The 64,080-nt window shown below is 42.4% G+C and overlaps 2 protein-coding genes across 2 annotated transcripts; one reads left to right on the top strand and one right to left on the bottom strand.

Annotated features, from left to right (window-relative positions):
• The first annotated feature begins 18,162 nt into the window (after window positions 1-18,162).
• Window positions 18,163-44,040, top strand: LOC103742750 (cytochrome b-c1 complex subunit 2, mitochondrial). The gene is made up of 14 exons (XM_008843833.3): window positions 18,163-18,317; window positions 21,180-21,263; window positions 21,363-21,512; window positions 22,804-22,868; window positions 24,562-24,618; window positions 25,852-25,976; window positions 27,191-27,288; window positions 31,788-31,845; window positions 32,843-32,938; window positions 33,178-33,377; window positions 35,776-35,856; window positions 38,152-38,228; window positions 42,361-42,514; window positions 43,789-44,040. The coding sequence occupies exons 1-14, from the start codon at window positions 18,285-18,287 to the stop codon at window positions 43,870-43,872; spliced, it is 1,362 nt and encodes a 453-aa protein (XP_008842055.1). The 5' UTR covers window positions 18,163-18,284; the 3' UTR covers window positions 43,873-44,040.
• Window positions 44,041-44,179: 139 nt separating this feature from the next.
• Pdzd9 (PDZ domain containing 9) lies at window positions 44,180-56,642 on the bottom strand. The gene is made up of 3 exons (XM_029568661.1): window positions 56,498-56,642; window positions 50,506-50,695; window positions 44,180-45,268 (listed from the first exon to the last, which is right to left on the bottom strand). Exons 1-3 carry the CDS (start codon window positions 56,625-56,627, stop codon window positions 44,905-44,907), a joined length of 684 nt encoding a protein of 227 aa, XP_029424521.1. The 5' UTR covers window positions 56,628-56,642; the 3' UTR covers window positions 44,180-44,904.
• Between the last annotated feature and the right edge of the window lie 7,438 nt (window positions 56,643-64,080).

The following is a 64,080-nucleotide window of genomic DNA, read 5'->3' as shown; positions in this document are numbered from 1 at the left end:
CTCCCAAATTCTTTCTATGAAGACAACATCACTCTAATACCCAAACCAGGTAAAGACACAACCAAAAAAGAAAACTATAGACCCATAATCCTTAATGAACAGATGCAAAAATTCTCAACAAAATACTTGCAAACTTCATACAGACACACATCAGAAAGATCATTCACCATGATGCTTTAGCTTTATCCCAGAGATGCAGGGATGGTTCAATATACGTAAGTCAATAAATATCATAATATAAATGGGCACAAAGATAAGAACCACATGGTCATCTCAATTGATGCAGAGAAGGCCTTTGACAAAATTCAATATGCATTTATGTTCAAAGTCCTAGAGAGAATTGGACTGGAGGGAACATACCTCAACATAATTATAACAAACCCACAGCCAACATCATTCTAAATGGAGAAAAACTGGAAGCATTCCCATTGAAATCAGGAACCAGACAAGCCTGTCCACTATCCGCACTTCTCTTTAACATAGTACTTGAAACTCTTGCAAGAGCAATAAGACAAGAGAAGGAAATTAAAAGAGTAATAGTTGGAAAAGAAAAGATCAAATTATCCCTTTTCACAGATATGATATTATATCTAAGGGATGCCAAAAATTCCACCCAAAAACTCCTAGAAATTATTAACACGTCCAGTAAAGTGGCAGGTAACAAAATTAACCTACTAAAGTCTATAGCCTTTCTATATACCAATAGCAAGCAATCAGAGAAAGAGCACATGGAAACACTCCCCTTCACAATAGCTGCAAAAAAAAAAAAAAAATCTCAGAATAAACCTGACCAAAGACATTAAAGAGCTCTACAATGAAAATTTTAAATTCTTTAAATGAAAATTTAAAGAAAGAGATTGAGGAAGACATCAGAAGATGGAAGGACCTCCCATGCTCATGGATTGGAAGAATTAATATTGTGAAAATGTCCATCCTACCAAAAGCTATTTATAGATTCAATGCAATGCCAATCAAAATCCCCATGATATTTTTCACAGAATTGGAAAAAATTATCCTAAGACTCATATCGAAGCACAAAAGACCTCAGACAACCAAAGCAACCCTGAGGACTAAGAGCAATGTTGGGGGAATTACTATACCAGATTTTAAGCTGAATTACAGATCTATAGTCCTAAAAACAACATGGTGCGGGGGTCCGCCCCAAGGTCCCACCCTGGATAGACCTGCCGCAATGGCGGTCAGAGAAAGGTAAGCGCGCTGTCCACCCATTTCACAAGCCCTCCTCGCTGAGGACAATCAGACGTGACAGGGAGTCTTGTCAAGCAGGAACTTGTTTATTGCAGGTGTCACAGAGCTTATATAGGCAAAAACCACAGTTTGGAAATCCCCTTGGAAACCCCCTCCCCTGAATGCACCCAATCAGCTTAAAGGTCAACCTGCCACATGGGCAGGGTCCCATAGGCATCAATGATGATCACGTGCTGACCACATGCCACCCAGGGGTGCGGAAGGACTGGGATCCAATCTGATGATCTTCAGGACAAGTCAGGCCATGCCCTGTTTACTTCCTCTTGGTGCCATTTTTGCAGGGCCATCTAGGTCCCCACATCTCCCCCCCCCTTTTTTTTATCTTATAAGGCCAGACTGACTTTATTTTATGGGTTACCCATTTCATAGACAGCCCCCTGAGGAGAGATGACTATCTCTTTCCTCTAATCTTGTGCATTTTGCCTGTCTTAGGTTGTGTCACCCCTGACCAAGCCTTGTCCATCATTGGACCATGCACCTGGCCATGTGCATGTCCTGTCTTAGGAGTACTTGTCATAGGACATCTTACCTGTCCTTGGCTAAAAATGCATCATGATTAAGGGCAGCCGTATGGATAATGCCAGCCCATAACAATTCTAGTCTCAGCCCATTTAAATTAGCTGTGCATGGACAACCAGAGGGGGTCTTGTTTCTGGGCGGGGGGGTTATAATAGAGAGGAGGGGCAGTCATAGTGGTCTCATGGGTTCTTCTGCTGTTGTAACCTGGCAAAACACTCAAGGACAAGCATTAATTAGCGAGTCAAGACAATCATAACGATCTCCCTCACGATCAGCTCAAGGGTCATGGGGCACAGGTCGGTATTGGAGCCTGAGGGTAAATGCCTGTACATCATTTATTTGATTTTTGACAAACCTTACTAGACAGTTCAAGATGCATGGCCCAAAGGATAGCAGGAGAATGACCACAAGTACGGGGCCTGAACCAGGATTCAAACCAACCCTTTTCATTTTCCCTGGCCTTTTTCCTCTTTGCTAGCCCTTCCTGCACTTTGGCCATTGAGTCCTTTACTTCTCCAGAATGGTCTATATAAAAGCAGCACTCCTCCCCTAGGGCAACACATAACCCTCCTTGCTGGAGGTAAATCAGGTCCAGTCCCCTGCGGTTTTGTAAAACCATTTCAGCTAGGGAGGAGAGGAACTCCTGCATATGGGAAATTGAGTTTTCCAGTCTCTCAATTTCAACATCAATAGCAACCTAAGGTTAGAATATTTCTGTCCCTGCCAGGCTAAGGAGGTGATCCCAGTTCCTGCCCCAGGAAGCCCAGCCCCCAAGATAAGGCTGAGCATGAGGACTGAGACAGGCTCCCACCTGACCCATGAGAGCATCCCCTCAAGGGAATCCAGAAGATCCTCATCTGAGTGATAAATGAGTCAAAGAACCAGGTGGACCATGACACAGTAGTCCTTACTGAGGTTAAGGACTTGTAAATTGACACATGGGGTCAGGCCTGTACTGCAAGCCCACCTAGTATCATTCCCCAGTATAGGGAACCTGGTGGTATTACCAGGGGCCTCAGTATGATTACAGAGGTCTTGGAGGGCCTGTGGTGGGTTACCTACACATAGGCCCCTGCCTGTGACCTGTTGCAAGGTCAGGGAAGCCTTGGACTGCCATCTACATTTCTGGGAGTTCTCCTGGACTTCATAGCTTCCTGTTGTTGCAATCCCTTGTAAAAGGGGTGGGGGGCTGTGTCATAACAGAGCCAGCAGGTGGACGCTTTGGACGGGTCAGAGGAGTTGAGAAGCAGATATGCATGCCTCAAGATTTGAAGAAGGGGATTTTCCTCATTCCCAATGGGGTGCAATCTTTGGTGTGTGGTATTTCCAGTGTCCCCATCTCCTGGGGCAGTAGCATTATGTGAAATGGTTGGGTATGTCCTGGGGGCTCCCGGGGCTAGGGCTTTATTCGGCCCAACGACGCTTGTTGGCTCTGATACCTTTAGCCTAATGTTGAAGGTGACTCCCTGATCATATCCGTCTACATATAAACGGAGCCCCCAAATTTTACCCTGTAGCCATCCTTTATCCTTTTCCCCCAAGTCTGTAAATCCTATTTTTAATGGATTACAGCAAAACGTTCACATGGACCTCCCAGCCCTGTCCAATCTCCCATGGGCATGCTGCTAAACCCTGTGGCCACGTTGGAGCACCTGCCTATGCACATCAGGCATGAGCCGGTATGATTTGGAATAACATATATAAGGTCAGGTGACCTGCCACTCATCCAGGGACAATTCGCTGTCATCTCACATCCTCAGGCCACACAGTAGAAGTCACCTCCTCCCCCACATTGATGGGCCTTCGCACGTATCCTCCCAGTCCCAGGACATATGTAAAAGGGTAGTTTTCTGATCTTTGATCTCAGGACAGGATGGCTACACCCATAACCCCAGCCCCCAGCCCCATAGAAGGGCATCGTTTTTTGTCACACTCTCTTTGCATTCAGGCTCAGGGTCCCCAGGGGTGTATTCAGGGATATCCCACGTCCCTGCTGCAAGGTCACAGATGTCCATGTAGAGGTCAGGCCACCATGTCCATAGAGCTGCCTCTTTGGTTATTTGGAACACAGTGTCCCTATGCCCTGACATGACCATCCATGTCAGTTGTTTTAGTTCATGTACTGTCCCTTGGGTCATGAGGGTCCATATCAACACCCTTACTAGACTCCATTCTCTTGACATTTTGGATCTATGAGAGGAATTAAAACCCTTAATTGGTGCTGTTGGTGTATACTATCCTTACACACAAATCCCAGATGACCATGATGATGATGAACAGAGCTCCAGCTATAATTCCCATGGCCATAAAAACCACCAACAATCTCCACCAAGGCCTATTCATTATAGCCCTATAAGTAAAAGAGGAATTTTGTCTCATGAACCTCTGTTAATGGACCATTATGCCAATTAGTGGCCTATTGAACTTATCATTTAGTCATCATTTTCTATTGGTTCTGATTGGTCGGGGTCATCTTCCCTTTGATTATAGAATTTAAGATTCCTAGCAGGCACCCATGTGGGGTTTGAATCTTCCATAGGGTGGACACAGCCAAAGCCTCAACCCATGGTTAGCAATGGGTCTGGGCCTCTCCATTGCCCTGTAATGGAGTCCTTCCAGCATACCTGCACCTCAGGGCATTGTTCTTGCTTGCCCCAATGTTTTGGAATTTTGATTCTGATTGATTTTTTTGAAAATTGAGAATATTGATAGCAAACAGGGCCATGAGTAGTTGCTGATGGGGGCTGCCTCCCCCTTTTTGTTTTTGTCAATGTTTTTGGAATTTTGATTCTGATTGATTTTTTTGAAAATTGAGAATATTGATAGCAAACAGGGCCATGAGTAGTTGCTGATGGGGACTGCTCCCCCTTTTTGTTTTTGTAATTGCAATTTTATACATTGGTGATTGCATTCTACAATTGCTTGGCTTTGGGGATTGTAAGGGATTCCTGCATTATGTTGGACATTCCATTGTTTGAAAAATTCATGTGAGCTCTGGCTCACAAAGCATGGTCCATTATCCATTTTAACCCTGTGGAGTAAGCCCAGAGTGGCAAAGCATTGGAAGAAATGACTTTGAGCATGTTTGGCCCTTTCCCCCATGTGGGCTGTAGCCAAACATGCATGTGAAATATCTATCAATAAAGACAAATATGTATTTGAGTTTACCAAAGGGAGGGAAATGTGTGCCATCAGTCTGCCAAAGAGTGTTGGGTTTGAGGCCCCTGGGATTTACTCCTGGGGGCTGTAATGGGGGCACCTGGAGGAGGGCTTGGCAAGATTTGCAAGTTCGAACGATTTTCTTTAGATCAGCAATAGGTATATGAGGAAATATTTTGTGGAGTCCTCACCAGTTGACATGGGTGAGCTCATGTAAATCTTGGGCTGGGGATATATTGGCTGACATGAGATGGGTAGAGGCCAACTTATCCACTTCGGCGTTGCCTAGTGATAGAAACCCAGGCAGATGTTGGTGTCCTCTAAGGTGTTGGATAAAAAGCGGATGTTCTCGTTGTTGGGGGAGGGTACGAGCCTGTATCATTAAAGGAGTAATGGTGTTTTTATCTAATCAGATATACAAGCCCAAAAGCCCTGGGAAGAGGTTAGCCACATACAAGCTATCAGTGAATAAGTTTATGGGTTCCTCTACTTTACTTAAAGCCAGGACAATGGCCATGAGTTCTTTAAACTGGGCCGATCCACTGCACTGATATGAAAATCTCTGCAGCTTGGCATTTTTCTTGGAATAGATCACCACAGCGGCCCCATACCAGCCCCCATCAGCAAATACCATACAGGCATCTGGCAGGGGCTTTCAGAGAAAGAGCTGGGGGTCCTTCCAGGGGAGGGAACAGAAGGAGCCAACCCATTTATGAGGCCCATAATGGCAATCTAATAGTCCCAAAAACCCTTCTAGGCTCAGGGCCAGCTGGCCATTGTTTTTGCATAGCCAATTAAAATCTTTAAGCCGATAGGGCACAATGATTTTGTGGGGGTCTTGGCCATAATGTCTCACAGTTATTTCACACCCCTTTTGTAGGACCTCTGCCAGCTGATCTGTGGGTGTATAGACGTGCACCCATTGGAGAGGCCTTCCTTCTTGGATGACAGCCGACATCATTAGGATTCCTCTGGGCAGTACCCAGAATTCTAAATCTTTGGAGGGTTATATCTAGCCAATTGGGCTCAATCTACTGCTTTTTGAACCTGGCTTAGTATCTCACAGTGTTGGGGACTAAGGTGGATTGTCAGAGGGTTGTTTTCCTACTAACAATTGGAACAACAGTTGTAAGACCCCAGTGGAGATGGGGAGCCAAGATCAGAGCCAATTAATCTCTCCCAATAATTTTTGTAAACTGGTCAGTGTCAGCACTGGGGGAAGATCTAACTGGGGTTTTAACTGAGACACTCCTTCCAAAGAGAGCTTGGTCCCTAATATCTTAAAGGGTGGGAGAATTTGTATTTTATCTAAGGAGATATGGAGGCCGCCTCTTCTTAAGCATTTTTGGGTGGTCTTATACATGCTCTCCAGCTGTTGAATGGTAGGGGCTCCCAGAATTATATCATCCATATACACATATAGTAAGACCCCATCATGTTTCTCCACAGGATTTAGGAGTGATCCCATGCTGGGCTGTTGGCCATGCCCTGTGGCAGCATCGTCCACTCATACCTCTCATCAGGGGTGCTATAATTGAGTGTAGGGACTGAAAAGGCGAATTTTTCACAGTCCTCGGGATGTAACCAAATGGAGAAGAAGCAATCCTTAATGTCTATGGTCATTAAGACCAGGTCAGAGGGGATGGCGGGGATCCAGGGTAGTCCCCTGAGGGGGGTACCCACCGGGACCATTCTCTCATTAACCTTCCAAAGGTCCTGGAGCATTCTCCATTTTTTTGAGGACTTTTGGATAACGAACACAGGAGTGTTCCAAGGGCTTGTAGAAGGCCAGATATGGCCCAGTTGTAACTGCTCCTGAACAATCTCTTTTAAGGCTTGTAACTTATTTGAAGGTAATGGCCACTGCTCCACACAGACTGGTGGTCCCGCGGTCCATTGGATGGTGAGAACCAGAGGAACAGTGGCCTCTAGAATTAGGGGTGAATCCCAGGGACCTTGGGGGGCTCTCCTTGATAATTTTGGAGATTAGGCAACCCTCTAGTAGGAGGGGTAAACTCCCACTCTGCTTCCTCCACATCCATTATGTCATCTAAAAAGGCCTTATTATCAGTGATGATGAAGGCCTGGGCATCCCCCAAGATGTCCTGTCCCATAAGGTTGCTTGATAGCCCTGCAGCCACCAAAGGCCGCGCTTCTCCCTTGGCCTGTCAGCATCCTGCCAGCAGAGCCATGCTTTAACTTCCTCTGATGGGGTGTTGCCTCCCACACCCAGGATCTGGGGCCCTGGAACCAAAGTCCAATGCCGCGGGACTTCCTCCTTCCATAGGATGGTTTTATCAGCCCCAGTGTCAATCAAGCATCGAAACCTCTTTCCATATATGAGTATGTCCATCTTGGGCCTCACGCCTGCGACTATGGGGACTCTCCAGTTGGCCTGCAGATGGGGGTTAAAACTGGATGTCGGGGCAGGGCACTGGGCCTGACCCGATGGGGTGGCTGTGTCTCATGCCTCCTTGGGATGATGGGGCTAGAGGATGCCCCTCATTTAGTTTAAAGGCTTCCCTTCAATGTCAAACTGAGACCTACAGTCTTTTTTCCAACGAAATTCCTTACAGCATTGAGGGCATGGCATGGTTGGGGCCCCATCAGGCCCTGTCCCCCTGGGTCTGGGCCTGTTGTCCTTTTCCAGGCAGTCTCTTTTAAAATGTCTGGACTGGCCACAACCAAAGCATTGGCCCCCTCTCTGGCCCCCCCTTATCCTATTTGTGGTTCCCCAGCCCCTGTCGAGGCCAAGAATACTTGTGACAAGACGAGGTCAGTGCCTCTGTGTGGGACTGCAAGGCTGCCTCCATGGCCCCTGGCCTGGTGTGTCTGAGTCTCCACATCCTTAGCAGCCACTATCCACCTTCCCACGTACTTGTCTCTAAGTCTGGCACAGGCCAATTTATTATTGGAGTTCATCCCATCCCATATTAATAGCTTAGTGAACTGTTCCCTTAGCGGGCCAGGGGGAAGTTTGCATCATAGGCTTCTCTCCACCCTGTCCACAAACTCATGAAGGGGCTCATTAGAGTTTTGTGTGATCTCCACAATTGGAGCCTCTGTGGGTCCCTCATCCAACTTTTTCCAGGCCAATAGCCCTAGGGCCCTCACTTGATCTGCATAGGGTGCAGCGATGGCCGCCTTTTATGCCCCTGTAGAATACTGATCAGCAGTACCTGACAGCATCCCAAAGGTAATAGGGATGGGGGGGTTGGCAGCCAAATTCCTTTCTGCCTGAACTTGGCACTCCTCCTTAAAGAAGGTGCACCATTTAATAAACATGGGGCTTGGGAGGATGGCTTTCGCAAGGTCCAGCCAGTCCTTAGCGGTACAGGGTTGGTGGGCCAAGCCCTGTAAAAGGGTTTCCACCCAAGGCGTATTGGGTCCATCCTCAGCCACAGCCTTTTTCAACTCCTTTAAATCCTTAGCATCTCAGGGTTACCAGGAGACAGGACGATTGCCCCCAGGGTTTAAATTGACTGGGAATGCCTCTACCGCCCTCTGCAGCTTACTAGCCCCGGGATATGCTGGCAGTTCATCCTCCTTTTCCTTATCCCATATGGATTCTCCCTTTCCTTCTGGGTGCTTGGGGGGGCACTGGGGGAAGAGGCAAGGCACTCCATCCCCTCCTATGGTGGCCATTCTGCAGGCGATCCCTCTGGGAGCAGCAGGGGACTTGCACAAGCACAGGCACCCGCAGGGGGTTTCTGTTTCAATTTCACCCTCTCTCCCTTGTATCCTGTGGGCTTCCATTTCTTTTCCAGGCATTTGAAGGGGGCTGAGGGGGAGACAGGACGCTCCTCCTCCGGCCATGGTGGCCATTTTACATGTGGCACCCCCTGCCTCCTCAGGAGCGCATGCACCCGTGGTGGCTTTTGGTTTTGTCACCTGGTTCCTCTCTTCATCAAACCTGACCCAATCATTTGAGCAGGGGTCGGCCCTTTAGGGCTCTGGGGACACTGGGCTCCCAGCCCTAAAGCATGACTTCAGGGCAGAGATAGTGGGGTAGAATCCCAATGGAGGGTCCACCCCCAGGTGAATCTCTCTCTGCCAAGCGAGCCGTTCAACCTGGTCCCAGACATCCCACTTAAACAGATTGCTGGTGGGCAACCAAGGGGTCAAGTGTAGGGCATCCCCTCACACCCTCAGTGCACTCTGGTCCATTAATTCCAGACCCCGACTCTTCAGCATGTATCTCAGCGCTTTAAGCTCCAGGTCCTCAGGCTTACTGTTGCTGTTACCCATCTTTTTGGGTCTCACTCACCTCGGAGCTCACTTGGCCCTGACCGGACTAGGCCCTCTCTTCGCACCCCATGTTGGGCACCAGTTGTGGGGGTCCGCCCCAAGGTCCCACCCCGGAGGAACCTGCCACAGTGAGGGTCAGGGAAAGGTGAGCATGCCATCCGCCTGTTTCACCAGCCCTCCACGACAAGGATGATCAGAAGTGACAGGGAGTCTTGTCAAGCAGGAACTCGTTTATTCCAGGTGTCACAGAGCTTATATAGGCTATGTCATTTAATCAGAATGTCACACACATGATGCTGAGGTCTTCTCAACAGCTCATTTCCTTCTGCACTGCCAAAACTCTAGTTTGGGACAGAATAAGCCATGGTGAGGAAGAATATATAGCCAACTGTCAACAGTCTGTAGTAACTTCAGGCAACCTCTAGCCAAGAGTTACTACTAGCAAAGGCCTGGGGACCTCAGCCACACAGTCATAAGGAAGTAGAGAGCATATTCTAACACTTGGTCCCATTGCTAGACAATACTGACTTTGACTATTAGATAAAGGAGCATCTTGGAGGTTTGCCCATGGTCAGGTTGTTACTTACCCTTTGTAAGTCATGAACATTTTGTATGGAAATGCTTCAGGGCTCTTCATGCATGTGGTTAGTCCTCAAATTTTCAGCAAGTAAATTTAGCATTTCATTGCTTTTTTGCTTAAAGCAAATGACTAAGATGATAGTTAACAAATACAAATTTTCTTTTGTTCTTTCCATACTGGTAAATAAAAGAAAACCAACAAATAAACAAGAAGGGTATGGTTCATAATTTTGATACCCACATGCCCCAAGTTTGACCCGCAGTAGCTATTCCATGGCTCTTTAACCTGTCATCACTATCCTCTGAGGAATTTTCTTTGTGGCACCAGATTTTCTAACCTTGTTCCTTTGTATTTTTTCCATCTCAATTCCAAATCAGACATTTTTAATTTTTATTACAGTTATTTGTGTGTGCATGTGTATGAAGGTCAGAAGACAAATTGCAAGAGTCAGTTTTCTCCTCTGACCGTATGAGTCCCAAGAATTGAAGTCAGGTTTTCAGACTTAGACACAAGTGCCTTAATTCAGACCCAAGATCAGACATTTTTATTGGAAGCCATGATTCCTTTTAGAGAATGACATTGAGAACCTGAGCTTGGACACTGATTCTAGTATGTTTGCATTTTACTTTTGACCTTGTCATTGCTCATAGGCTTCCTCAGTGAACAGAGCAGAAAAATATATGTATGTGTGTGTATAAATCCAGCTACATATGTACCTCCATTATCACATTTTACTATGACAATATAGTAAGAATCATGAGTTACTTCTGAAATAATTCCAATCTAATAATCCAAACAAATGGTTTGTTGTTTTTCAGTTTGCTCATTTATCCCCCTGTTGGTTCTTACCCGCTGTTGAGATTAGGTATCCCCTGGTTACTATCTTGGACATGAGTGATTCCTTCCCAAATCTCCCTTGTTCATCTACACTTCTCATGGAATGTATTCTTCCCTGTGTTCTTATGGGTAAGACTGTCTTCCTTCCTCCTCTGTATGTAGTATTCCTTTAAGTATGTTTTAAAGCACTGGTTTGGTTGTCATCATGGCCTTAGTTTGTGCTTGTCTTGAAATCTCATTGCTTCACCAATTTTAGACTTTGCTGTATAGAAAAATCTTAATTAACAGTTACTTACCAGACTTGAAATATATCAATCTATGCTTTCCTGGATTTACGGTTGCTGACCAGAAATCTGGTGTTAATCTGACATTTCTTCTTTTGTAGGTGAGTTTTCCTCTTACTGCTTTTTTATATTGTTTGCTGTGCATTTTTGACATCTACCCTGTGATTATGTTGTGGAGAGATTCTTCTCTGGCTATATATGTTTGGGGTTCCAAGTATTTTGTATTTTTCTAGGTTTTCCACTATAATTTCACTGAACAAATTGTCTATACCCCTTAAACTTCATCTCAGCCCCTTCTTCTACCCTGTGGATTTAGGTTTGGTCTCTTGACCATACCAGTGTTCCTGGAAGTTTTGGTCATGCTCATGTTTTCCTTTGTGTATGTCAGAGTGCACTATGCATCAAGCTTGTCCTCTATCACTATCTGCTTGGTCTTGTCTGTTCATGATGCTTTCTGCTGTGTTGTTTGACTTCTTTCATTTCTAGAATTTCTATTTTGTTCTTTTTCAGTCTTGATTCCCTTGCTGAAGTTTTCCTCCATGTTTTTAGTTTCTCCTCCGAATTTGCTGATTATTTCATCCACTTTCGCAACTTTATCTAAGTTCCAAATTCATTTCCTTCATTCATCTGCTTATTTGAGTCCTCTACATAGTCACTGATCCCTTGATGAAAAAGGAGTCTTTTTCTAGCATTTCAGCTATCTCAATACCTTTGATTTCCAGTATTGAGGGGTTATGAGCCATAGGACCACAGTGTCTCAAATTTCTGTGCTTGTTGTTTTGTGTATCTACTGGAATGGATGTGTTCTCTCATTTCCCCCCCCTCTTCCATTTCTGTTTGTTTTATTCCATGTGAGTCTTCCTAATGAGTTTTCATCACTTGAATGTATGTTCCCTACTGGTCTTTGGGGGAAAAGGTAACTGCAGTAACATACATAATGATTTCATAGCAGTCCCCTTGTAAACAAAGTAGAAGACAGTGGCAAGTAGGGTTCTAGTTGGGGAAAATGTAGCTTGCTATTTTTTAAAAGCTAAGGATTTCAATATTTAAGTAGAGAAATGAAGAGGGAATGGGAATGGGGGAAAACAGGGAGTAAAGTGAGAGTGAGAAGGAAAGTATAAGGGTTTGAGTTTTGAGAAGGAGTGGAAAAAATGTTGTAGAATATGTGAGGGAATAAAAAGACAGTCTTAAAAAACCTGTTCTGGTGATGTGTAAGTTAAAATACAAGTCAATGCTTAAAGTTTTAAAAAGCATAAAAATTTTTAAAAGAAAGGTAAAAAAATAAAAATAGGAAAAGAAGGTATTGTGACCCCAGTCATTATTTCTCTAGTTGGGAAGATACAGTTTCTCCTCCAGCTTACATTATGTTTATCAGTCTCCACAAGTGGAGTGCTGACAATCTCAGTAATTAAAGCAAGTTGTTGGTGGGTCATTCTACATGAGAGGGATTTCCGTGTCTGAAGTCCACTTTCTGTGAGCATTTCCCAATCCAAGGCTCCCTGGTTGCCAATTAAACCCTTGTTTCTGGTGTTTTGGGGTTCGGTAGCTGAGGCTGTTACCGAGGTGTGAAAGACCTGCCCAGTGGTGTTTACCTTTGTGACTGAGAGATCTCTTCCTGGTCCTACCCTTCTGGAAAGGGTACCAAGTTCTGCAGCATGCTTTCCACTGTGCTTCCCACTGTACCCCATGCAGTCTGACTAGGCAATGGCTGTGGTGATGCCATCTCTGGCGATTATCTCCTGGGTGCCACACTTCTGCCTCCACAGCCTGCTCTGCTCTTGCTAGTTCTCCTCATGTGCACTAACTAGTCAAGCCCCTTGTTACATCTCCATTCCCAAGAGACTTCTCTTCTTAAAGCACCCGTGAGTGCACTTCCCTGACAACTTCTGTTGACTCTGGCATGGTGTAAGTAGTGTGCTGCGGCTGGTGCCAACTAGATTACTTCTTTGTGGAGAAAGTACCCCTTAGTCTATTTGTTTCCTTTAGTTCATTTTCTTATAGGAATATACTGTTCTTTCCTCCGATTCCCCTCCTGACTGCAATCTTCTAATCTACCATCTTTTTTTAACTTTTTGTTTTTATTTTATGTGTCTGTCAGAAACCATGGAACAGGAGTTATGGAGAGTTGTTAGCCACCATATGGGTGCTGGGATTTGAATCCAGGTCCTCTGCAAGACCAGCCAGTGCTCTTTACGACTGAACCATCTCTCCAGTTACCACCACCCTCCCACCCCAAACCCCCCAAACCACCATCTTACTTGAAAGCAGAACACTTTTTTCCTATGGTAACCTGGTTCCCTTCCTCCTTAGTATACCTGTTTGTTCAATGTCCTGTGTGTAACTGGTCTTTGTCCTTGCCCCTAAGCAGCTTGCCTCCTCATTCTCAATTTGTTGAAACCCACATCATGTTGTCTCTACCACTCTCCTTATTCCTATCCTTTCTCAGACACTATATAGTAAGTCACCCTTTCATTCGGAAGAATGTCACACCAACCTCGATCAGTCTTGGAGACCTCATTGTATCCAGTCATCTTTCAAGGATAGTCTCACATAAACCTCAGCGCTGGAGGGTTAACTGCCACTCTTTTGCCCTCATTTCATCCTGGCTCACTTGCCTCTCTCTGGGCTATCACAAGCTCCTGTTTTGGTTCCCATGCTTTGCCTCTATCAGTTTGAACTAAAAAGTTCAGGAAGAAAATGCAGTACAGAGTCCTATATACATTTTATAGTCAGCAAACCAAACTTACAAAACAGAGATTTTGATTGGAATTGAATTAACTCCATAAGCGATTTGAGATGAAAACATTCCCGGTATCGTTTGCCCAAGCTATTAATATTTGAGTACTCTTTCATGAGATCGCAATGCTTAAAAATCACCCTACTGTAGGTTTTCCATATTTTAGATTTGTTTCTAGGCTTTTATATTATAAATATTATTGTTTAATGAGTTTAATGATTTCTTTCTTTGGATCTGGAACATCCACCTGGAGGCCAATGTCAAAGTCTTGTTGCATTGTTGCATAGATTAACATCACTGGAAGGTGTTAGAAATCATTACAAGATGGGGTCTCAGGGGATTTAGGTTTCTGGATGGGGATTGTGGTAGGTTGGTCTCCCCTCATGCCCCTCTTTCTTCTCAGAAACCACAAAGTGAGTAGCTTGCTCTATTACCTGCTCCCTGCCAGTGTGTAGTCCCACACCACATACACAAAAGCAGTTGGCCCAACCAGCCACGGACTGTAAGTCAATATGAACTTTTGTCAATTTTAGTATCTTGAGTACCTTGGTGTAGTAGTGAAAAGATGACTAATAAAATGTACTTGGATTCAGTTGTACTGATAAAAATCTCATATTTTTATTTGACTATTTTGTCTCATATTTTCTATGTGTGCAGTCATGCCATTATTAAGTAGTGACATTTTGTTTCCTTATCAATTTCTAAGAGATCTGACTCCATCTCTGCTGGCTAGCTTTCATAGGACCAGAAGGCACTATGCATGCTACTGCAGAGAAAGGTAATCATCAACCTTGCCCAGCTGTGAACCCTGCAAGCTACAGTGGCAACCGAGTTGACAAAATAGGACAATGGTGCAACAGGGGCACCGTTATTATGGGAACAACCAATCACCTTCTGATCTGATTTAAGGCCTGCTTCACAACAGGGAGTCCATACCTGACACTGCTATCGGGGAAAGAAACTGTGCCTAGACAAATCACAGGCAACAGAAGAGAACTACTACTATCATTATGCTAAACAGACAATATCAAACTGACTCACAATGATTTATTGTTATATCCATAGATTAGGGCAGCCTTCAACTCTCACCAGAGAAAGTTCTTCTTGCAGCAAATGGTAATTAACACAAAGATCTACAAATAGTCAAGGTGCATAAAATAAGAAACCGTGCTCAAGCCTAAATGGGACACCTATATCACACTTTGCTTTCAAAGGCTCAGGAATCACTGTGGAAGAGGGGGCAGAAAGGTTCTAAAAGCCAGAAGTGAGAGATGAATACAAGGAAACTGTGTTGTCTGGATACCACAGGGTAGTTGTACATATGAAACCACAGCACTTTTGACAGCATGCACAAGACCTGTACAAACCCAAGCCAGCACAGATGAGGGAAGTATGCAGAAAGTCCCAGCTTTAGTTGAGGAATTATTGGCATTTGATGAATACTGAGAGAGGAAGAGTCATTTCTGGAGTTTGAAACCAGTTCCTTACACATGCTAGGCAAGTGCTTTGCCACTGACCTAACCCCACTTTCCATCTCGGGGCTTCAAGGCCTTTATCTTTAGGGATCCGAGCATTCAGATACAGTGTCATAGCTTTGGTTTTTCCAATTAGCTTGTTGGCTCTTGAACTATCCAGTTCAGTTGAAAATCTTGCTACTTTTCCAAGTGCTATTCTCTATACTCTCCTCCTTGAATTCCTCAAGAACCTAAGGGGTTCCTCAAGTCCAAGAAAGGCAATCCCCCTTCCTAGGTCAGATGGCTGGAGAGGGCATTCTAAAGATTCTTTTGTTTCTACTGGTTCTGGGTTTTGTTTTTGCTTTTTTTTTCTGAAGCAGGGTTCCACTGTGTAGTCCTGGCTGACCTGGAACCTGCTACTACGTAGACCAGGCTAATCTGGAACTCGAGGGATCTGCTCATCTTGCTTCCCAGGAGCTAGGATTAAAGATATGTGCCACTAGGCCTAGCTTCCGCTGCTATTAAAACTTGTCCTGCAGTGCCATAGTGACTAACCTTTACTATCAGGTTGTCCTTACTGATCCAGACTCTCAAGTACTCATGAAAATAGACAGATTCAAACATCACAACTTTTTAGAGTAATATATAGATTTTTCTTTTATGCTCAATTATTGTTCCCAATGAAGCATCCCCAGGTAGGCAGCTGAACATCCGAGCTTTAGCAATGCACACATAACACAAACTCTTTCTGCCTACTCAAAACTTCACATGGAGTCCACATTAGCCTAGACCTTCATGGTGAGTTATTCTTTGAGACTTCAGTCTTTTCTTCCAGCAAACTTTTATTGGAATCATTCTAAACTATCAGTTAAGTTTGAATGATGTAGGAAGCAATCGGACTTTCCTTTCTTCTTTACTACCAGATCTATACCCAAAGGCACTTTCATGTCCTGTGTAGCACCTTTTCTTAGTTATAGGTCACCAGTGTCAATGCCAACTTTTGTTGGATCCTCAAATAATGTTTTCCACAGTAATGAAAATCTCCCAAGCAATTTGCATCTTTGCATCAATTTTTCAAATTCTGTCTCACAAGTCATAAGCCAGAATTATCAGAATCCTAGGAACGGTTTCACTTATCATATGTAATTGTATGAGCAGCACTGAAGCAGAATTACTAAGACAAAGACGGGCGCCTGGAGACTGATTATCAGAGACTGACCTGTACATGTTCAGCTCCGGGGTGGCCAGGATAGGCCTTGCCAATATACCCTTGGCTGCTCTTCGGGAGCCAAACTGCCTGTGTCTCAACCTCAGGTCAGCCAGGATAGGCTCTACCAATATCCCATTGGCTGCTCTCCTGGGGCAAGCAGCCAGCACCTGGCAGCCCTGAACACTCAGCTCCCAGCACTCCTGCTTCAAACTCCCAAATTCTGGGGCTAAAGGTGTGCCACCACACCCTGCTCTTATGGTCTATTTTCCTCCCCACCATCTCATTTATTTTTAGATTATTCCACCCCAAACACACACACACACACACACACACACTCCTACCACATTCCAGCTCAAGATAGTCTGCTCCATGGGGTCAGAATGAATTCCACATTAATAATTAAGTCTTCAAGTAGTGCACTCATCTGGTCTTACGTATATATGTTGTCTATCTGTCTGCTTAACCTCTCAGGGCTTTCAAAACTCCCTAGGTCAAAACAATTTCAAGGATTTTGTTCTCATCTGCAATAAAATCATTAAGAGTTGTGGCAAAATCGGCCATGTAAGCAGCAGTTATGAAATTGTATGCCATGATACGAAGTGGTACATCTGCCCACAAGATGGCACTCCTGCCTTGTAGTTTAAAGCTTAACAGACAAATCTGAAATATTCCAAAACACCGGGTAAGTCAGAGTTTTGTTTTGTTTTGTTTTGTTTTTTTATGTAGCTGACACCATGAATTATGCGACGTTTTGAACAGAATTTCCCCCGTTTAGGATACTTGGGTCACCGTTTATTGTTTAGATGGTGTTATAATCTAAGAACAAGAGGACGTTATTAACAGTTGTCATTTGTCCATATCACCAATGGTTAAACATTTTAAAACCAGCTTTTGTTCTTTTATAAATGAACTTAAAAAGAGGAAACTAGTTACCGTAATTGTTTGCCATAAAAAGTATCTAACCATTAAAATGGAAGTACTCATTCATGCACTAATCTAAAATTACCTCATGCAACAACAGTGTAAATCTACCACATGTTTAAAAAAATCTACAGTATCCTTGGGTTGGTGGTCCACTCTGAAGACATAGAAATTGGGATGGCAACAAATTTAATGACTGGCTCTTACAGATTTCTTAAGAGTCAAAGTTGTAGTCATGGAGCAATTCAGGGACTAGTCAAAGAGAATATGCTTGCCTACTATCACGTATTGTCTGCACCACCAGTCTTTCTGAAAGTCGAAAGTACATATGAATTACATCAGAATGTTGTAAAAACAGATTAGATCTAACATGGAAACTGAAGAGTCTGCTTACACACACTCTCTCTCTCCCTCTCTCGTCTCTCTTATTCAAAACAGCTGTTTTCCTCACCCGAAAACAAGAGGATTTGTTTCTCTGCCTAGGCAGCTCCAGCCTAGGATGCAAACTGATCGTCCCCTCGAGCCGCGGCCCACCTAGGAGTGTGCAGCCAGTACCCGGCTCTCTCCAAATTCACGACTCAGTGAGAACTACACCAAGCAAGAGCTGGAGAGAAAAGAAGCTCCTAAAGCCGCTGAACCGGAAGTGTAGTCCTCGGGGACCGGAACAAGCCGGCCCAGACCCAGGAAAGGTGCCCTTTCCCCCGACAGTCCAGGTGGGGAGCGTCCAACGCGGAGGGGGAGTTACCGTGGGTTGCCATAGGAACAGAAAAGGACTAGAGACTGGATATTCTTTTCCTCCAGGAAAAAAAAGCACAGAACGGATAACCTAAATTACCTTCTGCGTGTTCACTTAAGAAATCGTGGGCGGCTTGGAGTCCGGCAGAGGCCGGCCGCACAGGCCGCCCCCTCCAAGAGTAGTAGAGTGCGGCCCGCCTAGAGCGTCGCCGGCGAAGGGGGCGTGGCGCCGCTCTCGCGGGGCATGCTGGGGAAAATCCGGTCCTCCGACCTCATCTTGCTTTCTTTGAAGTGGCGTTGACCGTGGGGGTTCCGGACACACGCTTGAGCCATGAGGCTACTCAGCAGAGCCGGGTCCTTCTCGGTGAGCACAGGCGGCGGGGCAAGACTGGCAGCGCCTGTCCGCCGCGCGGCAAGGGCTGCGGGTTCCGGGCCGCGGGCCTGGCTTCGGGCCGGGATCGCCCTTGAGCTGAACCCGGGGCTGCGGGCTGGGCCACTCGGCTCGTCCTGGGAGCGGGAGAGACCTAATGCTAGAAAGCCGAAGAGAAGGGCGGGCTTGAAAGATGCAGCAGCTCGGGGAGACTCCTGAAGGTCACTGGGGAAGGAGGGTGGGGTGGGAGGACGGCCCTTCACCTGCTGCGGCCTCTGCCCTTTGGTTCCTATGGAGCATGAGCTCCCCAACCTGTGATAATCTAACGCCAGTCTGACCTTTATCAGAGTGCCCGCAACTTCATTCATTGCCTCCCAAGTGCTTGATCAAGGGTCCTCCTCAAGCCCAAATTAAATGTCGTTGTCATTTGGGGGAAATACTTGGTGTTCAGTATGAAGCAGTGGTTATCAAGAGAGGAAAAGGAGAGCACTTAGATTTCAGCAAGGGCTAATTTGCCCCTCTTGAATGGTTATGTGTAGAGACCATTTTGTTATAACAACCCTTTGAGAGGGTATTTCTGGCGTCTAGAAGCTAGGAGTGCTGTAAACAGCCTACAATGCAAAAGCAACCCCGTACAGGAAAGAAGTACCAAGCCCAAAATGCCAGTAGTATCTAGGTTGAAAATACTGCTAGACCATGCTGCAAAAGACCAGGTCTGGGAATGCTGTTTCTTTGAACTTTGTCTTTAAATATTTCTATTGCAGATTATACAAATTTAGGTTATAGTCGTATTCTTGGCACACCTAGACAAAGCAATTGCTAACAGTACTTTGAGGGCAGCCTAGACAGACAGGCAGTTCCCAAAATGCGCTCCTCCGGTCCATTTTCCAGTAGAGAAAAAGAGCCCAGAGGTAACAGTTGGAAGGACAAAAGTAAAATTATTGCAGTAAACTTGAAGGTGATTGTGCTCACAGCATTTAATGTTGCTATCTGGAAGCACCTAAATCTTGCTTGTTAATGGAACTGTGTGGATTATTCATATATGAACTGCTATGCCAGTATATGATGAAATTACAGTTTGGGAAATCAGAGGCAAAAATCACAAGTGACTACCAGCACCATATTCAGCAAACTCAATTGCTAGTGACCAAGAGCTCACTGTAATTTATAATTAAAAAGTCGGACTACAGGGAAAGTAGTAATACTTTCTGATACTAAGAACAAGTGAAAACAGCAGCCAAGTTGGGACAGCACTACTGACTGACCTTTCAGCAAACAGCAGTTGAGACAGTGCAGAGTCAGAGCATTATAGACCTACAGGGGCTCTTGGCAAACTACAGCAACATCTATCTTGGCTCTTAGGACACCAAGTTTTATTTGCTTGTATCTCCACTAGTAACCCTATGAACCTTAGATGTAATCAGAATAACTTGTATACTACTGCATATTATTTAGGAGTCGGGGGAGTAAGCTGGGCCTGATAGTACATGTCTTTAATCCCAGCACTCAGGTGGCAGAAGCAGCCAGATCTCTGAGATCAGTGCCAACCTCATCTACTTAACGAGTTCCAGGCTAGCTAGGGCTACCCGGAGGTTCTGTCTCAAAAAAAAACCAACAACAAAGTGAATGCATTTTGGATCCATCATCCAAATTATTGCATATTATATTGGGAATATGCTGTTGATTAATGTATTGTTGATCTTAGGAGAATATAAATATTTAGAAAAAGAAGTTAAGACCCTTAGTTGTATGTTCGGTATAGTACACAAGGAAAATGCAGTGGAAACATTTAGGGGCTTTAAGGAAGTTGATACACTTTGTCCTTTTTAATATTTTATTTTTATTTTATGTTTATGAGTATATTACCTACATGTATGTAAGTGTACCTGTGTCATGCAGTGCCCACAGAGGTCAGAAGAGAGCATCAGATTCCCCTGGAACTGGAGATACAGACTGTTGTTAGCCACCATGTCAGTGCTGGGATTCGACCCAGGCCCTCTACAAGAGCTGCCAGTGCTCTTAACCACCTAGCCATCTGTCTAGCCCCCTACTTTGTCTTTTTTAAAGGTTACTAAAATGATTAAGAACGTGGAAGTTACTTCAACTGGAAAATAAATTTAAGAGGTGAGACTGGCAGATTAGGGAAGCAGTAGTGCTGAATGTTATAAAGGTGTTGACATCAGTCCAATTATTTTAAAACTTTTAAAACATTACAACCAGAAAGAACCACTTGAAACTTTAATGGGATAGTTAAGAGGTAAAGAAAACAGTAAAAAATGAACACAGAGGGTGGTAGTACCTATAAATCACAAATAGAAATTTAAGAATGGCTCAGGCCATAATAGTATACGCCTGTAATCCCAGAAGAATCATGTGTTTGAGGCCAGCCAGGGCTGCATTGCAAAACTTTATAAAAAGAAAGGAGAAAAAAAAAAATGTCAAAAAAATATATATAAAGAATGGATTTCAGCCAGGGCTGCATTGCAAAACTTTATAAAAAGAAAGGAGAAAAAAAAAAACATGTCAAAAAAATATATATAAAGAATGGATTTCGAGCTGGGTGGCACATGCCTTTAATCCCAGCACTTGGGAGGCAGAGGCAAGCAGTTCTCTCAAAGTTTGAGGCCAGCCTGGTCTATGTAGTGAGTTCCAGGACAGCTGGGACTACAGGGACCCTGTCTCAAAAAAAACAAAACAAAAAAAAAGTGACTTTGGTAGACTGATAGGTTAATAAATTGGTTATTGCTCTTTTTACTGCTGAATACCCCTTGTTGTTTGACAATGCTGATATAGTGCTTTTACATATGAAGCTCTGTTCTTATGAGAAGCATGTATAACCTGTCTTGTTGTGTTTAGAGATTTTATTCCCTCAAAGTTGCCCCCAAAGTTAAAGCTGCAGCTGCCCCTGGAGGAGTGCCTCTACAGCCTCAGGATCTTGAGGTTAGTTCCACTGACTTGCTCACTAGAATTCACATATATTTTACTCTCCTTGGTAAAAGGAGAGATATTGATAACATCTCTGCTTTATCTTAATTACAGTTTACCAAATTACCAAATGGTTTGGTGATTGCTTCTCTGGAAAACTATGCTCCTCTAGCAAGAATTGGATTATTCATTAAAGCAGGCAGTAGATATGAGGATTCCAACAACTTAGGAACCTCTCATTTACTACGTCTTGCATCCACTTTGGTAAGTATCTTTATTAGCTCAGTGTTTGGAAGTGCTGTGCTATCTTGGGACCTTTTGAGAGCTAAGGGGCTGAAGAAGAGGGAAATGGTTGAGCTCTTGTTGCACCAGCTTCAGGACGCAGAGACAAGTCCTGGGAGGTTGTGGGCCTACCAGCTTAGCCAAAAAGATGTTTCCAGGTCAGTGAGAGAAGACCTTGTCTCAAGGGAATGAGGATCAGGAGTTAATGCCAACCTGAACTACCTGAAACCCCCTCTTAATAAAAACAACAAAGCAAGCCTAAAAGCAACATCCCAATATTAGTTTCCATGAGCTGCCATATCATGTTGCCGCAAGCTGGGTGACTTAAGCAAAAGATAATACTTTCTTAGAGTTTCAGAGGGTTGAATGCAAAGGCAGGGTGTCAGCAAGTCCATGCTTCCCCTAGAAGAGAAGGAGCCATGCTTGCCTCTTCCTGGCTTCTAGTACTTCGTGATAATACTTTACATTCCTTGGCTTAAAGCTTCATCACTCCAATCCCTGCTTCTCTTGTCACTTAGCTGTCCTTCTGTGTGTCCTTGTGTCCAGGTGTTCCTCTTATGAGGACACCTGTCATAATGGATTTATGGCTCTTGATAATCCAATTTAACTTCACCTTAAATGTATCTACAAAGACCCAGTTTCCTAATAAACTCAAATTTCCAGATTTTGGGTAGACATGAATTTTGGAGGATTGCTGTTCAAATGAGTAAAATCCCATATATAAAAAAACCACAGGATATTGACTACAGATAGCCGTTAAGTTATTATCCAGCTGATACCAGTGCTAAAATAATCAATTTTAAAAAAAATTAATAGTTCCAAAAAATGGAAAAAAAATAGTGCTTTTTCTCATATACAAGGCTCTTTAGAATAGACTTAGACCTTTAGTAAGCTTGTATTTGATAGAGGAATTTTTACGGAGTCATATTTTATGTTAAAATCTAAGTAAGGTGTGGTGGCGTGTAGCTTGTAATCCCAGTACTCAGGAGGCTGGGATGGGAAGATCTAGAGTTTAAGGTATAAGTCTAGTCTGCTTAAAGTTTAGGCCAGCCTGGACTACATAAGGAGACTTTGTTTCAGAAAAACAAAACAAAAATGTGTGTGTGTGTGTGTGTATACATAGAATAATTCATAACTAAAATCCTAGTTAGCACCTCCTTAGTAAAGTTCTTTTTGGATCTGCTAATAACAGACAATAGGTGTTGATATAGTGTGATGCTTGGCAGACTTGGCATTGAAGAAGTATTAAGAAAAGCATCCTTTCTTTTTCAAGACTACCAAAGGAGCTTCATCTTTCAAGATAACCCGTGGAATTGAAGCAGTTGGTGGTAAATTAAGGTTTGTTAAGTAGACATAAGAAATAGTAAAATGACAGAAAACATTGTTCTAAGTCAACTCCTTTGCTAGCAAAGTGGTTGAAAATTTCTTAAAGAGAAGGAAAAAAAATTGATGAATTTTCATCAAAAATGTAAAACATCTTTATGCATACAGTAGATATTTAAGTAATTGGAAGTAGAGATTTGCAAGACAGTCTGCAAAAGATTTCTGTTTGGAAAAATAAAAAAACATAATCAAAAGAAAACTACCCAAAAATGAATGAACAAGGATAGGAAAAGGCTATTCCCCAAAGAAGAAACCAAAAACAATACTATTTCATACCCATCAGATTTTTTTTTTTTAATGCCATATAGGCAGAAATCAGGATAGAGAATCTCTTACTCTGGTGGAAGTTTAAATTGATTGAATCACTTAGAAAAGAATCAAGAAATATCTATCAGTCGTTAAAAATTCAACAGATAGTCTTTCTTTGTATAGACTAAAAGCTAAAAGCATCCATTTCAGGGAAGTGGGTAAAGAATGATAGCTGAGGGGCTGGTGAGATGGCTCAGCAGTTAAAAACACTGACTGTTCTTGCAGAAGACCCAGGTTCGAATTCTAGCACCCACATGGCAGCTAACAACTGTTCATAACTCCGGTTCCAGGGGATCCAACAGCCTCTTCTGCCCTCCACAGGCATTGCGTGACATGGATGCACTCACCTACATGCAGGCAATACACACATACACATAAAATAAAAACAATAAATAAAATTTTAAAAAAGAATGATAGCTGTGATGGAACCACCAACAGCTAAGAGTTTGGAGCTAGAGAGGTGGCTCAGCAGTTACAACCACTTACTGCTCTTCCAAAGGATCCAAGTTTGGTTCCCAGCACTGTCTCATAGCTCACAACCACCTAACACTAGCTCCAGGAGATCTGCTGCCCTCCTCTGGCCCCCACAGACACCAGAACCCAGATGGCATACATACACATAAAATAAAAATAGATCTTTTTTTTTAAAAAAAAAAAAAGATAGCTCATTTACTAACTATACAACAGGAAGTGAAATAAATCTGTGAACATGGAAGAATTTTAAAGACAAAGTGCTGGATAATTAATGGTTTCTAGAGTGGGAGAGAACAAAGGAATTGGTATGGGAAGCATGGAGGTATGGAGGCATTGGTATGGAAGTCTTCAGTATTTGCTGGCTTTTATTTTAAAATACACATAATATAAAATTTGCCACTTTAAGTTTTGTTAAGTGTTGTTCCTTAGCATTACATACTGAGCCTGAAACTCTGTGTCCATTAAACTGACTTCCATTCCCATCACTCTCGGCCACCACCGCCTTCTTTTCTCTCTGATTTGGACTATTCCTTATGTTGGAACGTCGGTTTTACATGTTTGCTGTCATTTTGTTCTTCATGTAAGCAAATTTACAATATATGTTCTTCAGTAACTTAACATAAGGTCCTTGGAGTTGATAACCATATTGTAGCTTGAGTCAGAATTTGATTGCTTTTTAAGGTGGATTTATATGCCATTTTAATACTTTTTTTAACATTAGTTGAGCATATATTTTTTCCACTTTCTGTTAACACTTCAGTAACTTTCTTTACAAAGGAATTGGATGATTTAACAAAGAAGCTATAAGAAAAGGCTTGTTTTCCTGATTCATATAATTTACTGTCATTTATCTCCAATGATTCAGTGTGACTGCAACCAGGGAAAACATGGCTTACACCGTGGAGTGCCTACGGGATGATGTGTAAGTATTTGTATAGATTTAGAATACTGCTCTTAGGAGCGTGGTCGGGCAGAAATGAGCAAAGTCCCATCATGCGTGTGTGAAAACATCATGAGACCTATTATTTTATTACCCAAAAAAAAATGTATTGAAAAAAAGATTTAGGGTCTGGAAGAGATGGCTCAGATGCTAAGAGTGCATACTACCCTTGCAGAGGACCAGATTTCAGTTCCTAGCACCCACATCAGGCATCTCACAACTACCTGTAACTCCCGCTCAAAGGAAAAGTTTATAGTAAAAGAAAAGTAACCTGCTTTTTTAAAAAAATACTAAGCTTATATTCTGTAAAGAGACCTAGGCTCAGAAAGACACATACTACATTCCCCCATATGCAGATCCTAGCTTTTAATGTTTACAAATAGGTGTGTATGTAGGTGAGTGTTGGTATAAGTCATTAAAGTGGACCTTTAGAGGAGAGAAAGGTATTAAGGAAGGAGGAAGGACAGTAGAACACTAGCATGAACTGAGGCTGCTGCATGAACTGAGGCTGCTCGGGGTGGAAGAGTTACAAGGCGGAGAGAGGAATGGGAGAGGAGATGGGAGAGAAGGAGCAACGAAATGAATTGGGTTTGAAAATGCCATGAAGAACTTAATACTTCATATTCTAATTTTAAAAAAAGACTAAGCTACTCAGTTGTCTTTGTCAGGTGTCTCGGTGAACTTGGACTTTTATTTTAGTTTCTTGTTCACAAACCTGATGTTCATAAGGCTACTAACCACATGCCTAAGGTATAATATAAGATTGCAGTTTAGCATGTTGAATTGATCTTACATTTTTTTATGTATTTTGAGGGGGTAAGGAGAGTTTTGGAGATCAGCCCAGAGCCTTGAGGAATGTAAAGCATTCTATCACCGAACTACCACTCAGGTCCTTGGGTTTTTTGAGACAGGGTATTACTGTGTAGCTCAGGCTGGCCTGGAAGACACAATCCTCCAGCCTCTTCCTACCAAATGCTGAGATTACGGACTTGTGCCATGACATGAGGGTGAAGTTTTATGGGGTTTTTTGTTGTTATTTTGAGACAAGGTCTGCCTGTAGCCCCAGCTGGCCTGGAACTCACTATGTAGACCAGGCTAGTCTGCATCTCACAGAGCTCCTCTTGCCTCTGCTGCCACCTGGGATTAAAGGTGTGCACCACCATGCTGGGCCCCAGGCAAATTTTTGACCTACATGTCTTCTCTTCTTTTCCACAGTGAGATTCTAATGGAGTTCCTGCTCAATGTCACCACAGCACCAGAATTTCGTCGCTGGGAAGTTGCTACCCTTCACTCTCAGCTAAAGATTGACAAAGCTGTCGCCTTTCAGAATCCACAGGCTCGTAAGTACATTGACAGATTCATTCAGTTTCCAAGATACTGCCTTTGAGAAGATCAGTTTGGAAAGGAAATTTTTCCCTATGTGAATCTGAAAATACCTTCCAAAAATGTACTGTTATTTAAGAGTGTAGTTTGTTTTGTTACTATTAAACATTTGTACTTGTTTTTAATCTCGATTTTTATTTTTATTTTACGTGTATGAGTATTTTGTCTGCATGTATGTGAGTGGACACACGCATGCAGTGCCCACAGAGAGCAGAAGAGGACATTGTATCCCCTAGAACTGGAGTTAAGGATGGTTGCTAGTCGTGTGGGTGCCAAGAACTGAACCTGGGTCCTCTGCAGGAGCAGCCAGTGCTCTTACCCACTGAGCCATCTCTCTAGCCCCTTGTTTATTTTTAATGTTTGATGGAAGCAAATTGCTTATAAAATCTTAGATATTCTTTGTTTCACCCCCAGTTTAATAGTTTTACTTACAACAAACCAAATAGCAGTTTATTTTAGCACTTCTATTGTTATAGTTTATTGTTAAGATTATTTAACTAATTCCCCCCATCTCCCATACTCCATCTTTCAAAAGCAAACCCCTTAATTTTTGAAAAACAAGAATTTCTGGTATTGATATTTGCAATGTTTAATTATATAATCTTGACAAATTCAAGTGGAAAAACAAATGTGTTTACAAGCACTGCTGTCAGAAATCCAACTTGTGCTGGGGGCAGAAATGTACAAACAGCAGAATAAGGGGCCTACTGTGGTGGCTTAGGGTGGCATGGCCTATCGAACGTAGGCCTCCAGAACGTAAGCCTGCAGCTTAGTGTTACAGAAGGTATCTGCAGTTCGGTGAGTGGGACGGAGTGTGGCAGTGATAGTTCATGGTGATGTTTGTGTCATAGAGGAATCTGATCATTATTGTTCAGCACCTTTACCAAAGAAATGGGTGGCAAAGTTGTAGAAAACATGGCAGGTGATCCTACCTGGGTTAAAGTTAAAAACCTGCTGAGGTCGACCCTGGCCTGAGGAGACTGCTGTGTGTAATCTTTGTTATTGCACATTCCACTGGCAGAATTTTTTAAACATTGCTAGAGGTTACATGACAGTAAGTTTCAAGTCTTCTTAATATTTGAATCCCAAATTTGTATAGACTTGTTGCCGTCATTTAAAAGTACTGTAGTCGTCGTGTAAATTACATTTCGGTACCTTATCCATCTTACAGGCCTCATTGAGAATTTGCATGATGCTGCTTACAAGAATGCCTTGGCTAATTCCTTGTATTGTCCTGACTATAGGATTGGAAAAGTGACACCAGAAGAGGTAACTGATAAAACTTTGTGTTAAAATGTGCTTATTTGGGGGCTGGAGAGATGGCTCAGTGTAAGAGCACTGACTGTTCTTGCAGAAGACCCAGGTTTGAATCCCAGCATCCACATGGCAGCTAACAACTCTCTGTAACTCCAGTTCTAGGGAAATTGACTCATTTCTACCATCAACGGGCATTACATGACACAGGTGCACTTACATACATGCAGGCAATATGCTCATACACATAAAAAAATTTTTTAATTTTTTAATGATAAAATGTGTTTATCTTATCCAGGCGTAGTGGCACACACCTTTAATCCTAGGCAGAGGCAGGCAGATCTCTGTGAGTTCCAGGCCAACTGGGGCTACAGGGAGAACCTGTCTTCAAAAGACCAAAAGGATATATCTGAAAATGAAGACAAATAAAATGAAGGACAAGAAACTGTCTCACATGGGTCTGGAGAGATGACTTTGGGTAAAGGTCTTGCTACACCACCATGAGGACCTGAGTTTGGATCCCACCCATATAAAAAGCCAGGAGTGACCACACATACCTGTAGCCTTCTGGGGCAGGGGACATCACTGGGGCTTGCTCCAAGCCTAGCTCCGGGTTCAGAGAAAGACCCTGTCTCGGGGGAATAAGGCAGAATGATAGAGAAGAACACCAGACATCCTCCTCTGGCCTTCACACATGGACATACACATACATAAACAGAGAGGCAGAGACAGAGGAAGAGAGAACAAAGGCTCAGAGGCAGAGAAAACAACTCTCACATACCTAAAGGAACTTGATGTTAATACCTGGTGTATTTTCTTTTGTAACCTTTTCTCTGGACATGCATGTTTTAAAAACAAATGTGGGGCTAGAGAGATGGCTCAACAGTTAAAAGCACTGGATGCCCTCCTTGCAGAGGACCTGGGTTCAGTTCCCAGCACCCACAGGAGAGCTAACAGTTGTTCGTAACTCCAGTTCCAGGGGATTCAGCACTCTCTTCTGACCTGGGGGCATTCATTGCTCAATACTTAAATATATGTAGGCAATACATTCATACACATAAAATGAAAATAATAAAGTATTTTTTAAAAAAACAAATGGTTAAATATTACAGTAAACTACTTTACCATAAATGTTCAATACCTCTGATACATAGCTGAGAATGAGCCCCTCTTCCTTCCTTCTAATTCAGATATTAGCCTGTTCACTTGGTCATTCACCTTTTCCTCAAGGGCTGGCTAGCAGACCAGATTCATCACATGTCATAGATAAATGTATGCCAAAGAACTTTGTTTCCAAAACAAGAAACACTGATTGTTAGATCTGTTGGTGTAGCTAGACGGACAGGTAAAAGTCATAATTGCCTACTCCTTCCACCTCCCTGCCTTCCCCCAAGTTTTTATCAAACGATATAAAATTTGGGGCCTGTAGCCGGGCATGGAGAACTGACTCCACAACGTTCTCCTTTAACTTCCACACGCGTGTCCACACACATACATCATACATACACAGTTAAAGAGAAAAATTTGGAATTATCAACACTTAGTAAGTATTGACTCAGGAATTAAGTGTTTTCCTCATTTCATTTCTGGTTAGGTGCTCAGAAAATTATAGTCTTTTCCTTTTTGATCTACTCAGTAATATAATGTCTACAATTCCATGACATGGACTCACTTTTCTAGTTTGTTGTCTGTTGCTGTGATAAAACACTGACCAAAACCAACTCAAGGAGGAAAGGGTTCATTGTACAGGTCATAGTCCATTATCAAGGGAAGCCATGGCCGGAGCCCAAGACAGGAACTGAAGCAGAGACCACAGAGGAACACTGCTTGCCTGCTTGCTACCTGGGCTCGCTCAGCTACCTAGAGGTGGCGTTACCCACAGTGGACTGTGTTCTCCTGTATCAATTAGCAATCAAGAAAATGCCCCACAGACATAGCCACAGGCCAGTCTGCTGGAAGCATTTCCTCAATTGAGGTCCCTCTTCCCAGGTGACTTCATTGTCAAACTAACCAGCACAATCATTATGCATAAACTGGGTGCCTGACTCAAACCTATAACCCCAACACAGAATGCTCAGGCAAGAGGATTGCCACCATTTCAAGTCCAGCCTGGGATACTGAGCAAAGATTTGTCCAGTGTGGGAGAAACATAATTCATGTCATATAACTTGAATTGGCAGCACTTCTCATAAGACCAGCTTCTAATGAGTTTTAAATTTTTCAGAAGTCAAATTCACCTTTGTGAAGTTGTGTGTCATATAGGTAGCCAAAGAATGCATGGAACACATTTATCCACAAGAACATCTATTACAGCATTACTTTATAATTGCAAAAATTAGAAACAAGTTAATATCTAGCATTAGGAGACTCATATAAGCTTCCTGTCTGTAGAGCAGCACACTGTCTAATCTTTCAGAAATATTAACTGAGGACCAGTGAGATGGCTCAGCAGTTGCTTGCCACTCAAACCTGAAGACCTGAACTTTATCCTGTATCCTACCATGGAAGGAGAGAACCAATTCCTGAAAGTTGTCTTTTGACCTCTACAGATGCACCCTAGCACATCTATGCCAGCACTCACATCATAATATGAAATTTTTAAAAAAGAAACAAAAATTAACATACGTAAGAATTCTGTAGCATTTACCAAGTAAAGACAATTTATGAATTTAGATATATCAGAAAGTCCCACTTCCCTAGGCTAAAGGGGATGCAAAGGAAAAATACTGTGGCTTTCAAGATGTTTTTCCATAGATGTTCACCGTTCATTTTATGGCACAGCATCTTGATAAACTAGTGAAAAGTTCAGTCTCCTTCAGCCCGTGTTTCTCACCCAAGTAAGATCAGAGATGTACATCATTGCATCCAGCTTCAGGTGACTGGTTTTAAATACATATTCTAGAATTTCATATGGAACCTACTTTATCAGCTCATAGTTTGAGGGTACTGTCCTTCGTGGCAGGAAGGCGTGGCGGTAGGAGTGTGAGGCGGCTGGTCACACTGCATCTGCAGCCAGGAAGCGGAGAGATGAATGCTGCTGCTCCACTGGCTTTCTCCTTGTTATTCAGTCCAGGACCCCACCCCACGGGGTGGTGCCACTCACTTTCAGGTTGGGCCTTCCTTCCTCAATTAAACCTATCTAGAAATGCCCTCCTAGACTGACTCAGAGGTGTGTCTCCTAGGTGAGTCCCATCAATTTGATAGGCAGGACTAACCATCACAGAAACCCTGGTATTGACTGACCTAATAGCAAGAAAAGTTTTATACAGATTGGTTTCAAAGATGGGTAAAAGAGATGTAGTAATACTAGACATGACATAGAATGTTTATGGTGTTGTATTAATACCTGTGTGAAACACAAAGAATTATGGGGGTGGAAAAATAGCTCAGCAGTTAAGAGCACTTACTGCTTTTCAGACGACCCAGGTTCAGTTCCCTGCACCCACATGGTGTCTAACAACCATACAAAACTCCAGTTCTAGGGTATCTGATGCCCTCTTCTGGCCTCCAAGAGCACCAGGCACACACATGATACACTTATATACATGCAGGCAAAACACTCATACACATAAAATAAAAATGTAAATTAAAAAAACCCAGAAATTAGACACATTGTTTAAACCACAATATACAAATGTCATTAACTGGGTCCCATTCTTTCAAGTTCAAATCAGTATATAGATTATTTTCATTCTTTATTCCCCTTTCCATTTGTAGTATAGTATGCATGTAATGCATGTTTTGCATGGGGTGCACAAGTGTGTACATGTATGTAGAGGCCCAAGGGTTTTGTTCAGAATTATCCTCTATTTTCCTCCTATTTGAGGCAGGGTCTCAGTCAAACCAAGAGTTCTGGTGATTCCAGCTCTGCCTTCCAAGGCTGGAATTACAGACAGGCCACCATGCCCACTCAGCATTTACATGAGCCCTGGGGATCCAAACTCTGCTCTTGACCCTTGAATGGCAAGCATTTAATGATCACCGAGCCATCTCACTAGCCTTTTATTCCTTTTTTTAAGTAACAATTCTGATTGAAATATATATATATATATTTTTTTTTTTTTTTTAATGTATATGAGTGTAGTGCCTGCATGTATGTGAGTGCACCCATGTTGTGCAATGCCACGGAGGTCAGAAGAGGGCTTCAGATTCCCCTGGAACTGGAGTTAAGGACAGTTCGTAGCCGCCATGTGGGTGCTGGGAATGGAACCCGGGTCCTCTGCAAGAGCAGTCAGTGCTCTTAACCACTGAGCCACCCATACAATTCAGTAGTTCTCAGTATATTCAGAGTTGTAGAACCATGACCACAATCAAGTTCTAGTTCTTTTAAGCCATAGTTTTTAATGATAAAATGTCAGTGTAATTCAGCACTAATTAATCCTATATACTCCATTATAACAGCATTTAAGCCTGGATAGTTAGTTCCTGCCATACTGTACTTACATGTTTTATAGCTTTTATATTTATAGTAATATTACCTTTACAATTAATAAAACTATTCTTTACTTCCTCAGTTACATTACTTTATTCAGAACAACTTTACAAGTGCAAGAATGGCTTTGATTGGACTTGGTAAGTTTGAGATTGCCTGTATGTCAGTTTGCTTCCCAAGAGCATCCCTTCAACTGAGATTATGTGTGCAAAGGAATGAACAGACTGAAAACTAATGAGATGGGCAGGATAGGATAGGATTTAACTTTTTTAAGGTTTTGTTTTTTTTTTTTATAGTATGTGTTTGAGTGTTTTGACTGCATATTTGTAAGTATGCCTGTGTGTGCAGGGCCTACAGAGGCCAAAAGAGGGCATTCAGTCCCCCTGGAACTGGAGTTACAAACACATAAAATAAAAATAAATAAACCTTTAAAAAGTAGGGCCTTGGGGGCTGGGCATGGAGATGCACACCTATAATCCCAGCACGTGGGAGGCAGAGGCAGGTGGATCTCTAGCCTGGGCTACATAGTGAGTTCCAGGCAGGCTGGGGCCACAGGGAGACCCTGTCAAAAAAAAAGTAGGGCCTTGGGACATAGCTCAGTGGTGGAACCACGTGTTGTGCTTGTGCTTAGCCTGTGTGAATCTTAGAATCAGCCTCTAACATCACAAAAGAATAAACTGAAAGAAAACTAAGATAATATTAATAACTATACAGAAAAAAATCTAGAAAAATATAGTAGTTAATTGTTAACATTAATAAACTGTAAAATGATACCAGAAAGGAGTGGTATTCTGGCAGGAAGACTCGTGTTTTCTTTACCGTTTATTTCTATAATTGAGTTTTTGTTTTTGAATTTAAATTTTTTAAGTTTGTGTGAGTGTGCACATGCACACATGCTTGGGGGATGGGCCCTTGTACATATTCAGTGGTCAGAGGAAAACTCTGTGGAATCGGTTCTCTCCTTCTTCTACCTCAGTTCCAGACTTGTGCAGCAAGCACCTTTACTCTCTGAGCCATCTGGCCAGCCCATAGTTTAATTTGATAATTACATATTTTAAAACAAGGAAAAATGAGATGTTTTATAATTGTGTTTTAGAAATACTGGCTCTAGCTTTGTTTTTGCTTCTACTGAAACAGGTGTGAGTCATCCTGTCCTAAAGCAAGTTGCTGAACAGTTTCTCAACATGCGGGGTGGGCTTGGCTTAGCTGGTGCAAAAACCAAGTACCGTGGAAGTAAGTATTCTATTTTGTTAGATGTAATAACATATCCCATAGACATACTGCTGCCAAGCCATCTCACAGAAGAGCTTTAGATGGCTCAGGTGTTTCTTATCTGTTAAACTTGGGGGTTTTGTGCATGTGTACAGATGCACAAGTCCTAACCTTAGTTAGTTAATACTGTGTCATAGAGAATACTGTTGAATAAAACCAGTGGTAATGAATCTGTCTCACGCCTCCTTACATGACCACAGGTGAAATCCGAGAGCAGAATGGAGACAGCCTTGTCCATGCTGCTGTTGTAGCAGAAAGTGCTGCTCTAGGAAGCACAGAAGCAAATGCATTTACTGTTCTTCAGTATGTTCTTGGTGCTGGACCACATGTCAAGAGGGGCAGCAATACCACCAGCCTCCTAAGCCAGGCTATTGCCAAAGGAAATCACCAGCCTTTTGATGTAAGTCTGAGCAGTTAGGATCTCTCCAGTTTTTAGAGGCATGGTGTTGTGGTATTACCCTGGTTATCTATTAGTCTGATCTTAAAATTTAAGATGAACAAATAGAAGCTGGACTTGGTGGCTCATACCTGTTATCCTAGTAGTACTCAGGAGGCAGAGGCAGGTGGATCTCTGTGAGTTCAAGGCCAGTCTGGTTGCACATAGTGAGTTCCAGGACAGCTTGGGCTACAGAGAGACCCTGTCTCAAAAAGACCAAAGAAAAAGAAATAATAAAAAGTCATGCTTTATTTCCTTTACAATAAGATGTTAGGTATTCCCCTAGATTCTAACCAGTGTTTTTCCTCTCTGCCTTCTGTTCCTGTGGTTACTTCCTGCATTTATTGTCCTTTATTTTCTAACCAAGTGAGCAAGAAGACAAGAAATTGTTTATATACTCCCCTCTAGTCTGAGATTAAATTAGCACACACACACAGAAAAAAATTGACAATAACAGAAGGCTCATGTAACTTTTTGGGGGAGCCAGAGTCTCATGTAGCCCAAGCTGGTCTCAAAACTGGCTGTGTAACTAAAGATGACCTTGACCTCATATTCCTGTAGAGACAGGTGTATGCCACCATGCCCAGTTCATACTAACTTTTGAAGACACTTTTATGACAAGAAAATGCTGAAACTTTCAAAATAGAGATATTCATATCAGGAATACATGAAATGTCAGCTGGGTATAGTGGCATACTCTGTAATTCCAATACTTGGACGGCTGAGGCAGAAGGATTATGAGTTCAAGGCCAGCCTAGATAACATAGTAAGACCCGGCCTCAAATGAGAGAGATTATGAAATAGCAGCCACTGCTTACCAAGTATTTAACCACATGACTTTTAGAATGATTTTGAAAGGTAACCAATGATCTAAATATGGTGGCACACATCTGTAATCCTAGAACATGAGAAGTAGAGACAGTATCAGGGTTCAAGGCCAGCCTGGACTACATAATACCCTGTCTCAGAAAAAAAAGAAAGAAAATAATAAATGTACTAAATTGTAGGGCTGCACATTGGTCCGTTTCTGCTATAGAACGTGGAGCACGTAGGTTTGTCCTTCCCTGACTTCAGTCATTTGACACCTAACATGAAAATTAACATCATTCTTCTGTTTTATTTCTTTTAATATGTATTTGTAAGTTTCCAGACTTTCTAAGCTGAGGAACTTTTTTTGATTCCCAGTATGCAACACATTTTTAACTTGTAAAGAAATTTGGGGGGCTGGAGAGATGGCTCAGCAGTTAAGAGCACTGCTGCTCTTTGAATCTTATGTGTGGAGCCTTAGGGTTTCCTGGAATTCAGTGTGAAATCCATTGTCTTAAGTTTTTGTGGTTTTAATCTGCAGATTTCTTTTGACTCATAATCCATTGTTTCCTTGATGCTTCAGTTTTCCCCAGTGAAAATTTCTAATGCTTTTGTGTTGCAACATTGGAGCAGGCCTGACCTCCTAAGCCTGTCATCATAGAAATTGGTTCAGAAATTAGCCAGAAGTTTGAAGTGTGACTAGGATAGTCTTTGAACTATAATTAAACTTGAAGTGTATTTCTCCTTATGCTTTATATATACTAAACCAGTGATCTTCAATTCATCGTGTGTTTAAGAATCATCTTTATCACTCTTTTGAAATTGGACTTCTCAGGCTATATCCAGAGAGACATTAATAAATCTCTTGCAAGAATCTGAAAGACCACATGTTCAAACAACTTTAGTGGGGTTTTATATAATGTAAATAGTTTACATAAATACTGTAAACACTATTTGGGGCACTCAAGTTCTTTACGAGCTTGAAACTCAGCTCACCCTATTATCCACAGGCTAAATTTCTTGCTACCTTAGATATCTAGGGACCACTAGGACCAAATTTGTGTCTAATTCTTTGCCTTTAGAGTATAGAAGTAAAAACAAGTAAGACATTTGGCACCAACAGCAGTCTGTCACATGCTAGAGTCCACAGTCTACCACTAGACCACACTGTATGCTGCAGTGTTTGTACTGTCCTTTAGTCATCAAGAAAAGGTTAGAAAATACCCAACATAAAGGAAGATGAGCAGTTGTTTTAGTAAGGTTTAAATGAAATTTTAAAAAATTTTAATTGCCAGGCATGGTGGTGCACGCGTGTAGTCCCAGCACTCAGGAAGCAGAGGCAGGCAGATCTCTGTGAGTTCAAGGCCAGCCTGGCCTACATAGTGAGTTCCAGGACAGCAGGGGCTACAGGGAGACCCTGTCTCAAAAAGAAAAAAAAAATTTTTTTTAAGTCACTGCAGTTCTGAAAAGGATAATGTATAAACAATCATGGGGGAAAATTAAGACCTATTTTACCTAGTAAAATATCATACAATAAAGTTTCATTGTATTTCAGGTTTCTGCTTTTAATGCCAGTTACTCAGATTCTGGACTCTTTGGAATTTACACTATCTCCCAGGCTGCAGCTGCTGGAGATGTAAGTTACAAATTCATTAACTCCAAAGAGTTTTTTTTCTCATTAATGTGTTTTAATTTAATGCAAATTGTTTTAAACATCATGATTTGTCTCCGATTTCTGTGGTGTGACATCATTGAATTGTTTGCCCTGGGGAAAGCTTAAAAATGTATACTAATACTTGAAGGGATGATGCTTCCTTGGGACCAGTGACTTTAACTTGGCTCTGACAAATCTGTATTTCAGAACCCAGGAGAGGTCAAGCCAAGATGCATATCTATAGGTCTTCATTATAGAGATTGTATTGAAATCAGGGGTCAGGGCTGTGGATAAAAGATGTAAGAGGACTAGGGATGTAGGTCTGTTGGTAAAGTTCCTGCCTAGAATGCATGAGGCCCTAGGTTCAGTCACCAGCACCACATAAATTGGGTGTGGTGTGGTATACTCCTGTGATCCCAACCTCATAACCTCAGCACTAGGCAAGAGGATCAAAAGTTCAAGGTCATCCTTGGTCACAAGGTTATTTGGGGGCTAGAATGACATAGAATGTTTATGGTGCTGTATTATTACCTGTGTAAAACACAGAGAATTACAGGGGTGGAGAAATGGCTCAGCAGTTAAGAGCACTTACTGCTCTTCAGACGACCCAGGTTCGGTGTCTAACAACCATACTAAACTCCAGTTCCAGGGTATCTGATGCCCTCTTCTGGCCTCCAAGAGCACCAGGCACACACACATGATGCACTTATATACATGCAGGCAAAACACTCATACACATAAAATAAAAATGTAAATTTTAAAAAACAGAAATTAGATGTATTGTTTAAACCACAATATACAAATGTCATTAACTGAGAGTTTTAATTTGAAAGAAATATTTATGAAGGAAAGATAGGTTAGAGCAGATACAGGAGTTAGAGAACAATAAATGGCTCAAGTCTGGGAAAGCAGGAGCAAGTAGAAGCAAGAACACTGAAAACATTTCAGCCTCAGCAACAAAAGCTAACCCTGGGACACTGTCCCAAGATGAGGAAGTGCAGCTTTGAGGGTGAGAGAAGATTGAAATAAGATATGAAATTAGGGACAAATGAATGGCTAAATGCATACACAGAATGGACAGCTACAACAGTGCCTCCTTGAAATGAATGATGATGGATTCATAGTATAATCAGCCAGGTCTAGTTTGCCATTTTCTTCACTGGCATTCACTACTCTAGTAGGGAAATGAAGGAGGTGGTAATAGGAGTCAGGCCAGGTAGGAGTCCTGAAAGTGGGTACATTAGAATGAGGAAGGGCGGAAGTAGTTGGGAACACTGGCAGGAGAGAGTGAATGGATGGTTTGTGGGTGTTGGCCAGTTTGAGGAGCCTGTGGAGCCTAACAGCTCTCGAAGAAGTAGGCAAATTGAGATACTAGAGATCTTGATAAAGTGGGAGAATGAGGACAGTGTGGTTAACGACTTTGGAATGGAAACTGTCAGGATTTTCTAGGTTATGTTCAGGTCTGGAGTATGGCTATGGGAATGGGTAATGAACAGAGAGGAAAAATCAAAGTTTTAGAATATAGGCGATAATAGAGCGCTATAAGCCACAGATCCAGAGTGGTGCCAGGATTGGGATGAAGAAGATCATGGAACAGGTTCCTAATTTATGTGTTCAGCAAATATGTACCAAGTACTCACTCCAGTGGGTCTTTGATTCTTTCAGTTTCTCACCTTTCAGTTAGTTTCCCTGGTGTTCGAGGTCTGTACAAGCCTTACAGACTAGCTGTATATGGACAGCATCCTAGTAAATAGAGACTGTAATGTTAGTTGCATAACCCTCTGAGTGCGCTCTTCCTCGAGAAGAACCATCTCTTCTACCAGTTCCTGCACAGTGCCACTTGTTTTGAAAGAAACTTGATTGCTTAGATATTGGTCTGTCTGTTAGCTACATTTCTCATTGCTGTGACACAGCTGACAGAGGGAACTTAAAGATTTATTTTGGCTCATGGTTTCCATCATAGTAAGGAAGGCAATGGAGGAGTTCATGGTGGTGTGGGTATAGCAGCAACCCCTCACATCTTAGTGAATCAAGATGCAGAGAGAAGTGGACCAGGAGTAGGACTGGCTGTAACTCCAGATACTATGTCTGCTAGCCAGGCCCCATGTCCCAAGTGTTCTATAACCTCCCAGAAAAACACAGTGACTATAGAATTCCCAATGGACACTGCTGTTTTTCCAGAAGTAACATTCCATGTTGTGTGTTTGCCTCAGGAGAAGAACCTCAGGAGACTCGGGCTTTGGCCACAGATAACCAACTTTTGCTTATGTGTCCTAGGTTATCAAGGCTGCCTACAGCCAAGTAAAGTCAATTTCTCAAGGAAACCTTTCCAGTGCAGATATCCAAGCCGCCAAGTAAGTTTCTATGTTTATGTGTTCCATGTTTTAGTTCTCTGAGGGGGAAAATTGTGTGTGTGTGTGTGTGTGTGTGTGTGTCCCTCTGGAGCTGGACCTCAAGGTGGTTGTGAGCCACCTGATGTGGGTGCTAGGAACCAAACTCAGGTCCTGCAAGAGCAGTATACCCTTTCAGTTGCTGAGCCACTTCTCCAACCCTTGATAATTCATTTTGGAAAAAATAGTGAGTTCATTGTGTAGATATATATGTGTAGATATATATGTGTATCTTACTTACATAGCATGCTTATTATATAAATTTGAAAATTATAAAGACAAAAATAATCATTCCCTTGCCACTGATTTCCTTTTTTTTTTTAATTTTTAAATATGGGCGTGGGGGGGTGGCAGTGTCTTTGCCGCAGTACACCTGTGGAGGATAGAGGATGACTTGCAGGAGTTGGTTCTCTCCTTCTACTACTTGGCTTCCAGGAATCAAATTCCAGTCATCAGGTTTGCAGCAAGGGCCTTTACCCATTGTGCCATCTTGCCAACCAATATCATAATGATGCTTCAATTTACTTAGAGTACTAAAGACCTGTCTATAAACAATATTAGTGTGTCAAAATATGCTTGCCAACAAGGCATGGTGTTACGTGCCTGTAATCCCAGTACTCTAAGAGGCTGAGGCAAGAGGATTGTGAGTTTGAGGCCCTGTCTGGGGAGGAGGACTATATATACATACATATACACATACAGATATATATGCATACATATGCACATAATATATATACATACTTGCTAGACATTATCTGCAGTTGTAAATTTTAAGCTGTAAAGGATATCTTTGAGCTTAAAACATTTTTATATTTTATATTAATTATGGTTGGCCCTCTATATAGGTTTTGCATCTGCAGATTCAACCAACCACAAATAAAAAATATTTGAGGAACAAAATTCATGCAGACATTGTTTCCCTAAACAATGCAGTATTGTAGTTATTTACATAGTATTTATATTGTACTAAGTATTATAAGCAATCTAGAAATGATTTAAAGTACAGAAGGGGTTGTATATAGCTTGTATGTAAATATCCATTTTATGGATTTTGCTGTCCGTGAACCATGGGTACCCAATATCAACTGTTCTTTCTTGGTATAGATTCCCAACTGGGCTTAAGATACATGATTATTTGGTTTGTTTAGGTTGATTGTTTGAAATGGTCTCACTGTATATCCCTGGGTGGCCTAGAACTTGTTATGTAGACCAGGCTGGCCAAGAACTCACTGAGATCCCCTGGAGTGCTGGAATTAAGGCATGCCTCACCATGCCCCACCCTGTTTTGTATTTTTTAAATAACAACTAAAATAATTTTCTGCTGTTTGATGATTTTTAAATTCTCATTGACCAGATTGAATGTGTTAGCACCACCACCCCTCATTTTTTTTAGGGAGTTCCTCTGACTAACAAAGACAGACATCAGGCAAAGTTAAAACCAACCTGCATTTTTACAGACGTTTAAATTAACAATCTGCTTAGGATAATTCAAGATTTGACTCTTGCAGCTCATTTATAATCATTTAGTGTTGTAATGACAGAGTGTGCATTACAACCAGGATGGAGTGACCTTTAACACTTCGTATTGGTTACTTTTCTGTTGCTGTGATAGAACCATCATGATTCAAGGGAACTTATAAAAGAAAAAGTTTATTTAGTTTAACAGTTCCAAAGGTACAAGAGTCAGTCCATCATGGCAGGGAGGCATGGCAGCAGAGGTAGGTGCCTGGAGTAGGAACAGAAAGCAGAAGCTCACATCTTCAAGCAGGCACAGGAAGCAGAGAGTGACTGGAGATCTGGCAAGCCGTAACTCTTTTAGGCCACTTCCTCCAGTGACATGTTTCCTCCAGCATGGCCACACCTTCTAAGACCTCCCAAAACAGTACCACCAACTGGGGACAAAATGTTCAAATACTTGGAGCTTATGGGGGATATTCTCGTTCAAACCACCACATTTCTGTTCCCATTAATATTGGTTAGTTTTTTTTATGCTGAGATACTAGAAAATTATATCTTATTAAATGTATATAATCCCTCAGAAACACAATACAGTGAGAATAAATTCAAATGCTGAATTAAGAAGGATCTAAATCAAAATCTGATTTATTTAACAAAATTTATTTGCTTAAGTATGGACAATATGTAGAAAATGAAATTTAGGGCCCTGGAAAGCTGACTCAGTGGTTAAGAGCACTGGCTGCTCTTGCAGAGGACCTGGATTCAGTTCCCAGCACTCACATGGTGGCTAACAGTCATCCATAACTCCAGTTCCAAGGGATCTCACACCCTCTTCTGACCTCCATGGGCATTGCACAGAACAGCATACAGACAAAACACTCATACACATAAAATATAAATAGGGGCTGGAGAGATGGCCCAGCGGTTAAGAACACTGACTATTCTTGCAGAACACCCAGATTCAAATCCCAGCACCCACATGACAACTAACAACTGTCCATTACTCCAGTTCCAGGGGATCCAACAGCCTCTTCTGTCCTCCGCGGGCATTGCACTACATGGTGCACTTACCTACATGCAGGCAATATACACATACACATAAAATAAATATAAAAATATATATATAAATAAATTTTTAATGAAATTTGGGTTAATAATGGCAAAATAAGTTTTCTCTCATTTTGATTGAATTTCACTTTTTCTTGTAAGGTGCTTAGTCTTCCTATAATGAAAGAGAAACTAAGGTGTCAAATGTTGAAAGGAAAAATTAATAACATGTTGGTAAAATTTATTACAGGTAAAAATCTTTTTTCTTTTTTGGCTGGGCATGGTTGAGGCACACCTTTAATCCCAGCACTCAGGAGGCAGAGCAGATGGATCTCTGAGTTCAAGGCTAACTAGGGCTACAGAGAGACCCTGTCTCAAAAAGACCAAAACAACAACAATCAAAATCTTTTTTTAAGATAATAGTGTGAGGGCTGGAGAGATGGCTTAGTGGTTAAGAGCACCTGCTGTTCTTCCAGAGGACCTAGGTTCCATTCCCAGCACCCACGTGGTGGCTAACAACCATCCATACTCCAGTTCCAGGGGATCCAACACCCTTTTCTGGCCTCTGCGGAGCATTACACACACACACACACACACACACACACACACACACACACACACACACACAGTGTACTTACATGCAGGCAAAACAGTCATATACATAAAATAATACATAAAAGGATAATAGGGTAGTAAAATTGCTGCACTAAGTCACTAAGTTATAACATCTAAATGGAAGTCTTGCTATAGAATGGGAATGGATGATAGTTCATTTAAGGTTTAGCTATTTCAAGTGATTTTTGAAGGTATGTTTGTAAGGAATAATTTCTTGATGGAAGAATTGTGAATTGGGTTTCATCTTTATTCAGAATGATGCTTTTGTGTCCATATTTAAGCTGTGGGGCTTAGAAGACTTGGTACTGTTCTTTTCTACCTACCTTCTCCATCATACCCTTCCTTCATTGAGACAAATCCTGATGGAGAAGTAGCACTTGGTGCTCTGTGTTTGTGTGTGTGAAATCAACAGCCAAATGGACAATACATTAAGAGCCCACATGAGGAGATTTTTCTTTGGAAATGCCTGAAATTATCACTAAAAATACAGTCATATGGTAAAAGTTGCTTCATAAACCAATAAGTTTTACCTAGATCTAAGTTAGAATCTAAAGTCAAAAGGTAGCCTGTTGAATGTTGAGTACTGTTTTGCATTGACAGCTTCCCAAATTAAAGTGTACATAATAAAAACTTGGCAATCTGAAGAAATACAACTCTTTTCAGCTACTACCCTGTTTGAGGTACCTACTTTAAAACTTGCTTTGCTATATAAAACACTCCTGGAACGGGAGATGGCTCAATGATTAAGAGGATTTGCTGCTCTTACAGAGGAGCAGAGTTCAGTTCTCAGCACCCACATGATGGCGCACAACTGTCTGTAACTCCAGTTCCAGAGGATCTGACACCCTCTTGTGGGTTCCATGGGCACTGTATGCATGTGATACACATACATACATTCATGCAAACATTTGCATAAAATAAAAATAAATGTAAAATCGAACCACAAAAAAACTGACTCCCACTTTTTATTGGACAGGAGCAAGGTGAAAGCTGGATATCTAATGTCTGTGGAGACTTCAGAGGGTTTCCTGAATGAAATTGGGTCACAGGCTCTGCTTGCTGGGTCTTACACACCACCATCTACTGTCATTCAGCAAATTGATTCAGTGGCTGATGGGGATGTCATAAATGTAAGCAAATGAAATCTTCTGATTTAACCTCAGAGAACGTAACCTTAATGATCCACTTTCAGAAGAATTGTGGGAACAGAAGGGCTCTTTACCATCAGGTCTGCAGATAATTCCTCTTTCAATCCATAGGTTCATGAATCTTACTCATTCAAATAAGTGACCACCAGGTTAAACCATTCTAAACTTTAGAGGTCAAGAAGAAACAAGTACTGGCAGTTTTATGGATTTTACCTAAATACTAGTTAGTGACTATTTCTCCTCTCTACCATCCAGGATCTGAGGGCTTTCTTTACTCTTTTCAGTCTAAGACGTTCTTCTGTTCTTTTTCCCCAGCCTTTCTCATACATTATTGTTCCCTACAAGATAGAGTTGTTTGGAGGACTAATAAAACAGGTGAACTCCAGAATAAATAAATCTAGTATGACTGGATTTGCCGGGGCCTTTCTACATTAAATATACCACCCACCTTTCCACTGTGGATATCTCAGTCATCCTCTCACCAAGTGTATACAGACAATGAAACAGAAAAAGAGATGAGGCTGTTTTTAGATACTAACGCTGACTTCTTTTCAGTTGGTCCCCAAATTCATTATGACATAGTCTACTAAATAGCTATACTTAAGTGTGATGGCTCTGTGAGTTCTCACTCACCTGCCTCCACCCTATCTCTCCTGCATTAGAAAAGCTAAACTAGGGTAATGTAAGGTCTCCTGCTCTACCTAGGCCTGTCCTGTGGTGTCATACTTAATCTAAACAACTCACCTTCAAATTTTAAATGGTGACATGAAAAATACCAGGACAGCCATGTGTGGTAGCATGTGCCTAGAATCCCAGCATTCTGGAGGCTGAAGCAAAAAGTCTGTGAATTCTAGGCTAGCTTGGGCTCCATACAAGACCCTGCCTCAGTACCACCACAAGTACCTCTCTGTCCCATGCTAAAAGAAAAAAAAAATCAGAACATAAGAATTGAACTTTTATGTTAACAGTTGGGGTATTTTGATTGACCCAGACATATTGAAATCATAACAGAATTAAAAACCCTTTTTCCCTGGTTTTGAATGCCAGTGACATTTTCCTTATGCCTCTTTCAAAACTATCTTCTTATCAAGAGAACTCTTGTTTGATTAGTTGTACATATGATGTTATTCATATTCAAACAAAATAAAGCACTAGGCATTTCATAGTTAATTTTCTGAAGAGGCTGTATTACTCAAAATGACTAGTTTACCTACTTGATGATACATTATTATTAACTTTCTGTCCTTTGTTTTAAGGCTGCAAAAAAGTTTGTTTCTGGCCAGAAGTCAATGGCAGCAAGTGGGAACTTGGGACATACGCCTTTCCTTGACGAGTTGTAACACAGAAACACATATTACAGAGAAGAGATCCCCGACCACCAAATAACATCAAAATCAGAGTCTCTTAACATTGGTCATTTTCTCAGAGAGGTAAAATACCTTAAAACATAAATGTGAATAGTTATTCACAGCTGACCTAAAGTCAATAAAGCATGGTATTTAAATGTTTTTCTTGCATTTTTCATGGGTTGTCAACAAGTATTATATGTTGAGATCTTTGTTTTAGATGCTTTAAAGGAAACAGTAATATAACAATTAAGTTCAGCAGCTACATTAAGAGATATTGGAAACTATTAAAATTAAAACAGTAACTATCAAGGTAAAAATTGGAGATTATTATTGATGGATTTTTAAGGATACTAAATTTAAATTTTCTCATTTTGGGGTAACAGCAGTTGAATGGTCTTGTTTTTACCCCCTTTTTGCAATGAAGTTATTTCTAGGCAGCATAAATTCCCTGTGGCTCATCCTGTGTACCTGCTGTAGGCCTGCTCCCTCATTTGTGTGCCTCATTTACCTTCATTGTAGCAGTGTTCCTCTCCTGTCTCTTTTTGTGTTTTAATTATGTCTCCTTTAAATCATTAACTATCAGTCCAGCATTCCAACTAAAATAGGACTGAAAAGGTAGGCTCAGGGGTCCTGATGTGAACAGTCAGCCAAAAAATATATAAAGAGGAATGTTTATTAAGAAGCAAATGTTCAGACACTCTTATGATTGGGTTCCTTTTCTACATTTTGTAAATGATGAGAAATTCTTACTTAGAAAGGGGGTCTTGCTGACCTGATTTATGATGCTATTTTGAGAATAGATTTATGAGGCCTGTGAGACCTCAGGGAAGTCTTTAGCTCTCATTATAAAGGCTTTTCTGTACAATCATAGACAAGAATTGCTAATTCTACACATACTTGTGTAGAAATTCCTGCAAAAGCTATACCTGGTAAGGTATAAAAATTGGGTATTTTTAAAAAACACTGTATGGTCATAGATTTGCAACTGCTACTAGCAACCTTTGGTACTGGTTGACCTTTACCCTATTCAACTTGAGCATAGTCCTCCAGCCAGAAGGCATCTGAGGAAGACTCTGCAGTGGAGGAAGAGGAGGAGATGGCATTTTCTTGCTCTACCATTGTCCAGTATGGAGAAGGGGCCCTCAGTTCCTTCTGGTCATCTCTGTGAATCATTACGTCGCTGTTAATATCTTTTCCAACACTAATAATGTGGTCCTTCTTTTTATATCCATGCCATTCTGTGGAGATAGATATTGGTGTCTTTACAGGGTAATTCCAAACTGACCGAGGATATCTGTAATATTTAAGTCTTTTATCTAAAACAACATCTTCGTCATCACTGCTCATGAAAAATTCACCCTTTGACTGTTCTGTTTTCTTCGTTATGCTGAAATGAAGAGTGAATGCAATGGATTTTTAATGTCTGAACATAAATACTTCCCTTATATCTTATAACTACTTTGGCTCATAAATTTTTTTTTTTTTTTTTAAGATCCATGGAGCTAGAGAGATATCTCAGTGGTTAAAAGCATGTACTGCTCTTGCAAATAACCTGATTTCCCTACATCAGGTGACTCACAACCACCTGTACTTCCAGCTCTAGGGAACCCAATGCTCTCTTCTGGTCTCCACAGGCACTGCACTCAGGTAAACATACGCTCACACAAACACACCTACACATAATTTAAAATCTTCACTTTCCTTTTAGTTTTCTTTTTGTATGAAAATTTAAAGATGCAAATTACCCTCACTACTTTTGTGCATCACTGAAGTGTTGATATAAAACATCTTGTTAGGGGACTTTAAATGTTCCAGCACTAAGAATCCATTTCAAGATGTTTTATAACTTGCTTGCTTCAGCTCATTTTATAGTTAAATAGGTAGGTAGGTAGGTATAGATAGGCGGGAGGGAGGGAAGGTGGGTGGGTAAATATGTGTGTACACAAACACAAATATACACATACATAGTACAAATTAGTTTGGCAGTATCTGATTCATTAAAGTTGTTCTCTTTTTCAAAGTACCTTTTAATTTTTTTACCAATTGTAAAAATAAATCTTGCCTTACATTATTTCACACTACTTTAAAAAACTTTGCACAGACTTAAGCCAGGCCACCGACTAATGTATTAGGCCTTAAAGGATGAGTTAATTTCATTGCACCTAGAATGAGGGTCAGCTGGCCCTCTGCACCTGAACCCTGTTCTCATGGCTCATATGACAATAACAAAAGGGGAGTCAGGAAATAGGGGGTCTCAGGGGTCTTCAGCCTCTTAGTTATTGGTAAGTCTGTCACGGTGCTTTTCATTGTAGCTCACAGATAAAAATTTTTGCAGTACCCTTTTACCCATGTTTGTTGTCATCCAAAAGCTTTCAAGATTTTTTTTTAATTTGCCCCTACACTCAGCTTGATTGTTGAAATGTGGATGATGCAGGTGTGACTTTGTTTATCCAGCATAAAATGATTGGAAAAAAACAGAATCCAAGTTACTTTTCCTTAACTATGTGGATATGTGTACATTTCAGTGCAATACCCATGGAGTTCAGAAGAGGGTGTCAGATCCTCTAGAGCTAGAATTAACAGGTGGTTGTGACCCGCCTGATGTGGGTGCTGGCCACCAAACTTGGGTCCTCTGGACCCAAGAGCAGTATGCACTCTTAATTGCTTAGCCATCTCTCCACCCCCTACCCCAAGTTATTTTTTTTAAAGATTTCAGGAGGTATCCTTGGTTAAGCAGTGGTAAAGCATACATGATAGAGCTAACCTGGCACCAGATAAGGAATACATCAGGGTTCAAGGTTCCCTGGAAGCAGTAGGCCTATCCAAAGGATCATATAGCCAGCTGCATCCAAGATCTGGTAACTGAAAGAACCTTTCCTGCCCCTCTGTTCCTTTCCTATCCCCTCACATAATAAGACCCTTACCTGTATTTGCTTAAGAAAGGAACTCAGCTCTCTTTGGTACTATGCTGTAAGTTTGGGGGCTTTAGCCACATGAAATTCAAGTTTTGCTATTTCTTTTTGCTTTTGAATAGTCAGCCTGCTATCCTCACATTTTAATACTCTGATTTCAAATTTCTCAGTGTAATAAAAATGCTTAGAGTCACCCTGTCCAATACAAGGGCTCTGTGTGGCTATTGATTTTAAATTACGCTTGGATAAAATTTTAAATTCCCATTGTGGCTAGTGGCTAGCATATGAAACAACTCAGAACATTTCCATCATTGCAGAAAACTTTTTTTTTTTTTTTTCCTTAATGACAGGGTCTTCTTGTAGCCCCAGCTATCCTGGAACTCTGTATATACCAGGCTGGCCTCGGTCTCATAGAGATCTGCCTGCCTCTGCCTCTCCAGTGCTGGGATCTAAGGTTTGTGCCACCATGCTTGACAATTTTTAATCAAGTCAATATTGGCCTGATTGTGAGAAAGCATTTTTCTCCAGTCTGCCTGATCTGCTCCTTCACTCAAGCCTCTAGTAGGACTACAGGGATTATTCTAAGAGGAGGTATGCCGGGAGTCTGTCACCAGGTGGGAATGCAGACTTTTCAGGAGAAACCAGAGATACTGATTCTTTCCATGAGATATTTGCGGATTTGGCAACTATATATCATACTTTTGATTTTGAAATTTTTTGAAATGAAGGGGAAAAAAAAAAAGTTTAATGAAAAAAAAAAAAAAAACACCAACACCTGATGACTCAAGTCAAAACAGTGTTACTGGCTCCTGGTTAAACCTCTTAAGTATTGCTTTGCTCAGTGCTTTGCTAAGAGTGGTCCTTAATTCCATTAGAATTGCTAAACAGCAGGTTACTGTTGCTGTGCACTGCTCAAAGATCTATGGCTCAGACAAAGACTAGAAAATGGCCTTTATATATCATCTTTATTTCTTCAGACTCAAACTTGGGACCCAAGGGTCCGATGTAGCCCAGATGTGCTTTGCTCACCTCCCACTCCGAAAGAGCAGTTGTTTCCCTGGGAAAATGTAAACTCCATGAAGACAAGAATGGAATCTGTCTTGTTCCCCTAAACCTACCATGGGACTTGCCCAGAATGAAAAATTAACAAATCCCCTAATTGGCCCTCTGAGAGCTTACCTCTAACAGGACTACAGGGACTATTCTAAGAGCAGGTATGTCAGGGAGTGTTGTGTAGAACATGAGACCAGGGAAAAACTGATATCAGTAGTTTAATTAAAATTGCAATCTATGGCCAGGCATGGTGGCGCACACCTTTAATCCCAGCACTTGGGAGGCAGAGGCAGGTGGATCTCTGTGAGTTCAACAATGCGTTCTGGGAGGACAGCTGGGGCTACAGGGAGACCCTGTCTCTAAAAAAAAAAAAAAAAAAAAAAAAAAAAAAAAAATTGCAGTCTATGGAGAGAGTACTCCGAGTATGAGAACACATGACAGGTGGTCTTGGCTGTACTAACACTTCCTGTAGGAAGGCCTCTAGAGAAAGTTTGCACTGCGAGCCTTGAAGTACAAATGGACGAAGTTCTCAGAATGGTGTACTCAGAACTACATAAGGTAGAAGCAAAGAGCCTAGAGAACTGGAGGACCATAAGAGTGGCACTCAGCCAGGCCATGGTAGGGACTTGGGCATTTATCCTAAGACCAAGAGATCTTAAAATCTTTCAGCTGGAACATGCCATGATCATATTTGCAGAAGAGAATAAACATTCTGTGTAGAGAATAAACAAAAAGCAAGGGCAGGTGCAAGGAGACCAACTGGTGATTTTGGAACAGTGGTAATGGGGAAAAATAGGCAGTTTGACAAGACACAAAGTAGTGCATGGTGTTTTGGTGCGTGCTTTTAATCCCAGCACTTGAGAGGCAGAGGCAGGTGGATCTCCATGAGATTGAGGCCAGCCTGGTCTACATAGTTCCAGTCCAGCTGGGGCTACAGGGAGACCCTGTCTCAAAAAAAAACAAAAACAAAGCAATGAGAAGGCTTAATGATTGGTTGACAGAATGATAGAGGAGATGAAAGAATCATGCATAACCCTACATTTATGGCTTGCTGACTAGGCAAATCCTACCCCATTAAGACATGGCCTCTGGAGACCATTGGTTTTTGGGAATTGGAGGAAACCAGGAAGGAAGACCTAGTTGGAGGGAATAGGTCAGTGGGGGTTCCTGGAGATACACTGTCCCTAGCCCCTTCCTGTTTCCACTTCCCCGCCACCTGAGGTGAAGCTTTTCAACCATACATTTCCCATCACCATCATGTTCTGCCCAAATACATGGGACCAAGTGCCCAGGGGCCAAACCCTTTGAAACCATGAGCCAAAATAAATTCTTAAGTTCTCTCAGGCATTTTGGTCACAGATACGAAAAGATAACTAATACAACTGGCTTTTAAGCATAAATTTAGGAATTTGTTGTATATATAAATGGAAATAAGTGGGTTTAATACAAGTTTGGAAATAATGCAGTTTACAAGTGATTGGTATGTGGATGGTAACAAATCATAGGCACTGAGACTGCCTAGAAGACAGGAAGTGGCCAGAGGTAATAGGAAAGTCGGGGTTGTCTTACGGAAGAGGTAGATATGCCAAGGGTGGGAATAAAGAGTGGGTAGTTGTAAAGAGTCTAGTGGTGCTTAAAAGGCAAGTAAGTGCTGGGCATGGTGGCACTCACCCCTTTAATCCCAGCCCTCAGGAGGCAGAGACAGGTGGATCTCTGAGATGGAGGCCAGCCTGGTCTACATAGTGAGTTCCAGGCGGGCTATGACTAGGGAAACCCTGCCAAAAACAAAAACAAAAGCCAGCAAGAGCCACCTGGAATTTCACCATGAAGGCTGCAGGAGACCCTGGGAAGAGGCCTTAGCTGAGGGTAAAAGCTATTCCTAGACAGGGGTACCTAGGAAGTGTCTCCTGAGGAAATGGAGAGGTCTAACAGCTTTTTCATCCGTCGGGTTGAGACAGGAACAGGGCAAGGCAAGAGGGGCAGGGAAGGGAGCAGACTTGGGGTGGTTGCTTGCTAAGAAGGGAGGAGCATAAGAGGCTTGAATGTTGTTGGAAAGGATACTGAAAGAAGTTAATCAAGGAAATAGAATTCTCAGCATAGTTTGCGTGTGTATGTGTGCACATAAGAAGGCCACTGGTTGAGGGTAGGCCTTGGCCTCTATCACTCTCCACCTTGTTTTTTTTTTTTTTTTTTTGACAGGGTCTCAAGACTGGCTGACTGACCAACATTAGCTCTGGGGATCTTCCTGTCTCTGTCCTGCGAGCTCTGGGGTTCGGCATATGCCACCATGTTTACCTTTTATGAGGACCCAGACTCAGATCCTCATACTTACACAGCAAGCCCTTTATCCACTTGAACCATTACTGCAGGCCCTTCTCACGTATGTTTTAGGGCTGACTAGACGGGCACAGTGCATGCAGGTAGATGGAACAAAGTTCCCATCAATGACTGCTGGTTTTTAACTCCAAGGTGGCTTTCTCATACTGCCTCCTGTGAGGTCCTGCAGATGTGTTTTGCAAAAGATTCTAGAAGTTCACCAAGTTCTGGCAATGTCGGTAGCCCTTCCTGTGGTTCTTACCATTGGGTGATTCTCATGTTAAACCATAACCTATGCCTCAGGCCTGGGAGTTCTGTAACAGTTCCTAAGTAAGCTACTTACTGTGGTACTGGAAATTTGGTCTCAGGGATTAAATCATATACTTCTTGCCATTCTTGTGGTATATCAATAAAGTCTCGGTAAACCTTGATTTGTAGAACTGTTCCTATGATGATATTTTGCAAAAGCTTTAAAAATTCACGAAGGGTATATCCTAACACATTGGCATGGCCAACACTAATCAGAATATCACCTGAAAAAGAGAAAAAAGTAAAGTTAGTAGATTGAAAAGGGCCTTATTGGGGGCTAGAGACAGGGCTCAGCAGTTAAGAGCACGGGCTGTTCTTCCAGGGGATCTTATGCCCTCTTCTGGCCTCTGTGGGTATTGCATACACAGGTGTACTTACATGCAGGCAAAACACAAAATAAAAATAAATAAAATACAATTGAGAAAAGGGTTATATTACTTGGTTGCTTTATTGAAAATATTTTATTGATTCATACTTATGAGTCAGGGTTCTCTAGAGAAACAGACCCAATAGGATGACTATATTAAAAGAATGCTTAATCAGCTTATGTTGAAGTAACAGTTGTCTCACACCTGAGAGGCTGAGAACCCAGTAGCTGTTCAGTCTTTGAGGCCAGGGACCTCAGCAGTGCCAGTCTAGGACTGAAAACCTAGAGGGTTCCTGGAGAGCTGCTGGTCCTTGGTCAACGATGAAAGCCTGGAAACACTGGTTCTGATATCGGGAAGGAGGCAACAGGACAAACCATGCCTGAGGCAAGAGGGAAGACCAAAGAATATTGCAAAAAGGCAATATTCTCTGCCACGCCCTTTTACCTGAGCTACTACTAGTGTAGCATTTGAGACAGGTCTTCCCACTTCCACAAGAGTTAGGGCAGTCATCAGTGCCTCCCTTGACGCTCCCTACTAATCCTAGTCTGTGGCAAATTGACATTAAAACCAACCATCACAATAATGGACAGTTTTGAACCAAAGCCAGACTTCAGTCTTATTCAAAACATTCAGTTCTTTGACATGAGTGTTCTTGAAGAATGCTTACAAGAACTTTCTTTTTTTTTTAAACAGAGACTGTGTAGCTCTGGCTGTCCTGGAACTCACTATGTAGACCAGGCTGGCAACTGACAGATATCCATCTGCCCCTGCCTCCAGAGTGCTGAGATATAAGGGGTGTACCATGGCCAACCAAGAAGTTTCTTAATAGCAATAGCCTTTTTGAGATACTTCTGAAGTTCTTGGCTTAGCAGAGGCTAAAAACCATTTATACTCCGAGCCCTACTTTGGGATTCTGAATATATATTAGTTCCAAATAAAATGAGTGGTTACTACTAGTGAAGAAAAGAGCCACTTAGATTACGGGATAAGCAAATGCCCTGCTTTCTATCCTGCCTGCCTGCCAGTTTCCAGGCCCTGCACAGCAAAGAAACTAAACAAAGCAGCATGGCTTCCATTTTTTTTAATGCTTTTTTTTTTTATTTTATGTGTATGAGTGTATTGCTTGCATGCGTGTAAATGTGCCCGTGTCATGCAATGCCCACAGAGGTCAGAAGAGGGCATCAGGTTCCCTGGAACTGGAGCGACAGATGGTTGTTAACCACCATGTGGGTGCTGGGAATCAAACCTGGGTCCTCTGCAAGAGCAGTCGGTGCTCTTAACCACTGAGCCATCTCTCCAGCCCCCAAGGCTTCTATTTTAAATGTTTGCCCCAAGCCAAATTAAGTTAGGGAAATAATTATATGCAAAACAATGGACAGTGAGCTTTTATTAATTATGCTTAGACTATGTAAATGCAGAATGTTAGTTCAAAGGAATGCAAGCTTGTTGCTCTTTTGGCTCTACGTCTTCAGCATACCCTACTAGAATGCACCACCACTACCAGCAGCTGCTCAAAGGAACTGAGAGCTAGGTCCCTCAGTTGAAAACTGCTGGAGCCTTAGCTGAGGAGGTATTGGCAACGGATGACTGCTGGGAGTGGGACAGCTAGTTTTTTCTTTGAGGGAGTGACACTAAATATGTTGACTAGGCTCCAGTGAATGGACTTAGAGGAACATTTGGGGACATAAATGTGCCTTAACATGTATGACAATGCATGAAATCCAGTGAGGGGGGGTATAAATAGGAGAGAGGGGTCTAAACATGTTTAAAAAGATGTATGAAATTCTCAAAAATTCAATTAAAAAGGAAACAGTGCTGGAGCATGGGGAGCATTGTGGTCATCATGGAGCTTCTCAGCACCCAGCAGGTGGGGCAAGAACTACATCTTAGTAACAAAGCCCCACAGCCTCCAATGAAGAAAGCCACAGAGACAATTACTGACTTGTACCGACTAACCCACCTCGCCCCACCCCCACCCCCCAGGAGCTAGGATGCAGACTGCAAACTTGACCCAGCCACCGGGCGCTCCCATCTGAGTCATTGAGCCTTCAGAGGAAGCTGCAGTGGGAATTCAGATCCCAGGGCCCTTTAATCTTTCCGGTTTCCAAATCTGGTTCTCCAGCCTTTCTAGCAATTCTGTCATACCTGGTATCCTAAATTCAGTGCCTTAACAAAATTTTCCTGTTGCTTGGCAATGAGGAACATGCAGAGACCTTACAGAGAGATCACAAAAGCTTTGCCCTTTAAGGACAGACTTGCACTAAAGAAAATCTTAGTTTTCAGTCACTAGGACTGCCATCCTGCCAGTGTTATGGGGACTTTATAATTGACATGAGATGTTTGCCTGTCCATGCATGTGAAACTAGGAATCTCCAATCACCTTAATTCAAGACAGATGAAAGTCAAGCTCAGGGCTCAAGAAGAGGCATCTTGGCCGATACTGCATCCCAGTGGGCTACAGTTAGGAATTATGCTGGTGGCAAGGGAGCCTATGAGGAATGCTAAAGACAGATTTCTCTAGTGCCAGATCCGATCAGAAACAAAAGTCACACTATTCCAGAAAGCGAGTACCTAGAAAAGTAGAGGAAACCTACTTTCGTCTTGAGAAGCAGCTGGAGGCGAAACCACCTGTGTACAGCCAGCATTAGAAAGGCTGAGGCAGAAGGACTATCATTCAAGGCTAACCTGAGCTGCATAATGAGACCCTGCCTCAGAAAGGAAGGAGAAATCCAGGAGCTATGCTCGTCCCTGCCGCGGTTAGTTACAATAGCAAAATGTAACCTCTGGGTGAGTTTATTTAAAAGGAATGTTTATCGCTGAAAGCTATGGCTTGGTGTTCTGCTTAATTATGTTGTAAGAGGGTGGCTTTTATCAAGAGAGCAGAAATAAACAGCTTCATTCCCTGACCATTCTGGCTGTAAACCAGATGTGTCAGGCATGAATGTGATTACTCTGGCAGTAGATATTAACATTGCCCTTCATAGAGACACCAATTTGGTATTTATGAATACCAACCTCATTACACATCTTTTTATTCTGCTTTAATAGGCTATGGGAATGACATTGTATAAACTTGTTTTGATTACCTATATTAAATCAACTTTGCACCAGCCATGCCACTACTGAAGAATAGATTTTCTCTGTTCCTCCTAACCAGGCTGTAAGTTGTACACGTTCTGAGTGGTTAGTGACCATATTTGTTTGGCTGTCCAGGACCTGCACACAGAAGGAAATGCTGAACGACTGAATGAATGAGCATGGTAGGGCTGAGTGAATGAATGACGTCAGTGCTAGGCTGCTATCCACTGTCAAAGCTGCATTAATATCTAAGCCAGGCATGGTGGCACACACCTTTAATCCCAGCACTTGGGGGCGGGCAGAGGCAGATGGATCTCTGTGACTTCAAGGCCTGCCTGCTCAACATAGTGAGTTCCAGGTCAGCCAGGGCTACAGAAGACCCTGCCTCAAAAAGACCCCCCCCAAAAAAAAAACTGCATTAATATCTTAAGGCTTTGTACGTCAGACTGCTAAAGCCACACAGCCATAATAAACCAACACCGCATTAGGAAGTCAAGATGAAACAAAGGACATAGAACTTTAAAGCACATGAATGAGAAGTAGCGAAGCTGGCAGATATCAAATAGCAAATCCCATGATCACTGTCCAACATGATTGAATGGCATAGAAACTAATTGTCATGAAGAGATTTATTTGATGCCCAGAATCCCTTCTGCACTGAAAGCTCACTTCTCTTTATTGGACAATTGATAACATGGTGTGGGTTTTCTAGGAGATGGTGGGTTCAAATCCAAGCTCTGACCACAAACTTAGCTCTTTGTTCATGTGTGCGTGTCTGCATGTCTGTGTGTCTGTGTGTCTGTCTGTTATTTTTCTTTTTTGTTTTTTTCCAGGCAGGGACTTACGTAGCCCAGAATGGCCTTGCACTTTTGATCCCTCTGTCTCTAACCTTCCAAGTGCTGAGATTACAGGTATGGACTATGACACCTGGCTGATTATCTGTATATTTTGAACCAATTATTACATTCCTTGAAGTGCCTAAATTCCATTGTCTGTATTCCAGAAGTATTGCAAACATTTTCAGTAATAATGGGAACATTTTGCACAATGCCTGGGACAAATACTCATTGTGGTTCATTTCTCAAGTGCAGACCCAACAACTGGGCCAACACTGTGGGTAAATCTTTTTTATATTTTTATTTTTTTTTATTTTACGTGTATGAGTGTTCCGCCTGCATGTAGGTAAGTGCACCCATGTCATCCAGAGGACAGAAGAGGCCATCAGATCCCCTGGAACTGGAGTTACGGACAGTTGTTAGCTGCCATATGGGTGCTGGGATTCAAACATGGGTCTTCTGCAAAAACAACCAGTGTTCTTAACCACTGAGCCATCTCTCCAGCCCCAGGTAAATCTTTTAAGTCCTCTGTAGGTGGATATAAAAATTGAGCTTGCAGGGGGTTGGGGGTGGTGGTGCTGGAGAGATGATTCAACAGTTAAGAGCACTGGCTGCTCTTAGAAGACCCAGGTTCGGTTTCCAGCACCCACATGGTTGGTAACAATTGTCCATAACTCCAGTTCCACGGGCATTGCACAACACAGGTGCACTTACATACATGTAGGCAATGCACTCAGACACTTAAAAAGTTTAAAAATTATAATAAAATATTTCTAATTGAACTGAATCTGGAGAGATGGCTTATTTGCCGCTCTTCCAGACAACTGGAGTTTGGTTTCTAACACCCACATTACAAGTTACAACCACCTATAACTCCATCTTCAGATCCAATGCCCTCTTCTGGACTCTGGGCACAGCACTCTTCAGCACATACCCACACACATATACATAATTAACAATGAAATAAAACCTTTTGTTTAAATTGAACTCTAGATTGCCACTAACTTCAAAGAGCCCACTACAGTTCTGCCATGAGATTCCATGTCATAGGCATGAACCAGCACATGCTTCTGTCCCATCCTACCATCCTGGAATGTATGCCTGGTTATCAACAATCAGTTATCACCTGACTCCAAAGAAGCATAGACGAAGCAGAAAAGCCCACAGGACCCAGCCTGGTCTGCATAGTGAGTTCCAGGCCAGCTGGGGCTACAGGGAGACCTTGTCTCAAAAAAGACCAAAAAAAGACAAAGAAAGAAAAAGAAAATGCATGAGATCTGAGAAATGAGGTGGCACTGGTGAAAAGGAGGGTTTAAATTCCAGCAATAACTAAGGATCCAATTCCTTGTGTGATAGTTTGATACAGAATCTACCTCTGGGATTATTGGGAGAGTGGGATGAGCTCATACAACTCCAGTGATAGCTGTGATTAATACCATACCACCCAGGAAGGAAGAAATCTTTATGCACATATAGTCCTAGGCTCTGGAGTGATACTAGGTCTGTGTTTGTATCCCACTTACAAGATGAAAGCTTCTGTTTCCCGACCTGTAAAAGGATAAAAGCACTTCCCACCAGATTGTTATCATAAGAATCAAATGAATTAACACACCCAAAAATGAACATTATACAAATGGTAGCAATTGGTTGCCCCATAGAAAATTCTCAGACATCATCATCACCATATCATCATGGTGATTCCCTGAAGGCAGGTGGGAAGGAGGCATATGGAACCCACAGTCACCTGGCTGGAGTGTCCCATCATCAGCTGCAGCCCCTTTCTTGATGAGGTGGCTAATCTGGAGGTATGGCCCATTCTGGATGATGATCAGACCCAATCCAAGGCTGCCCACAGTGAGTTTGGTCTGCCTCATTTTGCTCAAGCTGTGTACAGAAGCCTTGACCTTGAGGCTGACTCCTTTTACTAAGAGAAAGAGGGAAACATGTTTCAGTTCTTAAAAGACAACAGCATAGCAGTAATCTGGAATTCTGAAACTAGACTGCTGGGATACTTTCATAACCGTCCTATTCCTCAGTTTTCCCTTTGGTAAGGTGAGTATTGTAAAGTGTGGCGGAATTAAATGAGACAGCTAAAGGGCCTTTGTACAGTGGCCTAGTAACATCCTGGGTGTTTAATCAGTATCAGTTATTATCCATTCACTTAACAAATAGTGATTGATGCAGGCAATATACTTGGACCCTGGTTTTACCATGTTGAACTAGATGAGTTTGTTGCCCTTATGGATTCCACAGCCTAGTGGAGAACACGGCTATCAGTAAGTTATGTAAATTTAAATTGAATGCCAAACTGAATACATGCAATGAAGGAAAAGGGTAGAGAGCTCCAAGAGTGAACAACAGGGAGTCTAGGTTTCATATGGGGAAGGGAACCAGGCTTCCCTCAAGGAGAAACATGAATCAAGGTTGAGAGGTCCAACCCGAAATATTTAGGCAAATCAAGATGGGAGGGAGCAAACAGAATCAAGGTTCTAAGACAAGAAGGAGCAGGCTTTGTTGGAACTGAAAGAGGCCAGTAGAAGATAAGTGGTGTGGCTGAGCAGATGGGTTGGTAAGCAGGCTTACCATAAAGAAATCTTAGAATTTAATCTGGCTCTGATCATGTTTTCATTCTTTTAAAGAAAATCAAGGGGCTAGAAAGATGGTTCAGCAGTTAAAAGCACTGATTGCTCTTGCAAAGCAGGTTCAGTTTCCAACAACCAAAGGGCAACTAATAACCATCCCTAACTCCAATTTCAGGGGATCTGATGCCCTTTTCTTGCTTCTGTGGGTATTGCATGACACAGGTGCATTTGCATGCAGGCAATACACTCTTAAAAATAATATTGGAAAAAGAAAATCAATATTCTGAGTGCTGTGTGGTATAATGGAGCCCACAGTGGAAATGAGAAATGAAGAAATATTCCAGTCACCCAAGCATGCTGGTCCTGACAGTGGACATGGACAGAAGTAGAAGGAGCCAGAATCTGGGAGGAAAATCCAAAGGCTTGGGACCAAGGAGTGATTTGAAACAATAAGCAATTTCCCCAGAGGAAGTTTCTAGAAGGTTGCTTTTCAGAACACAGGAAGCTTCTGGGGAGAGCTGTTTTTAACACACCTTTCCCATATTCCACATACAACTCAGCAATTCACCAAGACTTTGCCAAGGTCATGAGACTCTGGTGTTGTTTACATGGTCACTGCTGGGAGGTAGGTTTCCCCACCTTCCCATGCCCAGCTGTGGAGAGTTCATGGGACTCATAGCTCTTTCCACAAATGTCCTTGTCCATGTCCAACTTCAGCTTACACGTTAAACATGCTTATGATGCAGTCTATGAAACTTTTCAAAAGATAGCAGAGGGGCAGGCAAGATGATTCAGCAAGTAAAGACACTTGTAGCCAAGCCTGATGACCTGAGTTCCATCCCTGGGACCCACATGGAAGAAAAAAAAAAAGTGGAAGAAATTGGGGTGGAGAAAAGAATTGGCTTCCAAGGTGCAGTCGCAGGGTAATTTAGGAGTGGTGGGCCTGTTCCCTATCCTGATTGTGGTAATGGTTCAACGGTGGTATATACTGAACTGCCCATTAAAAAAGACTGTCTTGCTCTATGCAAATTAAATCTTGATGAATAAGCAATCCTGAGAAGTCAACTCCCAAACCAGCAATGTGACAGCTATTTTACAGAGAAAGAAAAGCTAGGCAGGCTTGGAACCCCAGACATCACCCTTTTTCCATACCCCATTTACCATGTTTGCTTTTCTGTGAGGCCCTCTCCATTTCCCAGGGAGGGTCTTTGAGCCTCCGGGAGCCAAGGCTGAAATCTGTCCAACTCCCAACAGTTTGGAATCCTCGAGGACCATAGGCAAAACCACGGCCTGGGGGCCACGCGAAAAGATCGGCCGCCGCCCCTCTGGACAGCCGCCAGGAGGCGCTGCGAGGCTGCCTCCCAGAACTTGAACAGCCCTACAGTCTCCACCCGGACCCTGGAAAACGTGTCATGAGTGAAAACTACAATGTAGTGTGTGAAAACTTCGATGGAAAGAACTAGATTTGTAGAGGGACAAGCAGAGTGCCTGGCTCATACCAGGCCCTTCACTGAAACATTGAAATGCGGACCGGGAGAGAACGCGGGAAAGTGCCTGAGAACCCAAGGAAGGCTCCAGAAGGGTACCCTAGCCAGGAGATCACAGATCACAGAATACCTAGAAGGGCCTAGAATCCCCGGCTGTTCCCCAAGGAATGGTATTTTTAAATATTGTTACAGCCAACTGCCTTGCCACGGAACTTTATTTGTGCGTGTTGTAGATGAGCTAAGGCTGGCCTGGAAACAATGAGTCACTATTAGGAGATGGATTACTGCTTCCTTCGTTTTTACAAAATAACCCTTCTTCACATACACACACACACACACACACACACACACACACACACACACTCATACAACAAATATTCCCTGGAAGCCACCCTGTGGCTTGTGGAGATGCTGATGACATGTGACTAGACGAAACAAACCCAGACTGTATCTTCTTGGAACTTAGAGTTATAAAAATGGATGAAGGGGAGAATTTTAGGAAAATATAAAGTATGGAAAATAAATTCTAGGAGAAAGAGGAACTAGCACGATGAAGTAGATCCCCACACTGATGAAAGAAAAGTTAACCACGTAGGCCATTCAGTCCTCCAGCAAAGAGTAACCAAACATCTCTTGGGAGTTGGCCACTCTGTCAGGCTTTGTATGGTGAGCCTGGGTAGGTCCCAGCTTATTCTCCTGTTTCCTAGGCCTTTGCAAACAATAAACCGGAGCAGAGTTTTCATTGGGTAAATCCAATGTTGTAGCTTCCAAAGGGAACCTCCTGGTGTGGGTTTTTTTTTTTTTTTTTTTGATAGGTTACCTGTTCCTTCTTTCAGTCTGGGCAGGGGTCTACTCGGGTACCAAATGCATTGTTACAAAATGCATCCTTCATCTTCCTGCCAGTGGGGGAATGATGAGTGTTTGTTTGTGGGAATAAAGCACATCGGCTGTCTTTCCTTCTCAGACTGAAAAATCTCTTTAAAGTAGATGCCAAGGTCATACTGAATAGTGGAAATGTGTGACACAAACGCTCATGGATACTGTGCTATGCTGTCCAGACTTCCTTTCAGAGCTAAAGAAGTTGAAATTCCCACTACCCTCCATCCTCTGTGGCTTAAATTGGAAATGGAGGGGCGGGTCCTAAGCTACCCCAACATGTTCACCACATCAAAGGTCTGACAAAGGATGAGGGGAATCTTGGGTGTTTAAGTGAGGGAAATGGGGACTGGAGAGATAGTTCAGCAGTTAAGAGCACTGGCTGCTCTTGCAGAGGACCCAGGTTTGATTCCTCACACCCACATGGTGGCTAACAACTGTTGGTATCTGCAGTTCCAGTGGATACGATGCCCTCTTTTGGCCTCCATGGGCATTGCATAACACAGATGCTTGTATACATAAAATAAAATTTAAAAATGAGAGGGAAATGATGAGCATATTAGTCTTGCCTCAAGATAAGTTGTAGCAGCAGCCCCCTCTGATAAGTTTTCAACAGGAAAAGATGCCCACTAGGGTACTGAAGAACGTACTCTCAGACCATAAAAGCAGAAAATCAAAGTTGAGAACTAGGGTATAAAAAAAAAATGATACACTTTGTGGGTTTTTTGTTTGTTTGTTTTTGTTTTTGTTTTGGTTTTCTGAGACAGGATCTCCCTTAGCCACTGTTGGTGTGGAACACGCTATGTAGAGCAGGCTGTCCTCAATCTCACAGAAATCTTCCTGCCTCTGCTTCCCAAGTGCTGGTGTGGACACCACACCTGGCAGTGTTTCTTTTTTAAAAAGTATTTTATTATTTTTTAATTATGTGTGTTGTGTATGTGAGTGTAGGGCTGTTGGAATTATAGGCCGCTGTGAGATGCCCAACATGAGTGCTAGGAATCATACTCAGGTCCTCTGGAAGAGCAGTACACACTCTTAACTGGTGAGCCATTTTTCCAGCCCGTGTTTCTTTTCTTTTTGAGACAGCACACATGCCATGGCACATTTGTGGAGACAGAGGTCAACTTTCAGGAGTTGATTCTCTCCTTCCACCATGGGGGTCTCAGGGATTAAATTCAGGTTGTCAGGGTCCACAGCAGCTGCCTTTACCTGCTGAGCCATCTTGCTGGTCCTAGATTTGCTTTTGACTACAGTAGAACAGTGTTTTATAAAATCTGAGTAAGCTGTATCCCAAGTATGGGTTGTTCTGGTTTGCTTTCATATTGCTGTGATAAAAACGCTGACCAAAACCAACTTGAGGAGGAAAGGGTTTATTTGGCTTATGGCACAACCCACCATCAAGGGAAGCCAAAGCAGGCTTCAGGGCAGGAGCTGAAACACAGACTGTGAAGGAATGCTGCTTACTGACTTGCTCCCCTGACCTGTGCCCAGCCTACTTCCTTATACAATACAGGACAATCTGTTGAAGGGTGACACTGGCCACAGTGGGCTGGGCCCTTCCATATCACTCAACAATCAAGAAAATGGGGGTGGGCATGGAGAGATGGCTCAGTGGTTAAGAGCACTGACTGCTCTTGCAGAGGACCCGGGTTTGATTCCCAGCACCCACATGGCAGCTAACAACTATCCATAATTCCAGTTTTAAGGAATGCAACACCCTCTTCTGACCTCTGAGGGCATTGCACAATATGGGCGCTTACACATATGCAGACAATACACTCATACACATAAAATAAAAATAATAAAATATTTTTTAAAAAAAGAAAGAAAATATGTTAAGTTGGGAGGGGAAGTGGGAGGGACATGAAAGAAGTTGGAGGGCAGGAGGCAGGCGGATCTCTGTGAGTTCAAGGGCAGTCTGGTCTCCATAGTGAGTTCTAGGCCAGCTGGGGCTACTGGGAGACCCAAAAAAAAAAAAAAAAAAAAAAAAGAAAGGAAAGAAAATGCCCCACAGACATGGCTACAGGCCAACCCAAAGGAAGCAATTTCCCAACTGAGCCTCTTCTCAGGTGTGTCAGGTTGACAACTTACCAGCACACAAGTGATATGGAGGAAATTCAAGTCGCTGGATAAACATGGCCCAGTTTCCTATAGACACAATTTATTTGAAGATATTGGAGAATTGAAAATTTTATTAGCTTGGCACTGGAGAGATGGCTCAGTAGTTAAGAGCAGTGACTGCTCTTGAAGAGGACCCGGGTTTTGTTCTCAGGACCCACATGGCAGATAACATCTAATTGCAACTCCAGTTCCAGGGGACCCGACGCCCTCTTCTGGACTCCACAGGAATTGCATGATTGTGGTACACTTATATACCTGCAGGAAAACACTCATGCACATAAAATAAAAATAAATAATTTAAAAAGAAAAATATATTAGCCACATATGGTGGTATATACCTGTCATCCCAACACTTTATAAACAGAGGCTGGAGGGTTCTGAATTTCATGCCAGCCTGGGCCACATAAGATCCTATTTAAAAAAATTAAAAAAAAAAAAAAACCTCATGCCTGCATCTGCAAAGCACCAGCACCAGGGGAGTAGCTGTGGCAAACACTGCCCTATGTTACATAAATGCCCCTTCAGGGCTGGGACTGTTCCCCAGCTGAGAGGGTTGTAGGTTGACAGATCTCAGCAACAGTATGTATATGTATGCACATGTGTACACAGGTATATGTATGTGCCTGTGTGTGGACAGAGCTCATCTATCACTCTCCACCTTACTTTTTGAAACATGATCTCTCATTGAACCTGTGGCTCGCCAATCTGGCTAGACTGACTGGCCAGTAAGTCCCAGGGATCCCCCATCTCTATTTCCTCCAGCAGTGGGATTACAGGCACTGTAGGTGGCTTTTTAACATGGGTTCTGGGGATCCAAACTTGGGCCCTCATGCTTGCATAGTAAGTGCTTTACAACTGAGTCATGTCCCCAGCCTCCTGCCAATCTTCTTGGGGAACTGTCCTTGGCTTAGCAGAGCTGCCTTCCCTAAGGTCATGTCCCATTCCTGGGAAAGCTAGTACCTAACATCTGCTCAGTACTAGGAATGGAAAGACTTGGTCCCTTCACCCCAATAGAACAACTCAAAACAAGCACTCTAGCTTGAAAGGTCCCTCTGGGTCTGCCAAAGCCTCCTATGCCTCCAGTTGACTTCTGTCTAATAACACTTCCTTTCTCCCACCAGATTTGGTCCTGAAACCGCTAGCTAATAAACTTCCTATACACTGATCAATAACCTTTCATCTCTGAGTCAGTTCCAACCTACAAGAGAAACTGCCATTTGAGCTTAGGTACAAGCTGTTAACCTCTGGATTTGACTTTTTGTTTTCTCTAACCCTAAAAACCCTGGGAACACATATCCAGCATATTCTTGGCCCATGTAGCAAACTTGACCCCCTGAGAAGTGTGTTCATTATCACATCAGGCCAAGGACACTCCTTAAAGTGGGGAATGGTGGCACAGTCTCTAAGATGGTTTTCCCTGAAGTCTCATCTGGATTAAACCTCTTCTGCGCTGAGGCCTACCATCCATCACAATAAAGCACACCATATTCATGGCCCTCTAACAGCCACAGTCTGGCTATTTATGTCTTCAGACTGCCAACACAGCTCCCACCTGGGGGCCTTCTATGATCTTCTGGGTCCCGAAGGACTTTCTGCCATAAGGAGCATGGTGGCTCATCTCTGTATAGAAAGACCCCAGCTGTTTTCCCCAGGTGAGAGGATGGGATACTTCCATCAAGCCAAAGTGGTTCTGCAAGTCTGTTGCAGGGAGATAGGAGAAAGAGGCCCAGAGCAGGTACAGGAGCTTCTCAAATTCGAGTCAGTAGCAGGGCTGGAACTAGAACATGCTTCTTTTTGATTCGTCACCCCACCCCTCCTAAGCCCCTCAGGTTTGTTCTTACTAAAATCCCACTCAGCTGTATAGAGGGAAACTGCTTTGGTAGATCTCAGAGGCTTGGAACTCTTAATTATCAGCTCTAGGGGCAAGAGTAGGATGTAGGACTGAAAACAGGAAATCTGTAAGCAGCATATTTGGCTTCTGGTAACTACACTCCCTGTCCTGGTAGGCAGGAAGGAACTGGATAGGTCACTGTTGTCTGCAATGATATAGTCACTAACTTGATGGGAAAAAGATTCTTTAATCTTTTGGATTCAATGTGGTTGTGTGTGTGTGTGTACACATGCATGTGGGCTTTAACCTGAGACCTGGAACCTTTTAGAGAGAAACAGACATCAGGAGGTCTGGGAAATGCTATGAGGATGAAAGGAAGAATTTATATTTGTATAATAATTATATTAACAACACAATATATTATATTATT

Source organism: Nannospalax galili, unplaced genomic scaffold (genome assembly GCF_000622305.1).
Source record: "Nannospalax galili isolate Female #2095 unplaced genomic scaffold, S.galili_v1.0 scaffold381, whole genome shotgun sequence".
NCBI classification, from domain to species: domain Eukaryota; kingdom Metazoa; phylum Chordata; class Mammalia; order Rodentia; family Spalacidae; genus Nannospalax; species Nannospalax galili.
The sequence above is the reverse complement of the archived record's forward strand: the minus strand, read 5'-3'. Positions and strand labels throughout refer to the sequence as shown.

Bases quoted from the DNA above. Each gene is read 5' to 3' on its own strand.
- LOC103742750 (XM_008843833.3), top strand. From the start codon at position 18,285: ATGAGGCTACTCAGCAGAGCCGGGTCCTTCTCG. The intron at 21,264-21,362 runs GTTAGTTCCACT...TCTTAATTACAG, and splicing joins TACAGCCTCAGGATCTTGAG to TTTACCAAATTACCAAATGG. The intron at 32,939-33,177 runs GTAAGTATTCTA...ACATGACCACAG, and splicing joins AAAAACCAAGTACCGTGGAA to GTGAAATCCGAGAGCAGAAT.
- Pdzd9 (XM_029568661.1), bottom strand. From the start codon at position 56,627: ATGAGGCAGACCAAACTCACTGTGGGCAGCCTTGGATTGGGTCTGATC. The intron at 50,696-56,497 runs GTGACTGTGGGT...TCTCTTTTTCAG, and splicing joins TGATGGGACACTCCAGCCAG to GTGATATTCTGATTAGTGTT. The intron at 45,269-50,505 runs GTAAGTAGCTTA...TCTTCATTTCAG, and splicing joins ACCAAATTTCCAGTACCACA to CATAACGAAGAAAACAGAAC.